Source organism: Oncorhynchus kisutch, linkage group LG3 (genome assembly GCF_002021735.2).
Source record: "Oncorhynchus kisutch isolate 150728-3 linkage group LG3, Okis_V2, whole genome shotgun sequence".
In the NCBI taxonomy this organism is placed as follows: Eukaryota; Metazoa; Chordata; class Actinopteri; order Salmoniformes; family Salmonidae; genus Oncorhynchus; species Oncorhynchus kisutch.
The window spans coordinates 21,193,243-21,265,331 of record NC_034176.2 but is presented as its reverse complement, the minus strand read 5'-3'; the positions used below and the strand labels follow the sequence as shown (position 1 = coordinate 21,265,331).

The 72,089-nt window shown below is 41.2% G+C and overlaps 2 protein-coding genes and 2 pseudogenes across 6 annotated transcripts; all 4 read left to right on the top strand.

Annotated features, from left to right (window-relative positions):
* Window positions 1–16,011: 16,011 nt before the first annotated feature.
* Window positions 16,012–22,660, top strand: LOC109871637 (LIM/homeobox protein Lhx6-like). 2 transcript variants are annotated; one of them, XM_020462566.2, is made up of 8 exons: window positions 16,012–16,559; window positions 17,811–17,993; window positions 18,210–18,331; window positions 19,212–19,432; window positions 19,791–19,891; window positions 20,115–20,210; window positions 20,394–20,574; window positions 20,797–22,660. In XM_020462566.2, the coding sequence occupies exons 1-8, from the start codon at window positions 16,482–16,484 to the stop codon at window positions 20,877–20,879; spliced, it is 1,065 nt and encodes a 354-aa protein (XP_020318155.1). In that variant the 5' UTR covers window positions 16,012–16,481; the 3' UTR covers window positions 20,880–22,660. The 2 variants fall into 2 exon arrangements, with proteins under 2 accessions (XP_020318155.1, XP_031674735.1); XM_031818875.1 differs by lacking the exon at window positions 16,012–16,559 and adding an exon at window positions 16,794–17,428.
* Window positions 22,661–31,166: 8,506 nt separating this feature from the next.
* On the top strand, window positions 31,167–41,901 carry krt1-c5 (keratin, type 1, gene c5). 2 transcript variants are annotated; one of them, XM_031818874.1, is made up of 9 exons: window positions 31,167–31,391; window positions 32,074–32,493; window positions 32,774–32,856; window positions 33,527–33,683; window positions 34,756–34,920; window positions 35,206–35,331; window positions 36,291–36,508; window positions 40,663–40,688; window positions 40,835–41,901. In XM_031818874.1, the coding sequence occupies exons 2-9, from the start codon at window positions 32,086–32,088 to the stop codon at window positions 40,948–40,950; spliced, it is 1,299 nt and encodes a 432-aa protein (XP_031674734.1). In that variant the 5' UTR covers window positions 31,167–31,391; window positions 32,074–32,085; the 3' UTR covers window positions 40,951–41,901. The 2 variants fall into 2 exon arrangements, with proteins under 2 accessions (XP_031674734.1, XP_020318130.1); XM_020462541.2 differs by having other exon boundaries at window positions 31,196–31,391; window positions 32,069–32,493; window positions 40,835–41,504.
* Window positions 41,902–45,855: 3,954 nt separating this feature from the next.
* LOC116367415 (UDP-glucuronosyltransferase 2A2 pseudogene) lies at window positions 45,856–52,766 on the top strand (annotated as a pseudogene).
* Window positions 52,767–55,798: 3,032 nt separating this feature from the next.
* On the top strand, window positions 55,799–59,994 carry LOC109877587 (UDP-glucuronosyltransferase 2A2 pseudogene; annotated as a pseudogene). Of its 2 annotated transcripts, none has more exons than XR_002253242.2 (2): window positions 55,799–55,937; window positions 58,243–59,994. The product of XR_002253242.2 is annotated as a UDP-glucuronosyltransferase 2A2 pseudogene, transcript variant X1 (transcript). The 2 variants fall into 2 exon arrangements; XR_002253246.2 differs by lacking the exon at window positions 55,799–55,937 and adding an exon at window positions 56,487–56,596.
* Window positions 59,995–72,089: the final 12,095 nt, after the last annotated feature.

Here is a 72,089-nt window from a genome sequence, read left to right as displayed (position 1 = left end):
ATGCAGGGAACTTAAATCCTTTTTACCTAATTCCAACCAGCATGTTACATGAGCAACCAGTGGGAAAAAAACTCTAGACCGCCTTTACTCCACACACAGAGATGGGTACAAAGATCTCTCTCACCCTCCATTTGGCAAATCTGACCATAATTATATCCTCCTGATTCCTGATTACAAGCAAAAACTAAAGCAGGAAGTACCAGTGACTCGCTCAATATGGAAGTGGTCAAATTACGGAGATGCTAAGCTACAAGACTGTTTTGCTAGCACAGACTGGAATATGTTCCGGGATTCATCCGATGGCATTGAAGGGTATACCACATCAGTCACTGGCTTCATCAATAAGTGCATCGATGACGTCGTCCCCAAAGGGACTGTCCGTTCATACCGCAACCAGAAGCCATGGATTACAGGCAACATCCTCGCTGAGCTAAAAGGTAGAGCTCTGGACTCTAACCTGGACTTTTATAAGAAATCGCGCTATACCCTCCGACTAACCATCAAAAAGGCAAAGCGTAAATACAGGACTAAGATTGAATCCTATGACACCAGCTCCAACGCTTGTCGAATGTGGCAGGGCTTGCAAACTATTACGTAATACAAAGGGAAGCCCGCCTGCGAGCTGCCCAGTGACATGAGCCTACCAGACAAACTAAATTACTTCTATGCGCACTTCGAGGCAAGGTACACTGAAGCATGCATGAGAGCACCAGCTGTTCCAGACTACTGTATGATCACGCTCTCCGTAGCCGATGTGAGTAAGACCTGTAAACAGGTCAACATTCACAAGGCTGCAGGGCCAGATTCATTACGAGGACGTGTACTCCGAGCATGCGCTAACAAACTGGCAAGTGTCTTCACTGACATTTTCAACCTGTCTCTAACCGAGTCTGTAATACCTACATGTTTCAAGCAGACCACCATAATCCCTGTTCCCAAGAAAGCGAAGGTAACCTGCTTAAATAAATACCGAACCGTGCGTACTTAGTCCCCTCCTGTACTCCCTGTTTACCCCTGACTGCATGGCCAAGCACGACTCCAACACCATCATTAAGTTTGCCGACGACACAACGGTGGTAGGCCTGATCACCGACAATGATGAGACAGCCTATAGGGAGGGGGTCAGAGACCTGGCGTGGTGCCAGGACAATAATCTCTCCCTCAAAGTGATCAAGACAAAGGAGATGATCGTGGACTATATGAAAAGTAGGGCCGAACACACCCCATTCTCATCGGCAGGTCTGTAGTGGAGCAGGTTGAGAGCGTCAAGTTTCTTGGTGTCCACATCACCAACAAACTTACATGGTCCAAACACACCAAGACAGTCGTGAAGAAGGCATGACAATGCCTATTCCCCCTCAGGAGACTGAAAAGATTTGGCGTGGGTCCTCAGATCCTAAAAACGTTCTACAGCTGCACCATTGAGAGCATCCTCACTGGTTGCATCACTGCCTGGTATGGCAACTGCTCTGCCTCCGAGTGCAAGGTTCTACAGAGGGTAGTGCATGTGGCCCAGTACATCACTGGGGCCAAGCTTCCTGACTCAGTATATAGCCTCGTTATTGTTATTTCATTTGCTGCTCTTGATTTTTTTTACTTTACTTTGTTTTGTAAATATTTCCTCTCTCTTATTTTTACACACAATACTCCATAATGACAAAATGCTAGATTAATTATTTGATCATTTTAATGGGTGCAGAACATGTTAGTTCATGCTGCAAGAGCCCTGATAGGTTGGAGGACATCTTCCAGAAGTTGTCATAATTGTCTAAGGAAAGGGGTGAGAACCATGAACCTCCTATGTTTTGTAATGAAGTCAATGTATCCAGAGGTGGATAGAAACTAGCTGTCCTCTGGCTACACCATGGTGCTACCTTACAGAGTGCTGTTGAGGCTACTGTGGTCCTTTATTGCAAAACAGTGTGTTTAATCAATTATTTGGTGACGTGAATATATTTAGAATAGTTTTATCTAAAAAGGATACATTTTTTATGTTTCATTGTTTTTATTTTTATTAAATTCACTGAGGATGTTCCTTCCCTTCCTCCTCTGAGGAGCCTCCACTGACACAATCTGTACACAAACCATTCACATGCTTGCCAACCAGATGTAATGATGAGTTTAATGTACAATGTCCTAGGTTCAACTGAACAAACAGCACCTCTTCCTTCCTTTGAATCTTGGTCCACAGACCTTTCTTTGGAGGGCATATAAATGTTGGCCCTTGGGCTCGCTGTCTCAACCCTTCTGCCACACATCTATCATAATGGCTCTAATTTTACATTTTGCCTCACCTATACCCAGGGAAGCAATAATATAAATCTAGTTTGAAAGCACTTTTGGCTACCTGATCTACTTTCATTCCCGCCCACTCCCGAGTGGGCTCAGACCCAGCAGAATCGCACTACTACACCCAGTCTCTCCATAATAGTAGGTCACTCCTATTAGATTTGCCAGATGATAAACTATTCAATACAGACAGGGAATCTGAGCATACTACAATTCTGACAGGTTGAACATCCTCCACCCACTGGAGGGCAACAACTATCGCCAACAGTTCAACAGAGTAAACTTAAAGTTCATTTGTTAGTCTTTGATATATCTCCACATCAAATTCAGGAATGTAAACTCCTGCTCCTGTGCGACCACTATCTCGGTCTTTGGAGTAAAAAATTATAAAAGCTTCGACCAGTGTAATTGTTAACCAGTACCATAGATATAGATAAATGACTAATCTTTATATCTGTGCCATTATAGCACCTGTGACAGCAGGGCATCGCTATTGAGGCTACAACCCTTAGGAATCCCCACCCATTTGACTACTCTGACTACTTTAACATTTTGGCAGCATGGTGGAAGCCCTCAATGGCCCTGCCCATGCTAAAATGGCCTTTGGGCCACTAAAGGCCTATATCATTCTCCATGACCAGTATATTATTTTTTTCTTCTTCTCTAAGGTTTTATGGCGTACCGCAACTAAGTGCTGTATTGTTGCCACCAACTGGATGGGGGTGAATAAATTCACAAAAGAAAAGCAGTGTAGGCTGCAGTGTAGGCCTACCGGTATTCACTACCATGGGACCTTTACAAATCTTTCTACCTGTTTGACAGCCTCCACATAGAAGACTCTCTAAAGCGCCCTGATTTTGGCAATCTCTTTCACTCTAATTGGGCATTCCAAGGACTTCAATTCATGATCTCCACCACAGTTACAGCACTTTGCTCCTTCATCATTCTCTCCTGCTACACATTCTCCTTCATAGTGTTTTTTTCCATACATATCCCACACATTTGCATCTTCTTATTCTTCTTTATTTATTGGCAGACTACAACCAAGAAAAGGTGTATTGCCACCACCTACTTAATATTTTTGCAAGAAAATATTCATATTAACTATCAAAAAATTTAAATAAATTCAACTCTGCATTCATTTCCGCCATTGTTCCCTCTCTGTCACGTTCTGACCTTAGTTCTTTTGTTATGTCTTTGTTTTAGTATGGTCAGGGCGTGAGTTGGGTGGGTTGTCTATGTTCTTTTTTCTAGGATTTGGGATTTCTGTGTTTGGCCTGGTATGGTTCTCAATTAGGCAATCGTTGTCCCTGATTGAGAACCATACTTAGGTAGCCTGGTTTCACTTTTGAGTAGTGGGGGGTATATTTCCTGTTTAGTGTTTTTGTCTTTCACCTTACGGGACTGTTCGTTTGTTATTTATTGTTTTGTTCAGTGTTCTAGTACGCCATTAAAAGCTATGAACACTTACCACGCTGCGCATTGGTCTTCCTCTCTTTCTCCCAACGACGAACGTTACACTCTCCCACACTCTCCCATCAGCAGACACTTGATACATGTCCAAACATTTGACAGTGGCTGCATTGCAAAGGCCTGTATACAAACACTCTGACATACCAGAAACCTGTTTGCACCAGCCCTTTTGTAGCCATAGCTCCTCCTACGGAGACAAACCAAAGATGGGTAATCCAATGAAACAGCACAAAATAAAAAATTATAAATAACATTCTCCATAGTATAAGGTAGGCTACCATAAATTAATACAAGTATATTATAATTAGAATACCTAAATGTGGCCTCCCGGGTGGCACAGTGGTTAAGGGCGCTGTACTGCAGCGCCAGCTGTGCCACCAGAGACTCTGGGTGCGTGCCCAGGCTCTGTCGTAACCGGCCGCGACCGGGAGGTCCGTGGGGCAACACACAATTGGCCTAGAGTCGCCCGGGTTAGGGAGGGCTTGGCCGGTAGGGATATCCTTGTCTCATCGTGCACCAGCGACTCCTGTGGCAGGCCGGGCGCAGTGCACGCTAACCAAGGTTGCACGGTGTTTCCTCCGACACATTGGTGCGGCTGGCTTCCGGGTTGGATGCGGGCTGTGTTAAGAAGCAGTGCGGCTTGGTTGGGTTGTCCTGAGCCCGTACAGGAGTTGTAGCGATGAGACAAGATAGTAGCTACTAACAATTGGATACCACAAAATTGGGGAGAAAAAGGGTTAAAATTCACACAATAAAAACTAAATGTAAGGGTTTACTTAAACAGTAGCTTAATAGGATTTAATTCCAACCTTTTCACCTGGAAAACTTCCCACTTATACTATACCTTAGCCTACAGTACCTGGTTTGAACCCCAGGAACCCCTACTTTCACCCAGGGGTAAAGACCAGACTGCTGTAACCTGATTGGCTGAATGCGGTGTGAAGTTGTCAGAAAATCCTAAAATTGTAGTGGAAAATTGTGTTTTATTAAGACAGTACGCATATTTTTTTCTGGCGGCACACCATTAAACTAGTTAAGGAGGAAACCAATGCCTTTGCAGCCTTAATGGAGGATGTTTTATGTATGAACCTGGACACGAGTGTAGTACCAGCAGGGCACATTAAGCCAAGACGATAGTGGAGATCCATAGCCCCCACTAGTGGCTGCCCAGATTAACCACAGCATGTTTGGAGTGAACAGAAGGAGACCTCAATGGCAACAAAAAAACAATTCTGATTTCAATGATTTACTATAAAGATAACATAATTAGAACATATAAAATGTGTATTTCTTTGAAATAGTAAATACATGTCATGATAAATCTGCAACGATAAGATATAACAGTGATATGCGAGGACTTGCTGGCAAAATGAATGTGCAGCGCTAATAATACACAAGTAAGTATTGCAAACGTTATTTATTGTGTGTCGGCATGATGCAACTGAGATATACAGGAATGAAAATTACTTGTATGGAGGTGTTCTTGTCGTTATTTCACATCAATGCAGGTGAAGAGAAATCCACTTTAGACTATTGAGATGCATACAATAATCCACTAAAAGTAGTGATGGTCTTTCAAGTCATCCTCAGCACAATCAGTTTTTGGCTTTCTATGGAGCCCAAGCATGAGCCAATCCCAACCCTCTGAGACTGCCAAATTCATTCTGTGTGTTCTGAGAAGGGGGAATATATATATATATAGAGAGAGAGAGAGCGAGAGAGGGGGAGGTGTAGTTGCATCACTCAACAGCCCAGAGACTGGAGGAGAGAGAGAAGACCCAGCACGCCCTGTATCCTTCATGTCCAAAAACCCAAGACTGTGTCAGCAATACATTCACTCTGACAGTGGCTGGCTCTCCGTCAGGGAGCAGAGACACGTTACGCAAACAGACACAGCTTTTCTCTTTTAAGGCTAATCTCAAAATGGTCATTTTAAATCTGTGAACTGGAGTATTGCAAGCTAAACTCATTGATTTGCTATTAGGCTGTGCCAATCAGACCTGGGTTCTAATAAATATGTATTTGAGTATCTGGTATTTAAAAATAAAAAAATCTGTGTATTTTTGTATTTTCAAATTCACAGTCCAAAATAAGTATTTTTATTTGAGTATTTGAATGGTTATTTGAAAAAACAAAAAGTCTACCAAATTGTGTTTGAAAGTATTTTCAAATACCTGGATTAAATTCACAAAGTGCATTTGAGTCAGTGTATTTGAGTATTTTAAAATACTTTCCATGTGTTTTTATATTACTTGTATAAATATTGAACTACTTTTCTTTTCAAATTAAATATATCTGAATACAAATATTATTTGTCACATGTGACAAATAAAAAAGCATTACATGGGCTTGCTCCTACCTATCTCTCTGATTTGGTCCTGCCGTACATACCTACACGTATGTACGGTCACAAGACGCAGGCCTCCTAATTGTCCCTAGAATTTCTAAGCAGACAGCTGGAGGCAGGGCTTTCTCCTATAGAGCTCCATTTTTATGGAATGGTCTGCCTACCCATGTGAGAGATGCAAACTCGGTCTCAACCTTTAAGTCTTTACTGAAGACTCATCTCTTCAGTGGGTCATATGATTGAGTGTAGTCTGGCCCAGGAGTGTGAAGGTGAACGGAAAGGCTCTGGAGCAACGAACCGCCCTTGCTGTCTCTGCCTGTCCGGTTCCCCTCTTTCCACTGGGATTCTCTGCCTCTAACCCTATTACAGGGGCTGAGTCACTGGCTTACTAGGGCTCTTTCATATCGTCCCACTTGAGTGGGTTGAGTCACTGATGTGATCCTCCTGTCTGGGTTGGTTGGGTTGGCGCCCCCCCCCCCTTGGGTTGTGCTGTGGCGGAGATCTTTGTGGGCTATACTCAGCCTTGTCTCAGGATGGTAAGTTGGTGGTTGAAGATACCCCTCTAGTGGTGTGGGGGCTGTGCTTTGGCAAAGTGAGTGGGGTTATATCCTTCCTGTTTGGCCCTGTCCGGGGGTGTCCTCGGTTGAGGCCACAGTGTCTCCTGACCCCTCCTGTCTCAGCATCCAGTATTTATGCTGCAGTAGTTTATGTGTCGGGGGGCTAGGGTCAGTTTGTTATATCTGGAGTACTTCTGCTGTCCTATCCGGTGTCCTGTGCGAATTTCAGTATGCTCTCTCTAATTCTCTCTTTCTCTCTTTCTTTCTCTCTCTCTGAGGACCTGAGCCCTAGGACCATGCCTCAGGACTACCTGACATGATGACTCCTTGCTGTCCCCAGTCCAACTGGCCTTGCTGCTGCTCCAGTTTCAACTGTTCTGCCTGTGATTATTAATATTTGACCATGCTGGTAATTTATGAACATTTCAACATCTTGGCCATGTTCTGTTATAATCTCCACCCGGCACAGCCAGAAGAGGACTGGCCACCCCTCATAGCCTGGTTCCTCTATAGGTTTCTTCCAAGGTTTTGGCCTTTCTAGGGAGTTTTTCCTAGCCACCGTGCTTCTACACCTGCATTGCTTGCTGTTTGGGGTTTTAGGCTAGGTTTCTGTACAGCACTTTGAGATATCAGCTGATGTACGAAGGGCTATATAAATACATTTGATTTGATTTGATGTGCTGAATTGAATACAACAGGTGTAGACCTTACTGTGAAATGCTTACTTACAAGCCCTTAAAACAATGCAGTTCAAGAAATCGAATTAAGAAAATACTTACTAAATAAACTAAAGTTTAAAAAATCGAATCAAAAAGTAACACAAGAAAATGACATAACAATAGCGTGGCTGTATACCGAGTCAATATGAGGGGGTACAGGTTAGTCAAGGTCATTTGTAAAGTGACTATGCATAGATAATAAACAGCAAGTAGCAGCAGTATACAAAACAAATGACGGGGGTCAATGTAAATAGTCCGGGTGGCCATTTGATTAATTGTTCAGCAGTCTTATGGCTTGGGGGTAGAAGCTGTTAAGGAGCCTTTTGGTCCTAGACTTGGCACTCTGGTACCGCTTGCCGTGTGGTAGCAGAGGGAACAGTCTATGACTTGGGTGACTGGAGTCTTTGACAGTTGTTTGGGCCTTTCTCTGACATCTCCTAGTATATAGGTCCTGGATGTCAGGAAGCTTGGCCCCAGTGATGTACTGGGCCGTATGCACTATTTACTTTGAAATGTATGTGAGGTAATTGAGATATCGAGAGCTTGGGACCATAAGGTTCTATCTGCATTTTTTGTCAAAATGTTGTTATTGCCATAGCCTTGTCCTGTTAAATTTTCTCTACTTATATAGTACTCTAAATATCCCAAATTATGTTGTTAAGTTCAAAAGAATGCAATGTAAAAATTGTTGACACCATTCAAACCAATTATGGTTCAGAACTTTAAAGCCAATTATCTTTTGTAGATAGAACCTTATAGTCCCAAGCTCTCGATATTTGAACAATTATTTGAACCCAGATCTGGTGCCAAAACAGTTCCCTTCGCAATGTTTGTGATTGTACAGTACACTCCATAGAATTAGAATATTTATATTCTATTACATTATATTTCTATGGTACACACCATGGTCTACGACACCCCAGAACACTACAGTCTGAACTTGACTATATCTGATGTTTCTCCAAATTGAGCTCACAGCAACAAAACCACATGCATCTCATGATGGATATTTTAAGGAATGAAAAAGCACCAGGAACCAATTATCAAATAATACTTTACCCCTTTTCATGATGCATACCGTATCTGTATGGGGCTATACTCTCTCTATTGGTTACCATGGCTGCACTGCATTATTTGCTCAGGCACGGGTAGTGTTGAGGTTCATATATAGGTTCCCCAGGCAGCAGTAATTGAGATCAGATGTGTGATACATCTCCGATCTGGGCCCTGACTGTGACTGAGTAACCTGGAAGCATTTATTTTATCGAGAAGATGTTTAGTTAAGAGCGTCAGTGTGGCTTAATGAGTCTGGACCCGGGCGACCCGGCCTGGTGATGAATATGATTGGTGAAAGCACTGAAGGCTGGTTCCTGAGCCCTTCCTTCCCCCTGGATCAGGTTTCAGATTAGTAGACTTCCTGTCCAGTGGGTGAGCAAGCGGAGTGGACTGACTCTTTAGCTCCAACTGATGTATTCTGGTGGTGGCGGGGACCATCAAGTATTATCTCAGATGGGGTTTACGACAGAGTCAGGAGGCCCTCTGAGTCTCATTTGTTACATCTGAGGAGAAGCAGCTGATTCGAAATGAGTTCGAGGGGGGGGGGGGTATAAATTTACCTTGATGGCCCTCTCTGGAGCAGTGGATTGGGATTTCTAGTGTAGTAGGTGGTCTCCGACTTCGTAAGCTGCTCTCTCCCCTTTTCGGTTCTTTGTGAATTTGTATGGGGATCAACTTGAGTTTATATATAGCATGTTTACATGTTGTAGGGCCTAATGATGTCTACAACACACGTGACAATTCAACGTGTATTATATAAACAGGAAGTCTAGTCAACATGTAGCATAAGAGTAGATCATCATCAAACAGAATAAAGTGCTGCTAGTGGGATAATTTCCTACCACCCTAGTCCTGCATGTAATGATTGGTAGGCTGAATGGGGGAGCCAGTATTGTGCTCATTTATCAGCTGTCAGAAAGTCGGCACAGTTCACCGTAGGAAAACACAGAGGCCCCTCATTGTAATGTGGTCACTCTAAGCTCTGGGAGGGAGGCTGTGCCGTAAAGGGTTAGGCGTTCAAAGGAAATTAGTGAACGAGTACTTAAGGGATTGTCTCCCAGTGTGCATCAAAACACAATACACACAGGAGCACATGAGTTTCTCTTTTGCTGTAGCACTTTGGTTGTGTGTGGGTTATGTCACTTGATGATGTGTGGATCCTGACACTTAACATCTTTGCCCCTCAGTCCCTGATAAATGTCCAATTGCTTATAACTATTCCTGTGCTGGGTAACTAAATGGTCGAGACTGGTTTCACACATTTCGTCTCCTTCTCAAAAGCGGTGAATGACTAGGGGGACTCGTTGGTCCAGGTAACAGGTTACAGACTCTATCCAGTCCCACTCTTAAACACTCCTCTTCTTCCTGTCCAACCGTGTGAATTCCCTCTGGTTGTTCAGAATGCAGGACTGGCAAGCCTCGGTCAGCTCTCCTTGACAGTGCTAGATTTTACACACTGAGTTGTTAGGATCAACAGGAGGAGCAGGATATTGCAGCCGGCATTAAACCAAGCATACAATGGCATTCTGCGCAAGTAATCTCCACGTTGAGCCGATTTGATCTGACAATTTAAACACTTGAACTCAAAGACGTTCTGTTTTGAAGGGATTGCTCAGGGCCAGGGTGTGTTCCTGACATGCTGCACGTGGACCCAAGGGGGTTTCCTTTTGATTAGGGGCTTATTTAACTGTGAATTGCTCAGGTCACTGTAGGTGAGTGCAAGTAGTCGGATGTAAACAATTTTCCACCTGGAGGTAGTTACCTGATTGTGTAAGTAGCTGACCCCTGATGCCAGCCCCACTCCATACAAATATGGGGCTGGTGTTGGGGCTTGGCCTAGGGCTGTGGCTGGGACTATGGCTGGTCAAGGACTGGGGCTGGTAATGCTTATCTAGGGCAGTATTTCTACAATAGAATAAATGTGTTACCACAGCATTTGACAGTCAGTCAGACAATCAATCACCTGGATGCCTGCACAATGACCATACACCTGCACAGGACCCTTTTAAATAGTTGAAAATCTATTACCATGTTTACAGACCTCTAACAGCTTGTATATTTTCATCCTGCAGAGAAAAAGCATTAACTCTCCTCTCTGCTCAGCTCCAACCTATGTGCTGCCTCCTAGTAGTAAACACAGAGGCATACTGTAATGCACTTGATAAATATCAACCGAAATAAAGCAATCAGCTGCAAGCAATTTGCATGTCTGTGTTGGAGCCAGCGGCGGGTGATTTTCTCTGCTGTCATCCATCATGGGCTCCCAGCTCGGGCCAAGATACACAATGCCCTTCAATTGCAGTCATATGGAGCCCAAATGCAGAAAACCCCACCATTTCTACTAGTCTGTACTTCAAATAAACTTGTGTTTAATGTATTTTTGTCCACTTACAGTACAACAATGCTTCAGAGAGAGAGTTGGTGTAATGTTGGGACCCTAATCTGCCGCATGCAGGACCCTCATTTTCTTTGAAGAGTAGCTCCAGCCCACATCAATGGCCCACCACAATTCAATATGATAAGATATGCAACAGTATCCATTCATCATTTATAAGAGATCATTTTCATGTAGCCTGATTTTCAGTAAAATAAAGAGGTCAGGAGTCCCCGCACTAAGCCAAAATTATAGAAAAATCGGAAGGCTATATGACCTGTGGTGCTTACCCCAAAAAGTCTCAGAAAAGGGTCCGGCTGAAATATATAGAATTCAATCAATGTAAAGTAAGAAAAAACAAACTTTTATTTTTTGCTCTACAATAACTGACCAATGGAAATATGAATATAATCCAACCGCCAACACCCGTTTGTTCAGTCATCATTTTTATCAGTTTGTCATATGGTGAAACAAGTCCACAGTGGCAGAGGTGCTACAGAGACAAGATAAGGTCCCAGCATTGCGTTTGGGCTTCGTTGCCTCCTTCCCCAAACACTTTCTTTCAGCGAACATGCCAAGCAGAGCATCTGTCATTCTGTCACTTGGCTTTAGGCTGTGTGTGTGTGTGTTCCAGTTCAAGTCACATGCACATGCACAGGATGCACATGGTGTACACATCCCAATCAAAAGCTTTACTTGGAGGATCCCTCTCGACAATGTAACAACAATAAGAAATAATACAAAATAAAAATAAAGATAATGTAATTAAATAGAATACACATTTTGCATAAGTATAAATACAAGAAGGAACTCTACAATTTTACAGTACAATATTTACATTTGAAGAGCAAAGTGTTTAAATTGTGCAGTATTTAGCAATAATAAATAAAAGTCTAGTAGCAGCAGTCGTGATGTGTGTGTAGCATGAATGTATATGTGTGGGTGTGAGTGAGTGAGTGAGTGAGTGAGTGAGTGAGTGAGTGAGTGAGTGAGTGTGCTAGAGGTGACGAGAGTCAGTGCAAATGATCAGTCCACTCTTACAAAAAAGTCCTACAGGAATCTTGCAGAAATTTGACCCTTTGTGAAGGAATTGTGCAAGTGTCCTGCAGGATTCACAAGTATGAATTTTGAAAATCCTAGAAGACCGAAACCTTCAGGATTGTGATATTCCTGTAGAATATGGCAATTCCTGCAGGACCAAGTACATTACAGCACGATATTGATATTCCTGCAGAATATGGCAATTCCTGCAGGACCAATTCCATTACGAATCCTGCAGAATCCTGCAGAATCCTGCCATATCGGATAGTCAAACTGCTGAAGGAGGAGATAAAATGTGTGGAGGTGAATGCACATCATTTTGTATATAGCTAGCTAGTATTTTTATAAAAATAAAAAAAAACATTTTTAACCAGTGCTGTAAAGTACTTAAAAGTATCTGTACTTAACTTTACTATTTATATTTTTGACAACTTTTACTTTACTTCACTACATTCCTAATGAAAATAATGTACTTTTTATTCCACACATTTTCCTTGACACCCAAAAGTACTCATTACATTTTAAATGCTTAGCAGAACAGAAAATGGTCCAAATCACACACTTATCAAGAGAACATCCCTGGTCATCACTACTGCCTCTGATCTGGTGGACTCACTAAACACAAATGCTTAGTTTGTAAATTAAGTCTGAGTGTTGGAGTGTGCCCTTGGCTATCTGTAAAAATATATACAGTATATAATATATATATTTTTTAATTCATACTTTTTTTCACTTTTGATAGGCAAGTATATTTTTGCAATTACATTTACTTTTGATACTTAAGTATATTTAAAAGCCAAATACTTTTAGACTACTCAAGTAGTATTTTACTGGGCGACTTTCACTTTTACTTGAGTCATTTACTTTTACTGAAGTATGACAATTGTGTACTTTTTCCACAACTGTATTTAACTCTCCTTTACAATTTACTGGCTGCTAGCTAGCTTTGATTAAAACTGTTTTAAACTTTAGTTTCTATGGAATGTGACAAATGAGGTCTGATATCCTGATTGCTACTGTATGTCTCTAGTACTTTTGTCACAAGTTAGGCTATCATTTTTAAGTGTTTTGAAACTGATGGCCACAGATTCCATTTTTAGAATAGGTTTCCTTTACTACTACAGTATATAATTGGCACTATTTTGTCACTGTTTTTCATGTAACAAACACACAGATGTATTTAGTTATATTCTGAACTCTGCCCCACTCATCTCTCTCCTCCCCAGTTAAAACCGAGCATATAAACAACAGAAGGCAGCACTGAACAGCCATGCAGGCGAAGGTAACACAGTTTCAGCCTCTAATTTCTCCCTTTAAAATGGAGCCTAACACACATGCATAGTCACAGATGTTGTTGGTGTACCAGCCAAATTAAAACAAACTCACCAAGTTTACAATTGGAGACATCTTTTTCCCTCCTTCACACCAATACACATAAGTTGTTCATTTGACGTTACCATTACTCTCACTCTTATTACAAAATATGCTTTTACCATATTTATTCAAAATCTCATATTTCCTTTCTCCTAGGAATCATATTTTATGCAGTGCTGGTGAAATGGACAATCAAACATGTCCACTGTTGCTGCATGGAATAAAAAAATTGCCATGCAATCTGATACCCTGTGTTTTCTGTCCATTCATTTGAAAGAATGTGGATTATCCTACAGTAAAGTCTCTCTGAAGGATGAGAAAGGGATCCTGCAGGTTGTCCTACAGGAAAATGGCCCTGAAAATATTGTGGAATTACCTGCAGGATTTTTACCTACAGGATCTCCCACTTGATTTTGGGGCCATTTTGCTGTAGGACAATTCCTGCAGGTAGGCCTTTGTGTGCATGCACAGCACGTCTGTAATCGACACCAACATGGGGAAAGCCTGCGGTACTCCAGGAACAGGGTTGCCTACCCTTGGACTAGAACATGTTGTTCACATTTACTTGTTTTCCACAATAGGACTCCTCCTTAATAATGATACTTTTCCTGCAAGCAATAGGTACACAAACAATGCCTTTAAATAACTCCTCCTTACCTTGTGCATGCATTCACACAGAGTGGACTACACGTGATCCATCGTCGACGTACTGACCAATGGACTGTCCACTGGGGACTATTCAGTGGCAGTGATGGCTTCAACATGTGTTATGCAGGTTGTTGTTATTGAGGTTGTGGACAGAATGCTTATTGTCTGTGTAGAACATGGACAGATGTATTCTACCTACCGGAAAGGCAGGGCAACAGGAACACGGTCACATCGCTGCACCTCACCTCACCACTTCCACAGAACAACACAGGAAGCAGCAGGATGCCACAGGTGTCACCTCCCCGCCAGTGACCTTTCCTATTGTCTGAGGATACAACCAATCAAAACACACTTCATGATTTTGTTGAATTACAGTAAGTCCTTAGAGCAGAAGCTGAAGAAGCAAAGCCAAAGAAATTGATGCCGAACAGAATGACTATTAAACAGAGAAAAGAGTAATCTATTATGTTTTACTGTATTACAGTAGGATCATAGGTGACAGTAGTTTGAGTGCCTTAGTCCTTGTATTCCGGGGATTGTTCCAAGTAACATGGAGTACAAGGAGTGGAATGTTGCAGAGGCTGGTTCCCCTCCTAAGGTTACAGTATATTGTATGGTTATTCTACTTTATAATATAGAATGAGTGAAGGAGACCACAAAAGCCTGTTACTGACAATCCCATGGTGTTGCTGACAAGCCCATCCCACTGGGCACAAACTGGTAGAATCAATATTGTTTCCACATAATTTCAATGAAATTACATTGCACCAACGTGGAATAGATATTGAATTGACGTCTGTGCCCAGTGGGACGGCTGTGCCATTACAGAGCTGCATGGGAGGCTTGCTGGTGTCTGGGAAGTTTTTAGTTTTTATTGAACCTTTATTTAACTAGGCAAGTCAGTTAAGAACACATTCTTATTTACAATGACGGCCTACACCGGCCAAACTCGGACAACGCTGGGCCAATTGTACGCAACCCTATGGGTCTCCCAATCACGGCCGGTTGTGATACAGCCTGGATTCAAACCAGGGTGTCTGTAGTGACGCCTCTATCACTGAGATGCATTGCCTTAGACCGCTGCACCACTCGGGAGCCCCAGTGACACTCCCCTGAATTACAACTCCATGGGGAAACAGGCGGAAGACATTAATGTAACAAGCAGGACAATGTGGTTCCTCCAGTTCATACTTAATCACATTTGTTTTGGTGTCAGAACAATTAAGTAGGTCTACAATTCATCAATTGAAGTTCCTGAGACAATCCCAAAGTGTAACACGCAGGGAACACTCAATGTCCTCATAAAGACGTTGAATGCTGTTTGCAGTGTGTTCTCTCTACAAGAGAAAGAGGTGTGGCATGGTTTTATAGAGAGACATTCCATTAAAGGATGCCTCCCATCAAAACACACACACACTTCTGAAATGTCCACTAATATTGAGATTTGTTGAATTTAAGAAACCAGTAAATGAACAAATAATTAGACCTAAATGTTTATTTTGATTGGCCAATTATTCATATTTGATCTCCTGTTACTATAAAACAGGGGCAGGCAACCGGGGTCCTGGAGTGCAGCAGGCACTTCATATTTTTGATTTAACTGACCTGGAAGACCAGGTGTGTTGAATTTAGGCAATCATTGAACTGATCGATTAGTTGTTGGTCAGGTGTGGTGCCTAGTTGGAAGAAAATTCTGCAGTACCTATGGCACTCCAGGAGCAGGGTTGCCTACACCTGCTTTAAAAGTTTCAGTATCTCCAGTATGATCCAAAAAGTATGCCTTCAGCTGATTCAAACCTCAAATCATCACAATTACTGCAGACAAAGTGAATGGGGTAGGAAACATAATTTAGTGCTCCTGTATTTGTGAATTTACCAAAAATCTACTTTTTTCTAAGCCAAAAGTTTTCTATTTCACCTAATAGTAGGGCTATTTATTTAATTGTAAGTATCATATTTATGCATGATCTCACATTTACTGTAGCACTTTGAAGCATCCATGTATAGTACTGGTAAACGAGATTATAGATAGGCCTATTTTCATCATCTGCTGCACGCAACAACAATACAAAAAAATCTTAATTATGTTATTTATGCCCCCACCCCACTCCTATTCCTCTCAAGGCAGACCGGAGTAACGTCCCTTTTGGAGAGGTGGAGAGGGCGAGTGCCTGAAGGACCAGTGATTGTCCGTCATCCCCTCAAGAGCTTTCTTGAATGGAAACCGGTCGCTGAATTTCCTGAACGCACCGACCTACACCGTGCAGAGCGCGCGGGATAGCCTCCCCAACACCGCGCATGCCGATACATCGCAGGCCAGCGTCGATTTGGACTAATTTGCTGCTTGCTGCAGCTTCAACAATATATAGCGCAAGGGACTGTATGTCGGAAATAAACACCAACAGGGAGTGGCAGTAAAGCTAACTGTCATGGACAATTCAACCTACTTTTATGAATGTCCGTGCAAGGGGTTAAACGCTTTTTTGTTGTTTCAATTTACATTTTCATGTGTAAAATTGTAATTCGCTACTAAACCCATTCCGGGACCCTACTTGGATACCGCCTGCCTCTCACTTAGACTACAGTGTTAACGGGTCCCCTGCATGTACTGGAACAATGAAGTTCCATCTCCACTCCCGGAGGAGAATAAAGTCTTATTGGACAATGTTTTCGTTAAGCAGGTATGACATGACATCTAATTATCTGAGTATATGCAGTATAGGCTATCGACTCACTGCAAGTGAAGACTTATTATTCTAATTGCTCGGCTGCGCTGCTCGTTGAATAGCCCAGCTGATTGCTTTTTTGTTTTCCACGTTCCAGCCTGTGTTTAATGATAATTATAAACACATTTCACAATTGTGCTAGCCTAATTTTGTTTAAACGAAGGACAAAATAGATTCTGAATTCCACCCAAAACCAGATTTCTGGCACTCTTTGAATACCGTTTTAATCACCAAGAGAGGCTCAAGTGGCCTATCATAAGGGAAGCCGAGACAATCACCCTCCTTTATGTTTCAAGATCAGCGGCAACTTATGTAGGCTACTATGAATAGTGCGATGTTCAATTGAGGCTCTTCAAATCTTAGTCTTGTGTTGAGAAAATCGATTTTCGATTACGGCTATTAAAATTAAAATATGCAATATTCTGGTGGCGCGATGCCTTCTCTGATTGACAGTTGAAATTGACACTGGCTGCCTCTTATCCCGAGCATTTGAAGCCATCACTAATTGCAGGTAGTCCATCTTTTCAGTGCTTTCGATTGCAAGGGAACTATATGCGATTATTTAAGGAGGTAGTTTACGGGTTGTGAGTAAAAGAAAAAGATAAGTCCTAATTATAATTGCTTCAGCAAATGTAGCTTTTGTCGCCAGGATTTAAATGCAGTAGAAAGTGTTATTCATTGTTTTGGACTGGATATAGCTTGCAGTATGGGCTTGTAGGGATGCGTAATGCTCAGAGCAGAGCAGGGCGCAGAGCAGACTTTTGGCGCAGCTCCAGGCTTCATCTACACCGCTGTTTCTCCACAAACAGAATAGCTTGATAATGGTGAGTTATTCCGATTTAAGACATTAATTATGTTATCTAATCAAAATAGGAACATCGACATAGTGTAAACTGATAATCGGAGTCTTGGCCGAACCTGGACTACCTGTTTTTCATTTCCCGACCCCCATTTTCATAGTTTACTTTTGTGACAGGCCTTTTAAGTTTTGTTTTCAGTAGCAGGGTGTTGTTCTAAGCCCATTTCATTCGAAATCTGTGTTGCATTTAGGCTACTGCATACAATGCTTGTTTTCTTGTATCCTGTGAGTTTGTCATGTGCTGTGCCATGTGTCCTGTAATTTATACAAATCGAGAGGCCTTGTAGCCTACCTTGCATCCCTGGCGATATAAGATTATGACAAGAAAAATCTATCCCAAACCTCAGTCTCACTCGGACGGGGAGTCTCACGCAGATGTAAAAGAAGAGGCTCCTCTCCTGCCCAGTCCTCCGGTAACACCGTCTATGTGCTCTCATCCGACCCTGGCCTCCCCGACGCCAGTTCGGTCCACGGGGAAAAACCAGTGTGCCAACTGCGGCACAGAGATCCAAGACAGATACCTACTGAAAGTGAGCATTATAATGCCTTTAGTTACACTGCTCAAATCAATAATCATTTAATATTGAATTTAAACCCTGTTTATTCCTCACGAATTGCATGCATATTTGCATAGTCTTTCACATTACTTCCATTTTATAGAATAAGTACACCGAACAAAACATTATTATATGATTATTGTTATTATTATCATCATTATTATTATGAGTGTTTATTTATCATTGCAGGTGAACAATTTGAATTGGCACGTGGGATGTCTGGAGTGTTCAGTCTGCAGAGTATCATTACGTCAGCACAATAGCTGCTACATCAAAAACAAAGAAATATTTTGCAAATTGGATTATTTCAGGTAGGGTAAGTTTTGCTATTTGTTTTCCTTAAAATGTATGTTCTATGTTTGGCACGAGGACGAATGTTCATAAACAATTGATTACTTATCATGTCATCGTTATTATACATTTTACTAAAAATTCATTGTTATAAGGCGAGTGTTTCATTATGTCTAAGGGGCAAGTAAACAGGATTGTACTGTTTTTTTCGTTGTAACTTCTAAAACAAATAAATACAACTACAAGTTTTACTTTTGGTAAAGCAACAACAAATGCAAATCTTTTAACGAGGCTATTTGAATAAAAACCTAGACCATTTATAACATAGCATGATAATGCATACCTTATGACCGATAAATAGTTTTTGTCACGTTATTTTTCTCTTCTTTATATATATTTTAATTGTTGTCTTTAGTGATAATGTGGCGGACATTATCAACATTTTTACTCTCAACCATGATTCTTACAACTTTGAGATCACTAAATTTAGATTATTCGTTTTGTTGATCTTCATTTATTAGAGTATTATTCCCTCCTCAGACCGGGGCCATTGCTAAAACATTATGTCCTTTATCAAGGTCTCTTTTTCACTCACTCTATATTTGAAGCATGTCAAGTAAACGCGATTGTTATATTCTCATCATTATTCTATAATACATTTTTTATTATGATCTTATTGCTGTTGCTTGTTATGGTTTTAATTAACAGAAGGATAAATAATATTTGACTAAAGTGAAATTCGTTTGGAAAACTGTAAGCAATGCTGTCTGTAATCTTTTACAATAAAAATACTTCTTTCTATCCCTGGCCTGCACAACATTTCAGGTGAAGACACGTTTATTTTCATTAGGAGTAAAAGACTAGTGACAATTCCCCCTGCTCTTCTCTGTCTCACCACAGTAAGTTTGGCACCAAGTGTGGCCAGTGCAGGCGCCAGGTGTATGCCAGTGACTGGGTGCGGCGGGCACGGGGCAGTGTGTACCACCTGGCCTGCTTCGCCTGCTACTCCTGTAAGAGGCAGCTGTCCACAGGGGAGGAGTTTGGTCTGGTGGAGGGCAGGGTGCTATGTCGGGCCCACTACGACACCATGGTGGAGAACCTCCAGAGAGCAGCTGAGAACGGTACGTGGTCAGACGGGTGTCACAGACAATGTCAGGGAGTAGGGAGCCCAAATATGAGCCAAGGAAAGGGTACTGATTCCTAATACATTTTTGTGTGGGATGCATGCTGCCTCAGAATTTAATCAAGTAAATCGCCATGTATGGAATTTTCCAGGTAGGATTCATCCCTGAGTAAACTGTATTGGGGGAGAATTCAGACATAATTGGGGTCCTACGTGTCTTACTCTTAGGATTGTATGCTTTGATGTCCAGCACCTGCACACATTACATGTGTAGCTTATTTCTCGTTCCGTTGTTTTATGAGACAAACAATATAACACTGTGTGGTGTTTTTTTCCACCCCGTTCGTGTGATTTAGGGACGGGTCTCACTTTGGAGGGAGCCTTCCCCTCTGATCAGGATGGCCAACCCAAACCAGCCAAGAGAGCACGTACTTCCTTCAGCGCTGAGCAGCTACAGGTACTGTCGGTGTGTGTTTACATGTGTGAGTGAGTCTGTGAAAGTGTGCACAGTATTTGTATGACAGAGAGAGACTGAACAAAGACAGGATGAATGATAGTTTTAGTTGTGCGTTCTACATCATTCAGATAAATGTGACTGACTGACTGAATGAGCTTGATTCAGTGAATATTCAGCTGAATTTGGAGCTTCATGACTGAGTTTGCTAGGTGTGTGTTCCCAGGTGATGCAGTCTCAGTTTAACCAAGACAACAACCCCGATGCCCAGACTCTACAGAAGCTGTCAGACATGACAGGACTGAGCAGACGGGTCATACAAGTATGTATGACAATATCAAACTAGTGGGTGTAAGGTTGTTAGACATTTAGGATTTAAAGGGTTTAGGATTTAGGATTATGTAATAAAATAAATAATATGATATAATAAATTCATTCATCTATACCAGATTACTTGTTGCATGCATCATTCAACGATCTTTAGTAACGTTCCATTTTCATATAGGTTTGGTTTCAAAACTGCAGAGCAAGACATAAAAAGCACCCTCCCCCCCAGCACAATGGTCACCTCCAGGGAGCCCCCCATCCCCACTCCAGAATCCCCCCCTCACTGCCAGACAACCTCTACTCCCCCTTTAGCAGTCCCGACAGACCACACCTGCTGGCTCTGCATGGATACATAGACAGTGAGTTGTTTTTTTCATATCGATGGACAACACATGCATGTACATTTAGGTGACTTTGGCTCTAACATAATTCTATTTTTTTTAACGCCATTCTTCGATGCAGATGATCAAAGATAGTTACTGACTATAATGTATTTCAATTCACATCGCATCATTTATAGTTCTTGTGTATTTAGTCTAATTGAGTAAAAAAAAAAAATATATATATCTTTCTGTGCACAGGTCATCCCTTCTCGATGCTGTCCGCCCCTAACCACCTCACCCACCCAGGCATGGCCTTACCACAGTTACCCATCAGCCGCTAACTAACACCCCTGAGACCACCACTTCCCCCACAAACTTTATTTCACAGAACTTTCCATCCCGCAAAGTTGAGAACATTTCAACATTTGCCTCTCCCATTTTACTATACAAGAGGACTGCTGCGGCTTCTTCCCCCTCCATGGTCTGCAGAGTTGGAAATATCACATTGTCAATTGGACGGACAGTTTTATAATGGCAGCTAGACTATAGATCATCTGTGGAAAAACATCCCAGTCCAATATAAATATGATAATCATCCGGACCAGATTTGACCACCCATCCATTGACAGGGAATAAATTGGAACTCCGGGACCAGGATTAGGAACAGGAAGACTCATCCAACAGGAAATCTCCTTTCATTCATTGTGGATTATGATTTTTCATCATCTTATTCATCAACTGGTAGTACTAAAGGTATTTCATGTTTCAATTTCCATCGTTTTAAATAATACTTTTTTCTGTCACTCTGTCAGCTTGTTTTCCTGTATATATAACCCTCCTATACATAGACTATTATTTATGTGTAAGGTGACGATGAAGACTCTTCTGACCTTGTGTGCTGAGAGAGTGTTGAGTGTTGTTATTTACTTGTTTCAGTTCAGTAAAATGGAAAGCTTATGTGTCGCTTTATTTATAAAAAAATATACTTCACCAAGAAGCACTTTTAAAAATGTTTTCAAATTAAATAAATAATTTATTGTCAATTGTAAATATTTTACTGATTTAACCAAATGTGCTTTAAAGGTTGTTGGAAAAAACTAAGTTGGGAAATAGAACATTACACATAACATTGATAGAAATAAAACGATTTGGTTTTACATGGACCCAACAGGAAACATGAAGGATTTAAGTTCTATAATCGTGTGGAATAGGGAACATGCTGTGCAGAAGATAAAATACACAAAGTTTAACTAATTATTTCACTAACACACACACACACACGTATGCATGCACACACACAAACACATTTATTTTTTACTAAATACTGCACAATCCAAACAATCCAAATATAAAAATTGTACTGTAAATTGTTGAGCTCCTTCCTGTAGTTATACTTATGCAAAATGTGTATTCTATTTAATTACATTATCTTTATTTTTGTATTATTTCTAATTGTTGTTGCATTTTCAGGAAGGAACCTGCAAGAAAGCATTTGATTGAACTGTGTACACCATGTGCATCCTGTGCATATGAGAAATAAACTTAAACGCACGCACACACACACACACACTCCCCCCTGATAGAAGCACCGTACACTCATTCAACAATAGTAAATCCATTAGGTTACCCAGTAAAGGCCAAGTACCCTTTGTAACCTGTATTTAACAGCAATATTCATAAGTATGTAATGATCATGCTACAGGTTTGAGGGTCCCCAATGTAGTCTCTATGTGTTTAATGGCTGCAAAAATCAATCCGATGGCAATAACCATTTAAAACGTTTAACTCTGTGGATAGTATTGATCTAGCACTATGATTCATTCCAGAAGACCTTTTTACTGTGATAATCTGAAGTTGTTGTATTAATTGACACCACTCAAGCTGCTGTTGTGGCAAGGAAGAGCATAATGAACTCTGAGGAAGATGTAGTCCTGACCGTTTCCTTTGTTAGGGATCCAAGTCCCTATCTATTAATCTATTGTTAATACTAACTAAGCCTGAATGAATTCTCGCCTTTCCATTCTAATGCTCTCTTCAAGTAGGTTGACGGTCCGTTTTCCCTGATCTTTGAATTTGATCAAATGAGAGAAAATCCAGCTCAATGTACCTTGCATAAAAACCATATAACACTTCAACGTGTTTTACTACCTGTCATTCTTTGCCTTGTAAAACTAAAGTCCAACTGATTATACATAACAGTCATTGAATGAACAAACGTATTCATACTCATATTGCATACAGTGTTTTGAGCTCACGTAATCAAAATTCTCGTTATTACAGTACATTTAATTAAACAGGTATTGTCATAAGCAGTGAAAGTGAGAGAGGAACAATACTCCGGCAGACCTCATACACGCACGTATGCCACATACGGTGGAACAAATGGAAACCACAATCGTTCCTAGCTTGTGACATTCATTGGTGCTTTAACCATGCTAAAATATCTGGCATCCCAGTCAGAACCTCTCTCTGTGAGAGGGAATTCACTTGAAATCAAAGAATCTTGCTGTTGGCATTCAATAGAGGGAAATGTGTTGTGAATTTGATGCATGACACCACCAGCAAAGTATGTTTGACAAAGAATAGGATTTACTGTAAGCTATCTGTCTATTGTTTGAGAATCCGAAGGATTCCATTTTTTAAAGTGTGTTGGTAAAGGCCAATTTGAAATGAAGATACCTCCAGCCTCAAGGGCCCTCTATTATCACCATTCCCCGCAGGCACAGATCTGGGATCAGCGTAACCTTAATCGATCCTCAACCATTAGGGAGGGGAGAATGCAAATCTGACCTTAGAGGAGTGTTTAGGGGCAACGTCAACCTATACTCTCATTCATACTCAGAGGGACCACTGTTCACCACAAGGGGGCATACATCCAATAACCACATCATCCCAAGCCATAGACCAATGGTGCTCTCGGGAGTAGTAGCTGAGTTGCTCCTTGACACTGATTTAAGGTCAGTTTTTAATTTTCCCTCCTAATGGTTAAGGTGATGATTGAGAGGGTAAGCTGATCCAAGATATGTGCTTATGGGCAACTTCTACCCAGAACATGTTCTTGCTGCATTAGGAGACAGATAGCCTCCACCAGGCTTTCACCTGAGTGAGGCCTGAAAGCCTTGGCTAGGAGACAGAGAATGTTAGATACATTACTACATGTTCCTTGACCCAGTGACACAGAAACCAGAGCTACAGTAAAAAAGAGGGGTATATACTGTAGATAGAAGCAGCAACAGTGGCTTCCCTTGTGCTGTGATTTGACCATTGAAGATTTAATTAGAGATGGGTATGCATTGACTGAGCCAGGTGTGGATCAGGCAGAGATGTGAAACCCGCCCAACATGAGTGGAGCAACGGAGAGGACATTACCATGCCTGACACATGGAAACAAGGACAAGGAGAAGGAAACGGGAGTCTCAGGATGTGGCCAATTACAGAGAGATGGAAAAGAACAGTCAGGAACAACAGCTTGGAATTTAACATGAAGTTTACATTCATTCTAATTACTCTAATTACAATGTAATAACTCTTTTTTTTCTTAAAACAAGTCATTATGAATGGTCTCTACAGCATATTCAAAGTCCTTTAAAAAAAATTATTCCTTTACAATCAGACCAATTGTGAAATAGAAAACAATTCTGAATTCCTTGAGGTGACTGCTTTTGCAAGACACTTTACCAATAACCAGTGCTATCAGCTATATGATCTGATTTGCCTTTCTTGTGCCCTTCTAGATGTCATCTGTGAAAGGACCTTTTTGTGTGTGTTGTACAGAGAACTACCTGATGATTATCAATCAGGCATATTCTGGGCTACAGTCCAACTAAATGAGATATAAATGCAAATTCAATTTTTTGGGACAAATCAAAATCTCTAACACAGCAACCAATACCCATTGAAAGCATGAATCAGACAGAACAGAGGATTTAAAACCATGTTTCTCCAGACATCTCTGGTAGTAAGAACTGTCTCATTTTGTCATAATGTCATGCGTCTGCTCTGTGATTGGCAGGCTCAAGTGCTTACAGATGAAATGGGGCCCCATGCTAATGAATAGGCCTCTGATTGCAGGATTCCTCTTCCCGGATTACAGTGTAGCTCCACTGATGAGCAATTACATTTACAGTAGCTCTTGTCTCTGCTGCATATTCACATCATCACATCACTGTTCCTGCTACTCACCATCATACTGATCAGCAGCACTTAACTCTCGCTGTAGACAACAAAAGTCTGTGCCGTTTGGTTTTAGTTCCTCTACCTCCTCCTCTTTCCTCTTTCTCTTTCTAAAGTAAAGTTTATTTCTGAAGTTTCATTTTCTGCCTGCTTTTCTTGTATGTGCACCTTTTTATCTGTTCAGAGGAACCCTCATCCATACAATGTATCGCACCTTTTTATCTGTTCAGAGGAACCCTCATCCATACAATGTATCGCACCTTTTTATCTGTTCAGAGGAACCCTCATCCATACAATGTATCGCACCTTTTTATCTGTTCAGAGGAACCCTCATCCATACAATGTATCGCACCTTTTTATCTGTTCAGAGGAACCCTCATCCATACAATGTATCGCACCTTTTTATCTGTTCAGAGGAACCCTCATCCATACAATGTATCGCACCTTTCTATCTGTTCAGAGGAAACCTCATCCATACAATGTATCGCACCTTTTTATCTGTTCAGAGGAACCCTCATCCATACAATGTATCGCACCTTTTTATCTGTTCAGAGGAACCCTCATCCATACAATGTATCGCACCTTTTTATCTGTTCAGAGGAACCCTCATCCATACAATGTATCGCACCTTTTTATCTGTTCAGAGGAACCCTCATCCATACAATGTATCGCACCTTTTTATCTGTTCAGAGGAACCCTCATCCATACAATGTATCGCACCTTTTTATCTGTTCAGAGGAACCCTCATCCATACAATGTATCGCACCTTTTTATCTGTTCAGAGGAAACCTCATCCATACAATGTATCACACCTTTTTATCTGTTCAGAGGAACCCTCATCCATACAATGTATCGCACCTTTTTATCTGTTCAGAGGAACCCTCATCCATACAATGTATCGCACCTTTTTATCTGTTCAGAGGAACCCTCATCCATACAATGTATCGCACCTTTTTATCTGTTCAGAGGAAACCTCATCCATACAATGTATCGCACCTTTTTATCTGTTCAGAGGAAACCTCATCCATACAATGTATCGCAATGATGTACAGAGAATAGCCTGTGACAAAAACAGTCATAATGGTCACAAGGACTTACACAATCTAACATAGATTACATACTGTAAACTAGAAAAAAAGACAAGCTGTAAAAGCGCAGTGTTCTAGGAATGCCTCAGCTTGATGACAACTTTAAAAGGCCTCTTCCTGTCATCTTCTTCAAACTATTCACATCGGATATCAAGAATAACAGTCATGCAACTCCACCACAAAATATGGGTTGAGTGTAGCTTTTTTTAAGCATCAGAGAATATTTTTTGTTGGAACACTACAGTTGTACTTAAACCTCATATTTAAAGTATTTCTGGCATGCAGGGTTATTCATCAGCTGTTTTTGTGACACAAGACAGAAGAAATATCTACATGAAGGACGTTCAACCCCACTCTCTATTCTGGACCAGAACTAGCTGGATGGTTGAAAACCATCTACAAGGGCATAGTAGTTGACACACTCTATACATAGCAGAGCATTGCTGAGAGAAACACCTCACTTTGAGGCCAAGAGCATGCTGTTTATGAACATTATGTTGAGTTAGTTTACAAAAAAAAAAATAGTACATGTGTATTTTTGTTAAATATGGGAAGGAGAAATGTGAAAATCATGGAGACTATACACAAAGTAGTTTCTGAATGCTACAACATGAAAACAGGGGTATAATAACTCAGATTCTTACTATAGCACACAGTACAACTACGCCTACATGAAGAAACATACACATATGCATTGAACATGAGGAGTAGCCTACCACTGAGGAAAACTGAGGAAATAGCTAACACAAATGATCAACTTTGACAACGCTCAAAGCCAACTGCCCACTTTGCAAAAATAAATATGAAACGTCAGCGTGAGTCAAAAATGTGTTTATTTATCAGGGTGACAACAACTGTTAAAACTGTACAGCAGTACTTCCGTTGATTAATGATTGGCTACACTCACTACCCTATAATTCACTGTAACATCTTGGAAGCATCACCCTGACTGTGGCTACTCTATTGTATTGTACTGGCAGGAGGGGGGGGGGGGGGGGGGGGTGTAGAGACTGTGGACCAAGCATCTGGAAGACTAGCGTATAGACTGTTTCCAAGCAGCCTTTTAGCTTACCGTATACACCCCTGCCCTCTCAGACATGAGAAATCAGTGTCTATATTCTTAACCAAGTTTAATTACGTATGTTTAGGCCTACAAATGATTTGATTTATATTTTGCACTAAATTACTCAATTCAAATGCATCTACACTGAGTATACAAAACATTAAGAACACCTTCTCTTTCCATGACATGCTGATCCCTTATTGATGTCACTTGTTAAATCCACGCTTGTAAGCAGGAATCAGGAGGATAGAATTATGGTCGGATTTTCCAAATGGAGGGCGGGGGAGAGCTTTGTATGCACCACACACAGAGATGCATACAGATCTCTCCCCCACCCTCCTTTCGGCAAATCCGACCATAATTCTATCCTCATGATTCCTGCTTACAAGCAAAAACTAAAGCAGGAAGAACCAGTGACTCGCTCAACACAGAAGTGGTCAGATGGGGTAGATGCTACGCTACAGGACTGTTTTGCTATCACAGACTGGCATATGTTCCGGGATTCATCCAATGGCATTGAGGAGTATAGCACCTCAGTCATCGGCTTCATCAAAAAGTGCATTGACGACGTCGTCCCCACAGTGACCGTGCATACATATTCCAACCAGACGCCATGGATTACAGGCAACATCCGCATCAAGCTAAAGGCTAGAGCTGTCATTCAAGGAGTGGGACAGTAATCCGGAGGCCTATAAGAAATCCCCCTATGCCCTCAGACGAACCATCAAACAAGCAAAGAGTCAATAAAGGATTAAGATTGAATCCTACTATACCGGCTCTGACGCTCGTCGGATGTGGCAGGGCTTGAAAACTATTACGGACTACAAAGGGAAACCCAGACGCGAGCTGCCCAGTGATGCGAGCCTAACAGACGAGCTGGTAGGCTCGCGTAAAATGGCTTTTATGCTTGCTTCGAGGCAAGCAACACTGAAGCATGCATGAGAGCACCAGCTGTTCTGGATGACTGTGTGATAACGCTCTCAGTAGCCGATATGAGAAAGACCTTTAAATAGGTCAACATTCACAAAGCCGCGGGGCCAGATGGATTACCAGGACGTGTACTCAAAGCATGCGTGGACCAACTGGAAAGTGTCTTCATTGACATTTTCAACCCCTCCCTGACCGAGTCTGTAATACGTACATGTTTCAAGCATACCACCATAGTCCCTGTGCCCAAGGAAGTTAAGGTAACCTGCCTAAATTATTACAGCCCTGTAGCACTCACATCAGTATCCATGAAGTGTTTTGAAAGGCTGGTCATGGCTCACATCAACAGCATCCTCCCGGATACCCTAGACCCACTCCAATTCGATTACCGCCCCAACAGATCCACAGATTACGCAATCTCAATCGCACTCCACACTGCCCTTTCCCACCTGGACAAAAGGAACAGCTATGTAAGAATGCTGTTCATTGACTACAGCTCAGTGTTCAACACTACAGTGAACACGAAGCTCATCACTAAGCTAAGGACCCTGGGACTAAACACCTCCCTCTGCAACTGGATCCTGGACATCCTGATGGGCCACCTCCAGGTGGTAAGGGTAGGAAACAACATGTCTGCCACGCTGATCCTCAACACTGGGGCCCCTCAGGGGTGTGTACTTAGTCCCTCCTGTACTCCCTGTTTACCCACGACTCCAACACCATCATTAAGTTTGCTGATGACACAACAGTGGTAGGACTGATCACCGACAACGATGAGACAGGCTATGGTGCCAGGACAACAACCCCTCCCTCAATGTGAGCAAGACAAAGGAGCTGATCGTGGACTACAGGAAAAGGCGGGCCGAACAGGCCCCCATTAACATCAACAGGGCTGTAGTGGAGCGGGTCGAGAGTTTAAAGTTCCAACTATCTATCATGGTCCAAACACACCAAGACAGTCGTGAAGAGGGCACGACAAAACCTTTTTCCCCTCAGGAGACTGAAAAGATTTGGCAATGGTCCCCAGATCCTCAAAAAGTTATATAACTGCACCATCGAGAGCATCCTGATGACTGGCATCATCACCTGGTATGGCAACTGCTCGGCATCTGACCGTAAGGCGCTAAAGAGGGTAGTGCGTACGGCCCAATACATCACTGAGGCCAAGCTTCCTGCAATCCAGGACCTATAGAATAGACAATGTCAGAGGAAAGCCCAGAAAATTGTCAGAGACTCCAGTCACCCAAGTCATAGACTGTTTTCTCTGCTACCGCACGGCAAACGGTACCGGAGCACCAAGGACCAAAAATCTCCTTAACAGCTTCTACCCCCAAGCCATTAGACTCCTGAACAATTAATCAAATGGCCACCGGACTATTACATTGACTCCCCCCTCCATTTGTTTTGTGCACTGCTGCAACTCGCTGTTTATTATCTATACATAGTCATTTCACCCCTACCTACATGTACAAATTGTCTCTAACCTGTATCCCCGCACACTGACTCGGGAACCGGTACCCCCTATATATAGCCTTGTTATTGTTATGTTATTGTGTTACTTTTTATTATTTTTTATTTAGTTTATTTGGTAAATATTTTCTTAACTCTTCTTGAACTGCACTATTGGTTAAGGACTTGTAAGTAAGCATTTCACAGTAAGGTGAGCAAGCATTCGGAGCATGTGTATTCGGTGCATGTGACAAATAAAGTTTGGTTTGATTTGATGTGAAGGGGATGAGACAGGTTAAAGAAGGATTTTTAAGCCTTGAGACACTTGGAACATGGATTGTGTATGTGTGCCATACAGAAGGTGAATGGACAAGGCAATAGATTTGGGCCTTTGAAAGGGGTATGGTAATAGTAGGTGCCAGGGGCACCAGTTTGTGTCAAGAACTGCAACACCTCTGGGGTTTTCAAGCGCAACAGTTTCCTGTGTGTATCAAGAATTGCCCACCACCTAAAGGACATCCAGCCAACTTGGCACAACTCTGGGAAGCATTGGAGTCAGCATCCCCGTTGAATGCTTTTGACACCTTGTAGAGTCTATTCCCCGACAAATTGAGGCTATTCTGAGGGCAAAATGGGGCGGGCGGGTGGGGGCAGTGGTGGGTCACTCAATATTAGGAAAGTGTTGCTAGTGTCTGGTATATCAATTTAAGTCTGCTTTGCTATTTCAGAAAATGAATGTAGTTGCCTATAAATGCAATAGCTCCTTCTTACCACTGAATGGGGTGAAAGCACTGCCTAAGGCAGCTCCTATCAACATTTCATGTTGGGGATGTCAACAGGTATGTCTCCACTCTTCACACAGTGATTAGGGATTCACCATTTATGCTCATCCAGACTACAGCTGTAAGAATTATACCATAACCTTACAATCTTAATTATCCCAATAATTTGTTTATATATTGTTAATACCAATTTTGGATTTCCTCATGTGGTCAGGGTCCAGGTCTGTCAATATGAACAAGGTCAGTTTTAGTATCTGATGTGTTGGAGGTGGTGATGTTTCCCATAAGGAACCACTTCAAACTTATTATTTCCCAGTTTGACTCAAAAAGCACATCTCTTTCATTGTTAAATGCAGATGTTGTTCAATCTGAGTGTTTAGATATCAAAAATAAGGACTTCACGAAGGCACAGATAGACATTACCAAAACCTAGACTTGCAATGCAAGGGTATGTCCGTGTTTTTAGGCCAGAGCTCAGCCCCAAACCAAACTTAAACTTCCGCCCACCTCGGTACCATTTCTCAGGGGTTTTTCCTTTCTTTCCTTTCTCCTCACTCTCTCTCTCTATTGTCCCAGCTTCCTCCCTTCCTCCCTGCTCTCCCCAGCCCCTCGGCCCTCAGCCCATCCTCACATGGAACAGTTGTATCCGGTTACTCTGCATTGTGCTGCGGCTCAATAGGAGCCCTGTTCAGTGTGATAGTGAGTGTGTGTGTGTGTGTGTGTGTGTGTGTGATCACCCCTAGCTAAACTCTCCATTGTAGCTAATCAGGTCAGACAGGACAGTGCCTTTAAAGAGGATGCTGTTACTGTACTGAGATTGGAAGCATAACAGGCAGTAGAGACTGTTTGTGTGACTTCTCAGTTTGCCCTAGCATTATTGGTCCGTCATTGATGTGCTAGCATTGATTTTTAGTATAACGTAAGTCTAATTAATATACGTCTATTGCATTATATACAGTATTTCTGCCATGCTTGTTCAGTTGGTGGTGTATCATTACGATGATGGGAGTTTTTGTAAACGTCCATTTTTGTCAATTGGTGAAGGAGCTGAGAAATAAGACATATGGGATTACAATATTTGAGGGGATTATAATGATGATATATTTTATCTATCATGGCAAGACTTCAAATTTTGTACCCCTCTAGGGTGTCACATTGCGCTCTACTAGTGGATCCTTTCGATTGGATACATCCATGATGGCTCCGCCCAATACACATGTATTCTGAGCCAGTCCCTCGCACCCTTCGGTGACACAGCCCAGCTCACCTGAGGATTCTCATATAGCCATAACAGTCGACTGTACCATCAGGGTCGGAACCCATCACACCCCAAACAACTTTCACAGGACCTGCTTCAGCACACATTCATATGTAAGTACTTTTTTCTTTGAAGTTCTTTATTTTCCAAAAGTTTGTAAATAGATTATGATTATGTATGTTGAACTTATTTCTGTTGTGTGACCTGAAATTGACAGTTAACAGGTTTTTAGTGTTCGGTAAAGCACGGTTTTCTTTGTATTTTTTCAGTTCACACTGGGGAGGGGAGAGTTAAAACACAATGTACAGTAGGTCTGAAGCAGTGACATCTAGATGCTAAATTAATTTGTCTTGTGCAAAGAGATGGAGACTTCAGCTTCATGGATATTAGATGATTGGATGATTTCAAACATACTGTATTGTTCGCTAAAGCAATATTGACTGAGAGTCTATTGTGCACAATTGACATGAGCATAGGGTATTGTTCATTTAAACCACCAGTTCAGAATATTATGAGTTTAGGTCTGAGCTCTGTGTGCTGTATGTTTCTATAATGACACTGCATTTACAGTGGGTTTATAGTCCAGCTGCTACAGTATATGATTACAAATAACAGAACAGTTCAAACAGTGTGTTTTAGTCCTTCTCTACTCTGCTTAGTAGTGTGGTTAAGGTTATGGTTAGTTTCTAATTCAGATTTTTAGGAGAGAAATGTAATAACTTTTGCCTTTGCAGCTTGGCCAGTTAGTGACAACTGACAACACTCTACTCTCTCCACCACTCTGCCCCAGCACAGCAGAAACGCACTATGTCCTCCACCTTCTCCATGCGCAGCTACTCAGCCCGACAGCCATCCTTCTCCAGCATGTCTCTGAGAGACAGCAGTAGTAGTGGTGGCAGGAGCCGCTCCAAAGCCCCTGTCTCCTTCCTGTCCTCTGCCAGCACCCTGTCCCTCTCCCGCTCCCTCTCCATGGGCAACGGGCTCAATGTCCTGGGCGCCCTCTCCTCCCTGAACGGCATGGGTGTGGGCGCCAGCGACAAGGAGACCATGCAGGGCCTGAATGACCGGCTGTCCAACTACCTGGACAAGGTGCGCTCCCTGGAGCGATCCAACGCTGAGCTGGAGCTCAAGATCAAACAACTGATGCTGGAGCGGGCCCCCAAAGGTCACGATATCGAGGGTATGATGGCCCAGGCTCACGCCATTGGACAGGAGGTCAGTGCCCACCTGGCCGTAATGATGAATATGATATGTAATCAGCTAGTCAGTAATTGTGTATAGGTCACAATACCTGGGTACCCTTATTGTTTACATTGTGTAGTCCTATTCCACAAACGTCTCCTGTATGTGCCCTGCCATGCTCCTCAACTTTCTTCTTTCACTAGTACATCAGATCCGACTGCTCTCCTGCGATGGGACACTTTCAGATGTGTATCTATGTGCTTTAGTGTCTAACTTTAAAGTAATGTGTTCCTTCCTTCCTGCTACTTCTCAGGTGAGAAAGAAGACCCTGGAGAATGCCCGCATCATGCTGGAGATTGATAATGCCAAGCTGGCCGCCGATGACTTCAGGGTCAAGTGAGTGCCAAACATAGAATTAGGAATTAGAATACTAGAATGGACATGAACCTTCTTATGATGGGATAAAGGTCAGCTATTTTGGTCAGGGAGTTGGTCAACCATGGTTTGCCAGTGCTTTCACCCCATTCCGGAACTTTTAGGGTTCATGACATAGCCCCTCTGGTAATTTAATAAGATCTCTATGGTGCCAACACAGAGGGGCTTTTATTTTACCTGCCTGTCTGTGAGATTCACATGGGAGTGCTAGACTACGTTGCACTTTGGATAAATGACCTCTCTGTCAGGCCGAGAAATAAGAGCCTGCTCCCACGGTACTCACAGACTGAAAGGAGGCCATCAGTTAGCACTGGCCATGATAGATAGATAGATAGATAGGGTCAAGGAAACATCATCCATTTCAGAGGAATCTGTGGTTGGCAAGGTGAAGCACAAATCAAGAGGCGCCAGAGTTGTCTGTGTCAAGGTCCCTATGTATTCACAATGTACTGATGGTATACAGTCAAATGTTGGAATGCAGCAGTGCTCACAGAATGTGTAGATGTGTCTGCTGACCGAGGTATGGTTAAGTGTGTGTGTTTACCTGCGTGCGTGTGTCTGCATACCGGTGTGTGTATCTGTGTGTGTCCATGACTGTGTGCTATGCCTTTGTTACCATCCATTTGTGTAGATGGGAGGCTGAGGCCACACTGTGCCAGTCTGTAGAGAGGGACTGTCTGGCTCTCCGGAGGGCCAAGTCAGACCACGACCAGATCATAGCCACCCTGAGAGGAGACCTGGACAGCCTGAAGGAGGAGCTCTACTTCCTCAAGAAGAATCACGATGAGGTGAGAACTCCGCTGCATGGGTCAAAACTGATGAGTCAATACTGATGGGTCAATACTGATGAGTAATTACACATCAACCTAATCACTTCACACGTTGTCAAACTGTTTTTGGTTCAATGGAGGTTTGTTCCAGTGCACATACTCTTAAATATGAATTACATCCTCAAAAAAACATGAGGCTTCATATGGTATCCTTATGGCATCTTGTTTTACTTCGTAAAATGTTTATTATTTCAGGCAAATGGTGCTTGTTGGTACATGGGTAATTGTGTTCAAATTAAAAATGTATTCTCATTTGGTACGTGAATACGGTTTCATTCCCCCATGCATGTTGAATGTCACTGAAATATGGGTAGAATGACCACACCCTGTACTACTTGTAGTCTTTGAGTCTAGTAATACTATGATCATACAGACTACTGCACACAAACACACACACACACACACACACACACACACACACACACACACACACACACACACACACACACACACACACACACACACACACACACACACACACACACACACACACACACACACACACACACACACACACACACACACACATCATTACGTAAGCTCCACTAGCCACAGGGAGTGTGTGTGTTTGGACAGCCAGGTGTGGTGTCCAGGATGTGGCCAACAACTCAGGCTCCCTAGTAAAAATTATATCTCCCACACACACACACAATATTACCTCTGAATAATTCATAATAATAATAAATAATTTATTGGGTTCTTATATTTGTGCTAATTCACATATGTACAAGTGTATATTAATGTTTCCATCAGATACCTTTTTAAGAGCTCACCTGGCTGCCTCCCCATAGAACCAGCAACAACACACTGACCTCAACTGTCGCCTGACATCTGGGTGTTAGTGTGTAGACATTGATTAGAACCTATCAGTATCAGTCATTACAGTTTTCCATTTCCAGGCCCACTGAATGTGTTTGTCTCGCTCCATCAGGGTTGGGGTCAATTCCATTCCAATTCTAACTCCAGTTTAATTCCTGAGGTGACTGCATTGAAATGGAGTTGACCCCAACTATGGTCTCTGTCCCTGTAGGAGATGGGCTCCATGAAGGCCCGTATGGCCAACGAGCAGGTGAATGTGGAGGTGGATGCAGCCCAGGGCCCAGACCTTGGGGCCATTATGGCTGAGCTGAGGAACCAGTATGAGGGCATTGCGCGAAAGAACAAGGAGGACTCAGAGACCTGGTACCTTAAGAAGGTCAGTGAGACATCTGACATGGTAATGATGAAGAACTCAGCTGAGCTCAGTAGGATGTCTACAGTATATCATCTGTGTTTGTGAACGTAGTACTGTATGTGGGTAGATGTACTTATGACTGCTGTGTGTATGCTACACTGCTGGTGCAATGGAATACTTATTCAGTGTCAGCCTGATTTTTTACTGTATGTACACGTATGATATGTGTGTGTGTGTGTGTGTGTGTGTGCGTGCACTTGTGTCTGCGCGTGTGTGTGTATGTGTACGTGTGTGTGTGTTTTGCAGCTGGAGTCAGTGCAGTCAGAGGTAAAGGAGAGCGGTGAGGCGCTACGCTGTGCTCAGAGTGAGCTCAGCGAGAGACGCCGCTTCCTACAGGCCCTGGAGGGGGAACTGGACAGTCTGCGCAAACAGGTACTGCAGCAGTCCTTCAGCTGTCCAAACGCCACCTTCTGTCAACACGCCCCTTTCAGTCCAGACACACACGCTTCAGCTGTACAGACACAGCCCCTTTCTGTCCAGACACACCCCTTTCAACAGTCCAGACACACACCCTTTCTGTCCAGACACACCCTTATCTGTCCTCTACCATTTCCTCGGCCTCTGTAAAATGAACCCTGTGGGAGGTGCATGGAAAAACACTGCTCAAATACATCGAGTCATCCTCTCTTAGTGTGTTGCTTCACATCTGCATCTGTTTTGCCATTATAAAGAAACAGTGCTGCAGTGCACACAGTGAATATCCTCTGCTCTCCTGAGTGAATGGAGGTAAATGGAGATAAATTCATCAAGGTGTCAGGACCCAGACAGAACCAGACAAATCAAGGTCATATCTGTGGCACTGTCAGTAACATGTGAGGGTAGATATATACATCTCGCAGCAGCTCCAGATCTACATAGAGAAGGCGCTGGTTTGGAAAACAGATCATGTGTGTTTGTTCAACCTGATAAAGAACCTAATGTCTCTATAAGCTGAAGAATGATGAGTGAGGATGACACTCCCTGGTCTTGCTGGTCAATTGGTGAGGGTTGACAGATGGTAAATTGATGAGCCAGGTGTGGAATTCGAGAGCTATATACAGACTGTGTAGTTCTACTCAGGAGCATATAACATGGCTGCTGTGTCTGTATATAATATTAGTGCGCCAGCTTGAAAAGTGATGAGCTAGTGCCAAGCTACAACAATTTGGCAGCCATATTTGTGTATAACATAAGCATTACAGTGATGAGTGGTGTAGTGGTAAGCCACTATCACATTTCTAGCATGCCTGAGTATAAAATTTGCGCCTTAGCTTAGCGACGATCCCAACATCTAGCTAAACACAGTAGGTTAACTTGGCTGCCCTGGCCTGTCCTGTCTGTCCCCAATGCAGGTGGGTGTGTTGGAAGGGAACCTGAGAGAGACAGGCCATAAGTATGCTCTGGAGATGGACAGTCTGCAAGCCATGCTGTCTCAGCTGGAGGAGGAGCTGTCCCAGCTGCGTCTGGACATGCAGCGCAACAAGACAGACTATGAACAGCTGCTCCGCATCAAGCAGAACCTGGAGCTGGAGATCGCCACCTACAGGAGACTGCTGGAGGGAGAGGAAGTGTGAGTCCCTCTATTGATTTATTTTAATATTTGTATTCATTTTTTAAGCTTAGATTTACACAGACATAATTATTATGAAGATTGACATTCCCTCACCTCCCTCAGTGACATTCCCTCAGATTTGAACATAAATACAGTAAGATACTGGGGGAGAATTATTCTTCTTGGTATGAGTTATTTGGAAACAAGCCTGAGCCTTGGTGAACTGTCGTCTAATTCAGACGGTAAATGAGACAAGAGCCTGGTGACAATGCTACCACTGTATGTATGACTTGGCTTACTTCCGTCATATGTACACTGAACAAAAACATAAAGTGTTGGTTCCATGTTTCATGAGCTGAAGTAAAAGATCCCAGAAATGTTCCATATGCACAAAAAGCTTATTTGTCTCAAATTTTGTGCACAAATATGTTTACAATCCTGTTAGTGAGCATTTTTTCTTTGCCATGATAATCCATCCACCTGACAGTTGTGGCATATTAAGAAGCTGATTCAACAGCATTACCATTACACAGGTACACCTTGTGCTGGGGAAAATAAAAGGCCACTTTAAATGTACAGTTTTGTCACACAACACAATGTCACAGATGTATCAAGTTTTGAGGGAGGGTGCATTGCAATTGGAATGCTGAAGGAAGGAATGTCCAAAAGGGCTGTTGCCAGAGAATGTAATGTTCATTTCTCTACCATAAGCCAGAGATTGGTGGTCAAACATCATGTTCTAAAACATTGTTTTAGAGAATCTGTCAAAATGTCCAACAGGCTTCACAACCGCAGACCACGTGTAAGGTGCCATGTGGGGAAGCAGTTTACTGACATCAATGTTATGAACAGAGTGCCACATGGTGGCGGTGGGGTTATGGTATGGGCAGGCATAAACTATGGACAACGAACACAACTGCATTTTAGCGATGGCAATTTGAATGCACAGAGACACCATGACGAGATCCTGAGGCCCATTGTTGTGCCATTCCTCCGCCACCATCACCTCATGTTTCAGCATGATAATGCACAGCCCCATGTCACAAGGATCTATACACAATTCCTGGAAGCTGAAAGTTCTTCCATGACCTACAGTCGCGGCCAAAAGTTTTGAGAATGACACAAATATTAATTTTCACAAGGTCTGCTGCCTCAGTTTGTTTGATGGAAATGTGCATATACTCCAGAATGTTATGAAGAGTGATCAGATGAATTGCAAAGTCCCTATTTGCCATGCAAATGAACTGAATCCCCCCAAAAACATTTCCACTGCATTTCAGCCCTGCCACAAAAGGACCAGCGGACATCAGGTCAGTGATTATCTTGTTAACACAGGTGTGAGTGTTGACGAGGACAAGGCTGGAGATCACTCTGTCATGCTGATTGAGTTTGAATAACAGACTGGAAGCTTCAAAAGGAGGGTGGTGCTTGGAATCATTGTTCTTCCTCTGTCAACCATGGTTTCTGCAAGGAAACACGTGCCGTCATCATTGCTTTGCACAAAAAGGGGTTCACAGGCAAGGATATTGCTGCCAGTAAGATTGCACCTAAAACAACCATTTATCGGATCACCAAGAACTTCAAGGAGAGCAGTTCAATTGTTGTGAAGAAGGCTTCAGGGCGCCCAAGAAAGTCCAGCAAGCACAAGGACCGTCTCGTAATGTTGATTCAGTAGCAGGATCGGGGCACCACCAGTACAGAGCTTGCTCAGGAATGGCAGCAGGCAGGTGTGAGTGCATCTGCACACACAGTGAGGCAAAGAGTTTTGTAGGATGGCCTGGTGTCAAGGAGGGCAGCAAAGAAGCCAATTCTCTCCATGAAAAACATCAGGGACAGACTGATATTCTGCAAAAGGTACAGGGATTGGACTGCTGAGGACTGGGGTAAAGTCATTTTCTCTGATGAATCCCCTTTCTGATTGTTTGGGGCATCCGGAAAAAAGCTTGTCCGGAGAAGACAAGGTGAGCGCTACCATCAGTCCTGTGTCATACCAACAGTAAAGCATCCCGAGACCATTCATGTGTGGGGTTGCTTCTCAGCCAAGGGAGTGGGCTCACTCATAATCTTGCCTAAGAACACAGCCATGAATAAAGAATGGTACCAACACATCCTCCAAGAGCAACTTCTCCCAACCATCCAGGAACAGTTTGGTGACGAACAATGCCTTTTCCAGCATGATGGATCACCTTGCCATAAGGCAAAAGTGATAACTAAGTGGCTCGGGGAACAAAACATCAATATTTTGGGTCCATGGTCTGGAAACTCCCCAGACCTTAATCCCATTGAGAACTTGTGTCAATCCTCAAGAGGCGGGTGGACAAAAAAAAAAAAAAAATATGAAAAACTCCAAGCATTGATTATGCAAGAATGGGCTGCCATCAGTCAGGATGTGGCACAGAAGTTAATTGACAGCATGCCAGGACGGATTGCAGAGGACTTGAAAAAGAAGGGTCAACACTGCAAATATTGACTCTTTGCATTAACTTCATGTAATTGTCAATAAAAGCCATTGACACTTATGAAATGCTTGTAGGTTAGATTACTCGTTGGTTATTACTGCATTGTTGGAACTAGAAGCACAAGCATTTCGCTACCCTCGCATTAACATCTGCTAACCATGTGTATGTGACAAATAACATGAGATTTTATTTAATTGAATTATACTTCAGTATTCCATAGTAACAGCTGACAAAAATATCTAAAGACACTGAACAGCAAACTTTGTGGAAATTAATATTTGTGTCAGTCTCAAAAATTTTGGCCATGACTGTACATATTTAACAGACATGTCACCTGTTGAGCATGTTTGAGATGCTCTGGATTGACAGCTTGTTCCAGTTTCCGCCAATATCCAGCAACTTCGCACTGCCATTGAAGAGGAGTAGGACAACATTCCACAAGCCAATGGCAGTCACGCCCCAACCTTTAAAAAAAACTTCTTAAGGCTAGGGGGCGGTATTTTCACGTCCGGATGAAAAGCGTGCCCAAAGTAAACTGCCTGCTACTCAGGCCCAGAAGCTAGGAAATGCATATTATTAGTAGATTTGGATAGAAACCACTTTGAAGTTTCTAAAACTGTTTGAAGATGTCTGTGAGTATAACAGAACTTATTTGGCAGGCGAAACCCCGGGGACAAACCATACAGGAAAAACTTTTTTTGAGGTCACTCCTTTTTCAATGGGCTTTCTACGGGGATCTGGATTTCTAAGGCACTTGCTTGCAGTTCCTATCGCTTCCACTAGACGTCAACAGTCTTTAGAAATTGGTTGATGTTTATCCTTTGTGTAATGAAGAAGTAGGGCAGTTCAGAACGAGGGTTGAGTGAAGTGTACTGTTTGTTAGAGGCGTGCGACCTGAAAGCACGCTCCACTTTGTTTTCGTCCGGTATTGAATACAGTTTATCCTGTCTTAAATTGGATCAATTATTCACGTAAAAAAATACCTAAAGTTGTATTAGGAAAGTTGTTTGAAATAAGTTTACATGTAACTTACTAGATATTTTGTAGTCATGTGGCGCGAGTTGGAACCAGTGTTTTTCTGGATCAAACGCGCCAAATAAATGGACATTTTGGGTATATAACGACGGAATTTATCGAACAAAAGGACTGTTTGTGATGTTTATGGGACATTTTGGAGTGCCAACAAAAGAAGATCTTTAAAGGTAAGGCATGAATTATATCGTTATTTCTGAGTTTTGTGTCGCGCCCGGTGGGTTGAAATATGAATGTCATGTGTTTGTTTTGTGGGGTGCTATCCTCTGATAATCGCATGGTTTGCTTTTTCCGTAAAGCCTTTTTCAAATCTGACACAGTGGCTGGATTATCAACAAGTGTAGCTTTAATTTGGTGTATTGCATGTGTGATTTCATGAAAGTTTAATATTTATAGTAATTTAATTGGAATTTGGCGCTCTGCCATTTCACCGGATGTTGTCAAATCGATCCCGTAACGGGATTTGATCCCTAAGAAGTTTTAAAGGTATCTGTGGCCAACAGATGCATATCTGTATTCCCAGTCATGTGAAATCTAAAGATTAGAGCCTAATGAATTTATTTCAATTGACTGATTACCTTATATGAACTGTAACTCTGTAAAATATTTGAAACTGTCGCATGTTGCATTTATATTTTTGTTCAGTGTAAGTAAACTGTGTTTTATTGATTTGACTTTCAGGATCAAGGAAAAGCCTCCAACTAAAAGTAAGTACATTGTCAGATAATTTCTTCTCTAACCTCTATCCCAGCCTTTAAAATCCTGGCAGCCATTTTGTGCCACACACCAGCTATTACAGTGTACTAGTGCTGATAAGTGGAAACTGAAACTGTGGATCTGTTCTGTGTTACAGAGGAGCCCGAGGTGAGGACCAGGAAGATCGTCAAGGTGGTCACTCAGACCATGATCAACGGCAGGGTAGTGGAAGAATCCAGTGAGGTGGAGCAAATCAAAGACAGCAAGAAATAAGATAATCAGCTCCATTCGTTTATATCTTCATTCTCTTCCTCTTCATCACATACACAGAGCCTTGGCCCTCCACATTCTAGTTGAAATCACAAATTTGTAAAAGAATGCTTTTTAATCTACAAACAAGGACAGTCTGAGTCGACTAAGGAGATGTTCGACCACCAATCTCTGGACATGCAGTAACTGGAGACTAAAATGTGGGAAATGTGTGGGGTCAATGTATAATCAATATTGGGAATATATAATTTTGGGGTTTATTTGGGAAATAGTAAAGAGTAGTAGGCTAATTGTGGACTAGAAGTGTGTCTGTTTTTACATGAGCGGGAGAGCATGAGAGATCCCTTCGACATTCTACTTTACATTAAGTTCTTTACGGCATATAGTAACTTTGCAACTATGCTGTACATTCACCAAAATGTAATTATGCCTATATTATAGCTGCAGATAAATGTAATGATTGTATTGTAATGAAAGGAAACTCTCTGTTAGCAGTAGTTACAAAGTGGAATACAACTAAAAGTAAGTACATTGTCAGATAATTTCCATATGGAATTGTATTAAATATAATATATATATATATATATATATATATATACACACACTACCGTTCAAATGTTTGGGGTCACTTGGCAATGTCCTTGTTTTTGAAAGAAAAGCAACATTTTTGTCCATTAAAATAACATAAAATTGATCAGGAATACAGTGTAGACATTGTTATTGTTGTAAATGACTATTGTAGTTGGAAACGGCAGATTTTTTATGGAATATCTAAATAGGCGTACAGAGGCCAATTATCAGCAACCATCACTCCTGTGTTCCAATGGCACGTTGTGTTAGCTAATCCAAGTGTATCATTTTAAAAGGCTAATTGAAAACCATTTTGCAAGTATGTTAGGACAGCTGAAAACTGTTGTCCTGATTAAAGAAGCAATAAAACTGTCATTCTTTAGACTGGTTGAGTATCTGGAGCATCAGCATTTGTGGGTTCAATTACAGGCTCAAAATGGCCAGGAACAAAGAACTTTCTTCTGAAACTCGTCAGTCTATACTTGTTCTGAGAAGGCTATTCCATGTGAGAACTTGCCAAGAACCTGAAGATCTTGTACAACGCTGTGTGCTACTCCCTTCGCAGAACAAACTGGCTATAACCAGAATAGAAAGAGGAGTGGGAGGCCCTGGTGCACAACGGAGCAAGATGACAAGTACATTAGAGTGTCTATTTTGAGAAACACACAAGTCCTCAACTGGCAGCTTCAATAAATAGTATCCGCAAAACACCAGTCTCAACGTCAACAGTGAAGAGGCGACTCCGGGACGCTGGCCTTGTAGGCAGAGTTCCTCTCTCCAGTGTCAGTGTTCTTTTCCCCATCTTAATTTTTTATTTTTGTTGGCCAGTCTGAGATATGGCTTTTTCTTTGCAACTCCCATCACTCTCCTTGGTCAAATAGCCCTTACAAAGCCTGGAGGTGTGTTTTGGGTCATTGTCCTGTTGGAAAACGAATGATAGTCCACTAAGCACAAACCAGATGGGATGGCATATCGCTGCAGAATGCTGTGGTAGCCATGGTGGTTAAGTGTGCCTTGAATTGTAAATAAATCACAGACAGTGTCACCAGCAAAGCACCCCCACACCTCCTCCTCCATGCTTCACAGTGGGAACCACATATGCGGAGATCATCCGTTCACCTACTCTGCGTCTCACAAAGACACGGTTGGGACCAAAAATCTCAAATTTGAACTCATCAGACCAGACAGATTTCCACCGGTCTAATGTGCATTGCTCATGTTTCTTGGCCCACCAAGTCTCTTATTATTATTGATGTCCTCTGAACAGTCTCCTCTGAACTGTTGATGTTGAGATGTGTTTGTTACATCAAGTCTGTGAAGCATTTATTTGGGCTGCAATCTGAGGTGCAGTTAACTCTCATGAACTTATCCTCTGCAGCAGAGGAAACTCTGTTTAATACTTTTTTGGTTACTACATGATTCCATATGTGTTATTTCATAGTTTTGATGTCTTCACTATTATTCTACAATGTAGAAAAAAGTTAAACTAAAGAAAAGCCCTTGAATGACTGGGTGTGTACAAACGTTTGACGGGTACTTTATATGCTGTCATAGTGGTGACACAAGGCTACATGGAAAATCTATGGAAGAATAATCAGGGACTGAAAATAATAGGGAGGCAGAAACTGAAGAGAGGCCCAAATACAGTAGTCTCAGATGTGTGAGTGTGTGTGTGTGTGTGTGTGTGTGTGTGTGCGTGCGAGAGAGAGAGAGAGAGAGAGAGAGAGAGAGATGTCTAAATAACGTCTCAAACGTTTCTGCAAACACATTAGTTTGCAATGACAACAGTGAAGCCCTTGACAGCGTAGGCAGGCAGTACAATTGATGTCATGAAAAGCATTGTATTGTCCTGTTTTTCTGGATTATTGTGGTACGCATAGAGTTAAGATCAGGTGTCATGTCAGTTATAATACCATCTATGGCTACTGTCACCTGCCCCAAATTGACCAACCCGCAAAATAAGAATAATCTTTCCATTGTCTATCTAAGTTCTTTATTACTCTTGTTAACCTGGATGATCAGTTGTAGATAAGGGACACACTTTTATCTGCTACCACTTTATAATGAGCCTGTGTAACTCAATATCTATGAAGTGCACAATGCTCCTTTTTCAAAGCACCCTTTTTTCTACCCTTTTCACTGCCCTGACCTCTAATCACTGAGGCCCTCACTAGTGTGTGAAGTTCCCCAGTGACATCTGAGTGTGTGTGTGCACCCAGCCAGCTACAGGTATCGGACCCTGTAATGCCATAGAAACCATGGTAAGTATAATAGCATATCTGAGTGAAGTATTAATGTTGTTTTTATATGAAAAAACCTGTAATAGTGATCAGCTACTGTATGTATTTGCTAAGCAGCTGAGGTACTGAGGTCACTGAAGCACTGTATATAACATGATGCCTCCTCCTCTCACATGTATCAATCTACCCTAAGTATGCAAATCTCTATGGATAATCTGCAACATCATATTTACAGTATGGAGGCTTATTTCATGACAGTCATTTGACGACTGTGTAGAGTATAGTCTATTGACAATATTAAATATTCATGTTCTCTATATTGTTAAATGATACAGTGGCCGCTGACATACATTTTCACAATACAAAGACTATGACATAGTGTCAGTGGTCATATGAACCAGGAGGGTTTAGTGCAGCAGAATAAAGAGAAACTATCAGGGGGAATAGCGGCACCAAAAATACACCTATGCGAGTCACATCCATGTTCAACATGAAAGTACATTTTTCCAACAGGAACTGTTATTGTGAGTTGGAGAGAGATATTATTTTTAACGTTATATGCCACACAAAAGATTATGAATGGCTTTGTCTCACAGTCATACTTTTGAAGAACAACTGAATGGAAGATGAGACAACATCACGGAGGGGCTGTGGTTACTCAAGGCATTCATTTATGAGGTCACACACACCAGCATGCAGGTGTAGGTCACTGCCCAAAGAGTCAAACGAAACATACTTTATGAATTTCTGAGCACCTCCAAGACGTATGAAACCTACTTGGTCTACTTACTTTAGACAGAAACAAAAGTAGGGAGGTTGGTCGGGGAGGCTGGGTAAGCGCAATCAGTGATCGTCTAGCAATCCAATGGTTGCGTGTCAGGGACAACTGGAGCATTTTAGCTAACCTTGCCCCTTATTCTAAAATGAACCCATTTCACCTAATCTGCTACGTAAATTATCCTAACCTTTGTCATTAGTTCCCCTAAATGCCAACGTAAATTCTCCCTGTAATTCCCACCCACGCACAAACAGACACAGACAAAGATTTACAAATATATAAGCAAACAGGTGCAGTTCAAACAATAAATATCTTTCTTCCAAAAAAGGAATAAGAAGAACAGTGACTGGCACCAAAACTCAGTTAATTCCGTGCTTTCATATCATGTCAACGATGTACAGTATATTACCACATCACTGTCTGACAAATCTGCAACACAATCCTGGAAACTCCCTGTGAAATATGAAAGTAGTTTGCACAACAACCCTATTGGGGGTGTAAATTGATACCATCTGTTGCAGTTGCATCTGTCGGTGTTGTGTGGGAATAGTGCAGGTAGTGTGTCCTCATGGAACCACCATTATGCAGAATAACTCTGGTGAAGGCTTTTAAGTAGCCTGTATTCTTTTGATTGAGAGGACTGCCCCCCTGTGGCCAAGTCTGACAAGTAATATTTACGGCTCAGTTCAAGAAAACGTGCATGTTGTTTCCCTGCAGTACTGTAGCTATTTTTCCCATGGTCAAATAAAATCTAAGAATTAACACTAAAAACCTCATAGCATTTAAACTACTACTACTACTACCATGTAGACTCCCCTTCACAGGTAGATGCTTCCACACTTTTCAGAATAAGAAGTGGGAGCACAGACAGGCAGTCATTTATATAAAGACACTGTGAAACATTGCTAAGGTGTGTTGAAAATAAACCGTATTATCCATGAATTATGGCCCATAATACTTATAGTATCACCTCTGACTGTATTCAAATGACATGGATATCAAACCAAATTTGCAGTAGGCTGCATAGAGTACTTAGGAGATTGACACACATGACCAGCCTTGGACCCACTCCCTGGACCAACTCCAATTTTAGTTTTTCAAACAGATTTGTTAATTATTTTATTTCAGTTTACTAAACAGTTTTTCATGATTAGTTTCCATTTAACTTTCCATTTCAGTTCACTATAACAATGTTGAACTAATGACCATTTCCTAATACATAACAGGAATCCAACACATTAAAAAGCCTTACGCAATTACAGGGGTGTTATTACGCTGCATGTCAGAACTTGTGAACTTTGAACAAGAGAACACAGATTAGTTGTGGCAGCATAAATTAGGTTACTCCAGCTCAAAGCCACAGCCATAGGACTACTTTCACTGTTTGCAAACTGCTGTTCAGGGGGGGTTGGCCAAACATCACCTTGGATTTAAGGCTACTTGCAGACTGTTTTTTGGGGGGGGTAAGTGTGTATGTGAATAAAATCTAGTTTAAAGTAACAGTTAAAGTAGTGGAATATCGGAATAGTTAAACCTGTTGTTGAAACAGTTTCTGATCTCAGTATCTGGTGTTGAAAACATGGCATCATCAGACCTACAACGTTCTCAGATTAACCCATTGGAACTCATATCGATCTATTTTTTTACCGAGAATTATAGAATACCTATAAACTTATATAGAAGAACTATAAACTTTACTAGATTCAATAGCCTTACACAACATAACTGTCTAACATCTCAAGAAGCATCCTCCACAAACATGTGTTGTTATAAAACTCGGCATCACCATTCAAATTAGATTAACTTCTTTCATTGAATATTTTCATTGAGGTCTAACAAAGCTTTTTGTAAGGTATGTAAATAAAATATTTGTTTTTATAGAGACGTTGTCAGAGTAGCTCCCATCCTATACATATTTTGTGGTGCATCTGGGCTTTGCCAGTGGAAACAATTGTGTCACGTAACAAGCAAGCTTTACCAACTTTAGAAGTAATGTGCCTGAAGGCTTGACAATGACTGGGAGAATTGTGACAGCATTGGAAGAGTTCATAGCATTACACAGTGCCTCTACGTTTTCAATTGAACATTGACTACTTATTTACAGTAAGTGTAAAGATTTTTATTGTGTACATTTTTTTGGTCAAAAATGGTCTTTCATTAACTAACACTCGCACTGACTCTTTCCCCCTTACTAGCTCTGACTTTGCTGAAAGCTACTTTATTGAGGACATTTTTACTTACTAGGACTGTGATATGTGAAGAAAGAACTCTCTGGGAAAAAGAAAGGTGGAGGTGTATGTTTCATGATTCACTGCTCATGGTGTGATTGTGGTAACGTGCAGTAGAGGAACTCAAGTCCATTTGTTCTCCCAATCTGGAATACATCACTATCAAATGCTGACTGCATTACCTTCTGAGATCATTTCTTCGGTCATCGTCACGGCGTGTATATTCCCCCCAAGCCGACACTGTGACGGCTCACAAGGAACTACACTGGACTTTGTGCAAACTGGAATACGCATATCTTGAGGCTGCATTTACTGTAACGACAAGACAGCCTACAGGGAAGAGGTTAAGACCATGGTGGAGTGGTGCCAGACAAATAACACCTCCTTCAATGTCAACAAAACGAAGGAGCTGATCGTGGACTTCAGGAGACAGCAGAGGGAGCACACTCCCATCCACATCAACAGGACCCGTAGTGGAGAGGGTGAAAAGCTTCATGTTCCTCGGCATGCACATCACTGACAATCTGAAATGGTCCATTCTTACAGACAGTGTGGTGAAGAAATTCAGCTTGGCCCCTAATTCTATTACAAACTTCTACAGATGCACCATTGAGAGCATCCTGCTGGACTGTATCACCGCCTGTTACAGTAATTTCACCATCCTATACCGCAGAGCTCTCAAGAGGGTGGTGCGGTCAGCCGAACGCATTATTGGGGGCACACTGCTGTGTCACAGGAAGGCCAAGAAGATCATCAAGGACCTCAGCCATGACCTGTTCATCCCGAGACAGTACAGGTGCATTAAAGCCGGGACCAAGAAAATTAAAAACAATTTCTATCTCCAAGCCATCAGACTGTTAAATAGTCACCATTAGCCGGCATCTGCCCAGTACTCTGCCCTGGACCTTAGTCACTGTTAATAGCCAGCTACCACCTGGTACTGCTACCCCACACCTTAGAGACTGCTGCGCTATGTACATAGACATTAAACAATGGTCACTTTAATAATGTCTGCATACTATTTTACCCACTTCATATGTATATACTGTACAGCGCCTTCAGAAAGTATTCATACCCCTAACATTTTGTTGTTACAGTCTGAATTCAAAATTTATGAAATATATTTTCTTTCTCACCCATCTACACACAATAGCCCATAATGACAAAATTAAAACATGTTTTTAGACATTTTTACACATTTATTTAAAATAAAATAAAGAAATATACAATTTACATAAGTATTCACACCCCTGAGTGTGAATCACCTTTGGCAACGATTACAGCTGTGAGTCTTTCTGGGTAAGCCTCTAAGAGCTTTGCACACCTGGATTGTACAATGTTTGCACATTATTCTTTTTTCAATTCTTCAAGCTCTGTCACGTTGGTTGTTGATCATTGCTAGACAGCCATTTTCAAGTCCCTTCCATGCGAGGCATTGGAAAACCTCCCTGGTCTTCATGGTTGAATCTGTGTTTGAAATTCACTGCTCGACTAAGGGACCTTACAGATAATTTTATGTGTGGGGTACAGAGATGAGATAGTCATAAAAAAATATGTTAAACCCTTATTGCACACAGAGTGAGTCTATACATCTTCTGATTTAACTTGTCATTATGCTCATCTTTACCCCTGAACTTATTTAGACAAAGGGGTTGAACACTTATTGACTTAAGACATTTAAGCTTAAAATGTTTTCTGAATTTGTAAAAATGTCTAAAAACATAATTGCACTTTGACATTATGGGGTATTGTGTGCAGGACAGTGACACAAAATCTCAATTTAATTCATTTTAAATTCAGGTTGTAACGCAACAAAATCTAAAAAAAGTAAAGGGGTGTGAATACTTTCTGAAGGCACTGTACATGATTAACATATGAATAACACATTAAATTATTGATCAACATAGAAAATGTGTATTCTTCTACTAGCACTAGCACTAGAACTGACAACAACTACTTTATTGACTGAAAAAGTACTTTCTACAACTGTGATATGTGGTTGTCTCATCCAGCTATCTTAAAACCTATTTGGGATAGGGGGCAGCATTTTCACTTTTGGATGAATAGCGTGCCCAGAGTGAACTGCCTCCTACTCTGTCCCAGATGCGAATATACAGTATGCATATTATTATTATTATCCGTATTGGATAGAAAGCACTCTGACGTGCTTTCTAACACTGTTTGAATGATGTCTGTGAGTATAACAGAACTCATATGGCAGGCAAAAACCTGAGAACCAGGAAGTGGGAAATCTGAGGTTTGTAGTTTTTAACTCAGCCCCCATTGAAGATACAGGGTGATATTAGTTATATTGCACTTCCCAAGGCTTACACTAGATGTCAACAGTATTTAGAACCTGTTTTGAGGATTCTACTCTGAAGGAGGGGCTCACAAGGGCTATTTGAGTGAGTGGTCCGGCAGAGTGCCACAGCCTCGGTCTGGCATGCTCGTGTGAAAGGTAGCTATGTTCCACTTCATTTGTACAGATAAAGGAATTGTCCTGTTGAAACATTAATGAATAAAAACTTCCTAAAGATTGATTCCATACTTAGTTTGGCATGTTTCTACGGGCTGTAAGGGAACTTTTTGAACTTTTTGTCCTACGTTCGGCGCGACCTGAATGCGCTTTTTGGATTTGTTTATCAAACGCCCTAAAATAAGAAGATATTTGGACATAACTGATAGACATTATCAAACAAATCAAACATTTATGGTGGAACTGGGATTCCTGGGAGTGCATTCTGATGAAGATAATCAAAGGTAAGTGAATATTTAAAATGCTATTTCTGAGAAATGTTGACTACCCAATATGGCGGGTATCTTTTTGGCTGCTTTGTTGTCTAAAGGCTGTACTCGGATTATTGCATGGTTTGCTTTCTGATACAGCGGTTGCATTAAGGAGATGTTTATCTAAAGTTCCGTGTATAATAGTCGTATATCAATGTTAATTATGAGTATTTCTGTAAATTGATGTGGCTCTCTGCACAATCACCGCATGTTTTAGAACTACTGAACGTAACGCGCCAATGTAAACTCAGATTTTTTTTATATAAATATGAACTTTATCAAACAAAACATACATGTATTGTGTAACATTAAGTCATATGAGTGTTATCTGATGAAGATCATCAAAGGTTAGTGATTCATTTTATCTCTATTTCTGCTTTTTGTGACTCCTTTATTTGGCTGGAAAAATTGCTGTTTTTCTGTGAGTTGGTGGTGACCTAACATAATCATTTGTGGTGCTTTCGCTGTAAATCCTGTTTGAAATCAGACACTGTGGCTGGATTAACGAAAATTGTATCTTTAAAAATGGTGTAAAATACTTGTATGTGTGACAGGTTAAAGGAAATATTCATAGCCTGTTATACATTAAAAAGTATTAGTAAGTTCATTGTATGTGAGGATCTTAAAACATCTAAGGTTAAAAAGATCATGCATTCAGTATTAGTTGATAGAGATTGAAAACATTCATAATTGTGTTAAAGTTAAAATCCGTCAAGCGTACAAAGGGTACAAAATGTGAGAGTAATGTGTAAACATTATATTGATTACTTTATTTTGTGGTGCCTAAAAGTGTTAATCTGTGATCTACGAAATGCTCTTAATCTATGAGCCTGAGATCGATTGCTCTGGTCTCCACCCATATTCCTAAGGTAAATCGCGGTCTTTTCTCATTGAACTAGTATCACTCTCGTGATTATTTCTCCCCTGTTTTCAGGTACGTTATTGATGATAAAAAACGAGTAATTTAAATGTAATAACTCGCTAACATGTTAAGATTGTTTAAGGTGTGTCTTAGTAACATCTTGAGGAAGTTAGAGTTAAGTTTGCAGAGAGTAATATGAGCCCTGCTCGGTTGTAGTGAAGAATAGCATCTTACTGAGAGTAGCTGACATTTTATGTCGATTGTGAATGAACATGTGCGTTATTAATAAGATATTTTGCTGTGTTATTTGTATAATGTTTTTTCTGTTGTTTTGTAATGTGTTACTTTTGTAAAATTATTGAACTAAAAGTTGAATTGAGAAAACAACACCGTATCACTCTCGTGATAATTTCTCCCCTGTTTTCAGGGGCGTAACATATGCTTGAGGAATTTTAATTATGAGATTGTTGTTGTTATGAATTTGGCGCCCTGCACTTTCACTGGCTGTTGGGAGGGGGGGTTCCGCGAGCAGAACGCACTAATTGAATGCACTAATGCACTACTTGTAAGTCACTCTGAATAAGAGTGCTATGTGACTAAAATGTTAATGTAATTAAAACCTATTTATTAGGAAATAAGAGATGGAGTTGCTCTGTAACTAACTATTCTTCCTTTGTATCTTTTATCAAAGGATTCACCTAAGGGATGCATCAACCAGCCCTGGTCACGGTTGCTGTTCTGCTCTTCTCTCTCACCACTGTCTATGGGGGGAACGTGCTGGTCTTCCCATTGGATGGAAGCCACTGGGTGAATATGAAAGTCCTCATCGAAGAGCTGCACTCCAGAGGCCATAGCATCACAGTGATTCGTCCAACCACCAACTGGTACATCAAGGAGAAATCCCCTCACTACTCATGCATTACCATCCCAGTATCTGGTGGTGGAATTGTTGAGGAGGTCTTTAGTTTGTTTGTGACCAGACAATTGCAGATCCAAAGGGAGGGTGGAAGTTTCTGGTCTCGTATGAGTCTGGAGCTTGAGGTGGCGAAGCAGATCTATGAGTTACACAAGGATTTGGTTGTAATGATGACTACGATATTCGAAGATGCCGAACTAATGCAATTGCTTCGCGATGCAAACTATGACCTGGTTTTGACGGATCCTGCCATTGGTGGGGGCGTGTTTCTGGCTCATCGCATTGGTCTTCCTCTTGTCTTTAATGTCCGATGGACAGTCCTGGGCGAGGGTCACTTTACCATCGCCCCCTCGCCTCTCTCATATGTCCCATTGCCAGGAGCACTGTTGACAGACAAAATGACTTTTCAAGAGAGAGTCATAAATGTTCTGTTTTATCTTTTTACAAGGTTTCAATTTGCATACGTCATAGACCCTAACTACATTCCGTTCGTCCATCGTTACTTCGGCCCTGACGTTCACTACATGTCATTGTTCCAGGCAGCAGACATATGGCTCATGAGGAATGACTTTACCTTTGAGTTTCCGCGGCCTACCATGCCAAACGTGGTCTACATGGGCGGTTTCCAGTGCAAGCCCTCGAAGCCGCTTCCCCAGGACATGGAGGACTTTGTCCAGAAGTCTGGGGACCATGGGGTCATCATGATGTCCCTGGGGACCTTGGTGGGACAACTACCTGAGGACATCGCTGAGGACATTGCAGCTGCTTTCGCCAAACTGCCTCAGAGGATCGTCTGGAGGCACACTGGGAAGAGGCCCACCTCCGTGGGCAACAACACCTTACTAGTGGATTGGCTCCCCCAGAACGACCTCCTTGGACATCCCAAGACCCGAGCCTTTGTTGCCCACGGCGGAACCAATGGAGTCCAGGAGGCCATCTACCATGGTGTCCCTATTGTTGGCCTCCCGTTGGTCTTCGACCAGCATGATAACCTCAATAGGATGAGGGCTAAGGGAGTGGCTAAGATAGTGGACATCGCCACCGTAGACAGAGACATCTTCCTGGAGGCAGTGAAGGCTGTTCTCTATGAGCCGACCTACAGGGAGAACATGCAGAGGCTATCCAGGCTGCACAGGGACCAGCCCATGAAACCACTGGACCGCGCCATGTTCTGGATTGAGTTTGTCATGAGGAACAAAGGAGCGGTACATCTGAGGACAGAGTCCTATAAGATGTCCTGGTTCACCTACCACTCTGTTGACGTCATAGCCACACTACTGGCCATTGTGTTGCTCATAATGCTGGTTAGCACTTTAGCTGTAAGGTTTTTGTGGCATAAGGTGTTTTGTAGGAGGAAAGTGAAACATGAATGATATCGATGTATTAATGAATATTAATATATTATCAAATTATCATTAATAAAATATTTTAAATATTATTTGATGGTATCCTTCCTAACATCAATATTAATGTCACACTCCTTAATGTGGGTATTTGAAACAATACAGTTGGTTACTTTTGGTAATATATCTTTGCATTCCATTTTTTAAATGTCACCCTCACATTAAGTATTGTACTCCAAATGTGATATTACTGTATGTTGTAAATGTTGTACTACAGCACAAAAAGTCACTTGGGTTGAGAGAGAGAGAGAGAGAAAGAGAGGAGGTCTCTCTGATAGGTGACAAGAGCTGATAAAACTCCTGGATCTGATTACAAATAGTTATTACATTTGTATAACAAGGCCGAAGAACCGTGTGTATGACGTCCATGTGTGCATGTGGGTTTGTGTGTCCAGAGCATAGCCTCACCTCGCCAGGGGATGTGTCCATGTTACCAGCTGTGGTTTAGCAGTATGCTGCATCTCAATTTCAGCTCTTCCTTAAACTCACCTTGAAGTTTAGGAAAGGCAGAGGTAAGTAACGCATAGGTAGACAACGAGTTAAGGGAGTGAGACAAAGAACTGTAGGTAGGCTCGTAGGTAGGCTAAAGCTTGTAAAGACTTCTACGACAATTTTGTTATCTGATTTATAGCAACTGAAATCAAAAGAACTTCAATAGAATGCAGGGTTGCTGCATGCAAATCACTTGAGTAAAAATATAAAATAATTAAAATTCATAAATTATTAATACATTATTTAGCTCTATGAACCCGAGGTCGCTACTTCACTTTTTTTTTAACCTAAAATGCTCAGTAGACCACATACTGGTCCACATGGTTGGCTATGTGGCCTGCTGAGCAGGCTCAGTTCAAGAAAACCAGCATGTTGTTTCCCTGCAGTACTGTAACTATTTTTCACATGGTCAAATAAAATCTAAGAATTAACACTAAAAGCCTCAGCATTTATACTACTACTACCATGTAGACTCTCCTTCACAGGTAGATGCTTCCACACTTTACAGAATGTCACGACTCCCGCCGAAATCGGTCCCACTCCTTGTTCGGGCGGCGTTCAGCAGTCGACGTCACCGGTGTTCTAGCCATCGCTGCTCCGCCTTTTCATTTTCCATTTGTTTTGTCTTGTTTTCCTGCACACCTGGTTTACATCGTCATTAATCTAAGTGTATATTATCCTCTGTTCCCCCCATGTCCTTGTGTGGTATTGTTTGTTGTAAAGTGTATGTGCACTAGACTGGTTTGCGCCGGTTTATTTCGACCCGCATTTTGTCGTTCTGGGTACAGTGTGTTTTGCTTTAGTAAAGTACTCCGGTTGTTAACCATTTCTGCTCTCCTGCGCCTGACTTCACTGTAGCCAGGAAAAATGTACTTACTAGGACTGTGATATGTGAAGAAAGAACTCTCCGGGAAAAAGAAAGGTGGAGGTGTATGTTTCATGATTCACTACTCATGGTGTGATTGTGGTAACGTGCAGTAGAGGAACTCAAGTCCATTTGTTCTCCCAATCTGGAATACATCACCATCAAATGCTGACTGCATTACCTTCTGAGATAATTTCTTCGGTCATCGTCACGGCGTGTATATTCCCCCCAAGCAGACACTGTGACGCTCACAAGGAACTACACTGGACTTTGTGCAAACTGGAATACGCATATCTTGAGGCTGCATTTACTGTAACGACAAGACAGCCTACAGGGAAGAGGTTAAGACCATGGTGGAGTGGTGCCAGACAAATTACACCTCCTTCAATGTCAACAAAACAGAAGGAGCTGATCGTGGACTTCAGGAGACAGCAGAGGGAGCACACTCCCATCCACATCAACAGGACCCGTAGTGGAGAGGGTGAAAAGCTTCATGTTCCTCGGCATGCACATCACTGACAACCTGAAATGGTCCATTCATACAGACAGTGTGGTGAAGAAGGCGCAACAGTAAATTATCCTAACCTTTGTCATTAGTTCCCCTAAATGCCAACGCAAATTCTCTCTGTAATTCCCACCCACGCACACACAAAGACACAGACAAAGATTTACAAATATATAAGCAAACAGGTGCAGTTCAAACAATAAATATCTTTCATCCAAAAAAGGAATAAGAAGAACAGTGACTGGCACCAAAACTCAGTTAATTCCGTGCTTTCATATCATGTCAACGATGTACAGTATATTACCACATCACTGTCTGACAAATCTGCAACACAATCCTGGAAACTCCCTGTGAAATATGAAAGTAGTTTGCACAACAACCCTATTGGGGGTGTAAATTGATACCATCTGTTGCAGTTGCATCTGTCGGTGTTGTGTGGGAATAGTGCAGGTAGTGTGTCCTCATGGAACCACCATTATGCAGAATAACTCTGGTGAAGGCTTTTAAGTAGCCTGTATTCTTTTGATTGAGAGGACTGCCCCCCTGTGGCCAAGTCTGACAAGTAATATTTACGGCTCAGTTCAAGAAAACGTGCATGTTGTTTCCCTGCAGTAATTGTAGCTATTTTTCCCATGGTCAAATAAAATCTAAGAATTAACACTAAAAACCTCATAGCATTTAAACTACTACTACTACTACCACCATGTAGACTCCCCTTCACAGGTAGATGCTTCCACACTTTTCAGAATAAGAAGTATGTGCACAGACAGGCAGTCATTTATATAAAGACACTGTGAAACATTGCTAAGGTGTGTTGAAAATAAACCGTATTATCCATGAATTATGGCCCATAATACTTGTAGTATCACCTCTGACTGTATTCAAATGACATGGATATCAAACCAAATTTGCAGTAGACTGCATAGAGTACTTAGGAGATTGACACACATGACCAGCCTTGGACCCACTCCCTGGACCAACTCCAATTTTAGTTTTTCAAACAGATTTGTTAATTATTTTATTTCAGTTTACTAAACAGTTTTTTCATGATTAGTTTCCATTTTAGTTCACTATAACAATGTTGAACTAATGACCATTTTCTAATACATAACAGGAATCCAACACATTAAAAAGCCTTACGCAATTACAGGGGTGTTATTACGCTGCATGTCAGAACTTGTGAACTTTGAACAAGAGAACACAGATTAGTTGTGGCAGCATAAATTAGGTTACTCCAGCTCAAAGCCACAGCCATAGGACTACTTTCACTGTTTGCAAACTCAGGGGGGGTTGGCCAAACATCACTTTGGATTTAAGGCTACTTGCACACTGGGATTTTTTGGGGTAAGTGTTTATGTGAATAAAATCTAGTTTAAAGTAACAGTTAAAGTAGTGGAATATCGGAATAGTTAAACCTGTTGTTGAAACAGTTTCTGATCTCAGTATCTGGTGTTGAAAACATGGCATCATCAGACCTACAACGTTCTCAGATTAACCCATTGGAACTCATATCGATCTATGTTTACAGAGAATTATAGAATACCTATAAACTTATATAGAAGAACTATAAACTTTACTAGATTCAATAGCCTTACACAACGTAAATGTCTAACGTCTCAAGAAGCATCCTCCACAAACATGTGTTGTTATAAAACTCGGCATCACCATTCAAATTAGATTAACTTCTTTCATTGAATATTTTCATTGAGGTCTAACAAAGCTTTTTGTAAGGTGTGTAAATAAAATAATCGTTTTTATAGAGACGTTGTCAGAGTAGCTCCCATCCTATACATATTTTGTGGTGCATCTGGGCTTTGCCAGTGGAAACAATTGTGTCACGTAACAAGCAAGCTTTACCAGACATAGAGAGAACTTGCACAACTTTAGAAGTAATGTGCCTGAAGGCGTGACAATGACTGGGAGAATTGTGACAGCATTGGAAGAGTTCATAGCATTACACAGTGCCTCTACGTTTTCAATTGAACATTGACTACTTATTTACAGTAAGTGTAAAGATTTTTATTGTGTACATTTTTTTTGGTCAAAAATGGTCTTTCGTTAACTAACACTCGCACTGACTCTTTCCCCCTTACTAGCTCTGACTTTGCTGATAGCTACTTTATTGAGGAAAAATGTACTTACTAGGACTGTGATATGTGAAGAAAGAACTCTCTGGGGAAAAGAAAGGTGGAGGTGTATGTTTCATGATTCACTACTCATGGTGTGATTGTGGTAACGTGCAGTAGAGGAACTCAAGTCCATTTGTTCTCCCAATCTGGAATACATCACCATCAAATGCTGACTGCATTACCTTCTGAGATCATTTCTTCGGTCATCGTCACGGCCGTGTATATTTACCCCCAAGCCGACACTGTGACAGCTCACAAGGAACTACACTGGACTTTGTGCAAACTGGAAACCGCATATCTTGAGGCTGCATTTAGAGGTTCATGTCTATGTACATAGACATTAAACAATGGTCACTTTAATAATGTCTGCATACTATTTTACCCACTTCATATGTATATACTGTACAGCGCCTTCAGAAAGTATTCATACCCCTAACATTTGAATACAAAATTGATTAACTATATTTTCTTTCTCACCCATCTACACACATTACCCCATAATGACAAAGATAAAACGTGTTTTTAGACATTTTTACACATTTATTTAAAATAAAATAAAGAAATATACTATTTACATAAGTATTCACACCCCTGAGTGAATACATGTTAGAATCACCTTTGGCAACGATTACAGCTGTGAGTCTTTCTGGGTAAGTCTCTAAGAGCTTTGCACACCTGGATTTTACAATATTTGCATATTATTCTTTTTTCAATTCTTCAAGCTCTGTCACGTTGGTTGTTGATCATTGCTAGACAGCCATTTTCAAGTCCCTTCTATGCGAGGCATTGGAAAACCTCCCTGGTCTTCGTGGTTGAATCTGTGTTTGAAATTCACTGCTCGACTAAGGGACCTTACAGATAATTGTATGTGTGGGGTACAGAGATGAGATAGTCATAAAAAAATTATGTTAAACACTTATTGCACACAGAGTGAGTCTATACATCTTCTGATTTAACTTGTCATTATGCTAATCTTTACCCCTGAACTTATTTAGACAAAGGGGTTGAACACTTATTGACTTAAGACATTTCAGCTTAAAATGTTTTCTGGATTTGTAAAAATGTCTAAAAACATAATTGCACTTTGACATTACGGGGTATTGTGTGCAGGACAGTGACACAAAATCTCAATTTAATTAATTTTAAATTCAGGCTGTAACACAACAAAATCTGAAAAAAGTCAGGGGTGTGAATACTTTCTGAAGGCACTGTACATGATTAACATATGAATAACACAGTAAATTATTGATCAACAGAGAAAATGTGTATTTCTCTACTAGCACTAGCACTAGAACTGACAACAACTACTTTATTGACTGAAAATGTACTTTCTACAACTGTGATATGTGGTTGTCTCATCCAGCTATCTTAAGATGAATGCACTAATTGTAAGTCACTCTGGATAAGAGTGTCTGCTTAGTGACTAAAATGTTAATGTAATTAAAAACCTATTTATTAGGATATAAGAGATGGAGTTGCTCTGTAACTAACTATTCTTCCTTTTTTATCTTTTATCAAAGGATTCACCTAAGAGATGCATCAACCAACCCTGGTCACGGTTGCTGTTCTGCTCTTCTCTCTCACCACTGTCTATGGGGGGAACGTGCTGGTCTTCCCATTGGATGGAAGCCACTGGGTGAATATGAAAGTCCTCATCGAAGAGCTGCACTCCAGAGGCCATAGCATCACAGTGATTCGTCCAACCACCAACTGGTACATCAAGGAGAAATCCCCTCACTACTCGTGCATTACCATCCCAGTATCTGGTGGTGGATTTGTTGAGGAGGTCTTTAGTTTGTTTGTGACCAGACAATTGCAGATCCAAAGGGAGGGCGGAGGTTTCTGGTCTCGTATGAGTCTGGAGCTTGAGGTGGTGAAGCAGTTCTATGAGTTACACAAGGAATTGGTTGTAATGATGACTATGATATTCGAAGATGCCGAACTAATGCATTCGCTTAGCGATGCAAACTATGACCTGGTTTTGACAGATCCTGCCATTGGTGGGGGCGTGTTTCTGGCTCATCGCATTGGTCTTCCTCTTGTCTTCAATGTCCGATGGACAGTCCAGGGCGAGGGTCACTTTGCCATAGCCCCCTCGCCTCTCTCATATGTCCCATTGCCAGGAGCACTGTTGACAGACAAAATGACTTTTCAAGAGAGAGTCATAAATGTTCTGTTTTATCTTTTTACAAGGTTTCAAATTGCATACGTCATAGACCCTCACTACATTCCGTTCGTCCATCGTTACTTCGGCCCTGACGTTCACTACATGTCATTGTTCCAGGCAGCAGACATATGGCTCATGAGGAATGACTTTACCTTTGAGTTTCCGCGGCCTACCATGCCAAACGTGGTCTACATGGGCGGTTTCCAGTGCAAGCCCTCGAAGCCGCTTCCTCAGGACATGGAGGACTTTGTCCAGAAGTCTGGGGACCATGGGGTCATCATGATGTCCCTGGGGACCTTGGTGGGACAACTACCTGAGGACATCGCTGAGGACATCGCAGCTGCTTTCGCCAAACTGCCTCAGAGGATCGTCTGGAGGCACACTGGGAAGAGGCCCACCTCCGTGGGCAACAACACCTTACTAGTGGATTGGCTCCCCCAGAACGACCTCCTTGGACACCCCAAGACCCGAGCCTTTGTTGCCCACGGCGGAACCAATGGAGTCCAGGAGGCCATCTACCATGGTGTCCCTATTGTCGGCCTCCCGTTGGTCTTCGACCAGCAAGACAACCTCAATAGGATGAGGGCTAAGGGAGTGGCTAAGATAGTGGACATCGCCACCGTAGACAGAGACATCTTCCTGGAGGCAGTGAAGGCTGTTCTCTATGAGCCGACCTACAGGGAGAACATGCAGAGGCTATCCAGGCTGCACAGGGACCAGCCCATGAAACCACTGGACCGCGCCATGTTCTGGATTGAGTTTGTCATGAGGAACAAAGGAGCGGCACATCTGAGGACAGAGTCCTATAAGATGTCCTGGTTCACCTACCACTCTGTTGACGTCGTAGCAACGCTACTGGCCATTGTGTTGCTCATAATGCTGGTTAGCACTTTAGCTGTAAGGTTTTTGTGGCGTAAGGTGTCTTGTAGGAGGAAAGTGAAACATGAATGATAGCGATGTATTAATGAATATTAATATGTTATCAAATCATCATTGATAAAATATTCTAAATATTTTTTGATGGTTTTCTTCCTAACATCAATAAGAAGGTCACACTCCTTAATGTGGATATTTGAAACAATACAGTTGGTTACTTTTGGCAATATATCTTTGCATTCCATTTTTTAAATGTCACCCTCACATTAAGAGAGAGAGAGAGAGAGAGAGAGAGAGAGAGAGAGAGAGAGAGAGAGAGAGAGAGAGAGAGAGAGAGAGAGAGAGAGAGAGAGAGAGAGAGAGAGAGAGAGAGAGAGAGAGAGAGAGAGAGAGAGAGAGAGAGAGAGAGAGAGAGAGAGAGAGAGAGAGAGAGAGAGAGAGAGAGAGAGAGAGAGAGAGAGAGAGAGAGAGAGAGAGAGAGAGAGAGAGAGAGGAGGTCTCTCTGATAGGTGACAAGAGCTGATAAAACTCCTGGATCTGATTACAAATAGTTATTACAGTTGTATAACAAGGCCAAAGGGCCGTGTGTGCGACATGCATGTGTGCATGTGTGTATGCCTGTGTTTGTGTGTCCAGAGCCCACGAGAATAACCTCACCTCCCAGGGGATGTGTCCATGGTACCAGATGGGGTTTAGCAGGATGCTGCATCTCAGCTTCAGCTCTTCCTTTAGCTCTGCGTAGCTTCTCTCGAAGTTTAGGAAAGGCAGAGGTAAGTAAAGGTATAGGTAAACAAAGAGTTAAGGGACTGAGGCAAAGAGCTGTAGTTAAGCTCGTAGGTAGGCTAAAGCTTGTAAAGCCTTCTACGACAATTTTGTTATCTGATTTATCGCAACCCAAATCAATAGAACTTCAATAGAATGCAGGGTTGCTGCACACAAATCACTTGAGTAAAAATATAAAATAATTTAAATTCATACATTATTATTAAATTATTTAGCTCTATGAACCTGAGGTCGCTACCTCACTTTTTTTTAACCTAATATGCTCAGTAGACCACATACTGGTCCACATGGTAGGCTGTGTGGCCTGCTGAGCATTGGGTCCATGCAGTGTTGCCAATTTACACTAGCGACTTTTACTGGTGTTATTGGAGACTTTTGGAGACTCTGACGTGTCGTTCTTACTCTTCTCAACGAGCAGCGGGTGCTGCGGTGGGCCCCACCCCCGTTCCAACGCACTCACAGGCGGCCCAGTCCTGGCGCAGCAGTCCCTGCGTGTCCAGACTGCAAATGAATCGCGCATGCGGGAAGCTGCTGCTGGCTGATCCCGCCCTGGGTTACATTAAAAAAAATGATTTTACTTGAATTAGGGCCAGACTAGTTACCATCATTTTCTCTCATTGCCATTGCCAGTTTTTTCTATTGTCTCTTTTTGGTCCATTTAGATTGTATACAAAAATATGTAAAAAATACTACGGTTAAAAATGTTCATGTTTTACTGTGACTTGTTGTAGGCTCCTAAGTGGACCATAAGATTAAAAACCAAACCAAATGAACAAAAATAAAATAAAAAACATAAAGTAAATAAAAAACTAAGTAACTCCGCCAAAGTGTCTCTTTTGGGTCACTTTTGCCAGTCCCAAGCCCAGATAAAGGAGGAGGATTGGAATTGTGACATTAAAAAAATCAAGAATCGACAGAAGAAAGTTCATTTGTAGTTCTAAACATATTTAGGGTGTTTTTTACTCACTTTTCACCTCTCCCATAATGTTATTCCTCTCTCCTACAGCTTCCATTACAATTACATGCACATGGTAAATTATGCAAATTGGGTGATGACGTCATTGAGTGACTTCTAGTGACTTTTAGGACTGCCAAGCATCGGGGAGGTGCCAAGATGGCTGCTTGAACAGACGCTTTTTTACCGAGCTCCGTACCAAACTTCAGAAAGATTGTGAAAAATAAAAAAATAAAAAAAGTTTAGTCATTATTATTTTTATTTGTTCAAGATTAAAGACCTTTCCTGTGACTGGAATGATAATTGGATCATTTATTTCATGTCCATGCAAAGTCGTGACAAAAAAAGAAAGGAAAAAGTTAGCCGTTCTATTGCTAATCAACAAGAGAGAAACGTGCTTATAGACAAACTGCCATAACTACACTTGGCCTATGGATAATATCATGCTTTCGAATGCTGAAGATGACGAATTCCCCGCTTTACCGGTTACTCGGTGCAAATCTCCACCCTCCAAAAAACCCAACATGAACTCTGACATCGTGGCTACCCTCTCCTTACTCATCAACTCCAGATGTGACGCCATTGAGAAAATGGTAGGCGCGAACACCATGGTTATCGAAGGCTTGAAAAAGACTGGAGTTTGCATGTGGTGAAATTAATGATGTGAAAACGAGAGTGGCAAAAGTTGAAAAAAATTTGGAAAGGGTGGAAAAGAATAACAATGTCTACCATAGACGTCTCAATGATCTGGAACAATACACAAGAAAATGGAACCTGAGACTCTACGGCTTGCCAGAGGTGGAGAATGAAGATGTGCGAGGAGAGGCTATCCGTATCTGCCAAGAAGTTTTGCCTGCAGAGAAGAACAAAGTTGGTGATACCATCGACGTTGTACATCGCCTCAGCAAGAAGCAACAGCAAAGCGATTCAAGACCCAGGGGTATCATCATCCTATTCACTACCAGATTCTACAGGGATGCTGTCTGGAAAGCTGCTAGGAAGAACGCCTTCCTTCAGAGCCATGTGTTGATGAATGATACATGAGAAACAAGACCAAGTTGAGACTCTGGACAAGGCGGATAAGGTATGGTAAAGGCCGTTTATTCAAGAGTAATGATATCTGGCAAAACGTGCTGCACGGCCCCGTTTCGTCAAGCTCTTAGGGAACTATCGGAAGAAGAGGCGGATACATGATGGGCAGTCCATTTTATACATTGAAATGACGTAGGTAGATTCTGGTAGTCCTGGCTTCTGGTAGGTTGCTTGTAGGTGATAGGCAGTCCCCTCCAGCCTGGTGTCTGTATCCCATTGGTTCTTGACAGAGTTCTTTGTCTTTGGAGCCCATCCAGAAGGGGGGTCGAGTGTGTGTTTTAGGAATTTCAGTGTATATGTTCAGTGTATATGTTATCTCAGTCAGCCCCCCCGTACGGGGTTATACCAGTGCGATTAGTATCTACAGAAGGACAGGGGCAGGGGAAGGTTATAACACAGTGTGCAAGCTATAGTATGGTTATGCCACAGGCAGACAACCGTCAGTGAATGCGTCATTACATGTGTTAATATGTTACTACAAATGGTATGCGTTTCGCCGAGCATTTCAGCCCGGAAGACATAGAAAGAAGGAACAAGTTGTGGCCAACGATCAAGATAGCACGAAGTGAGGGGAAGGCTGCTTACTTCGTCGGAGGACGAGGTTTCATCAACGGTTCAGAAATCCATATTCCTCCCTAAAATCTCACCAGAAGGAACGGGTTGATGGTTTCAGCCATGGTATTCTCATTTTCCTTATGTGGTTTACCTAACAAGCATCAGGTGACTATTTTACAGGAATACTCAGGTATTTCAATTCATTAGTTTGTTCTTGTATGACCAGAAGTCCTATTTTGTTTACAAACTTACGAAGAAGATTGAAAGCTGAATTTATGTTTTATGTATACAGTAACTAAGATACTGTTTTAAATGGCATACAGGTCTGCTCTGACTTTACACGGTTATTGTTCTATTTAGTTATTAATACTTATTTCCAAAAAAGGTCTTAGGAACGTTTATATGTAAAACATTTTGTTATTCAATTATTTTATGATCAGGTTTCATATGTAGTTAAAATATTAGGTACCCTTTTATTAAAATTATTATTTGTTGTTTTATTTCTCAGAATAGTTCCTGATTACACTAAAGAGGGTTTTTAGTCTCTCTTACTACAAGAACCCTTGGTTTGGTCTTGAACATAATTTCCAGTTGAGTTGAATTTCAAAGGTTATGGAATAAGCTATTTTCACTTTAAATTGACTTAAATGGTGCAGATCTCGGTTCCTTATCGTTTACGTTCACTGCTCCTACGTCTTTGACTCATCCTACTACAGTTTATACTTTTATATAATATTTGTTGTTTTGTCTTTGTCTATAGTTTCTCTTAATGCTAGGGGGTTACGAAACAGTGTGAAGCGCAAGGCCTTATTTTTATTTGCTAAACAATTTCGAACAGATTTTTGCTTTTTTCAAGAGTCTCACTCAATTTCTGCTGATGCCAACTTCTGGAGGTCACAGTGGGGCAACGATATTTGGCTTTCCCATGGATCTGAACGCTCCGCTGGTGTCACTACAATGAAAAATACCTAATATTCTACACTCGGAATGTGACCCCTTTGGTCACTTTATTTGTCTTGTGATCAGTTACAATGACATTACACTCATTACTGTAAACTTCTACGGGTACAACACCAAACATGATAATGATGAGTTGCTTGAATCTATAGAGAAACATATACTTCATTGGTTATCTAAATTTCCCAATTCGTTATTATTGATAGGAGGGGACTTTAACATTACAATAGATAATTCAACTGATAGATGGCCCCCAGGTAGGCCAACCAATCAGAATTTGGGTTTAATACTTTTTATGGAAAAGTTTGATCTTACTGATATATGGAGAGAGGTGTCCGGCCGAAAGATCATTCACTTGGAGTAACAAAACAGGCTCCAGACAATCCAGAATAGATTTTTGGCTTATATCCAAATGTATTGATAGTGAGTGTGTTACTACAAATATTTGTACTACTCCCCTCACAGACCATAAGGCTATTTACATTGATATCAAAATATTTACCCCTGATATTAACCTTGGTAGAGCATCCTACTGGAAGCTAAATAGCTCATTATTAAATAATGATATTGTCACGTTCTGACCTTTATTTCCTTTGTTTTGTATTTATTTAGTATGGTCAGGGCGTGAGTTGGGTGGGCAGTCTATGTTTGTTTTTCTATCATTTGGGTATTTCTATGTTTCGGCCTAGTATGGTTCTCAATCAGAGGCAGGTGTCATTAGTTGTCTCTGATTGAGAATCATACTTAGGTAGCCTGGGTTTCACTGTGTGTTTGTGGGTGATTGTTCCTGTCTCTGTGTTTGCACCAGATAGGACTGTTTAGGGTTTCACACGGTTCTTGTTTTTGTAATCAGTTGTTCATTGTGTACGTTTACGTATTAAAAGAACCATGGACACTTACCACGCCGCATATTGGTCCTCTGATCCTTTTCGCCTCTCCTCTTCGGAAGAAGAGGAGGAAATCCTTGACAGATATAGTTACATTTGAGGTTAAAGATCTGCTCTCACACTTTTGGGAAAGGGCTTGTGAAGAAAAATCGTATTGCAAGAACTGGGAGCTCTTTAAATTTGAGGTGTCCAAATATCTTAGAAAATATGGTAGTAATCTTGCTAAGACCAGAAGAGCTGAGGAGGAAAAGGTGATCATTAAGATAACTTCCCTTTCTCAGAGGTCCCCAGCTCACCTCTTGGGGGAGGAGAAGATGGAACTAATTGAGTTACAAAATAAACTGGATAATATATATAAATTAAAAGCAGAAGGAGCCTTTATTAGATCTAGGAAGGGAGAACAGAATTCATCCTATTTCTTTAGACTTGAGAAATGTCACTCTAAAAATAACACTATCCATAAGTTAAACATTGATGGTGTTATTACAGATGACCAAAAATTAATCGCTAAATACTGCAGCAATTTTTACAGAAAATTGTATAGCTCTACGTACTGTCAGGAATCCACAGATATGTTTTTTAACTCACTGAATAATGTTCACTGTATCAGTGATATAGAATCTCAACAGTGTGATGAACCCATCAAAGTTGAAAAGATTATAGAGTCTATCAAACATCTAAAGAACAATAAATCACCAGGTGTTGATGGAATTACATCAGAATTTTACTAATTATTTTCTGAACAAGTAGCTCCCTTCCTATTTGAAGTATTTTTAGAGAGTATTAAAAACAATGTTCTCCCTCCTACAATGAGTCAGGGGTTAATAACACTGATACCTAAACCTAAAAAATAAGTGCTGCTCATCGATAACTGGCGTCCAATTTGTCTTCTTAATAATGACTATAAGATATTAGCCTCACTACTTGCAAAAATAATTAAAGAAGTCATGGATGCAATCATTGATGAAACACAGTCTGGCTTCATGAGGAACAGACATATTTCTAACAATGTCAGACTAGTATTAGACGTACTTGACTACTCAGACCTAATAACTGAGGATAGCTTCATATTATTTTTTTGATTTTTATAAAGCATTTGACACAGTAGAGCATCAGTTCCTCTTCCACTCCCTTGAGAGACTTGGCTTTGGGTATTTTTTCTGTAAGGCTATTAAGACTCTCTATGCAAATGGTAACAGCTCTATCAAATTGAAATATGGCACCTCACCTAGATTTGAGTTAAAGAGAGGAATTAGGCAAGGTTGTCCTATCTCTCCGTACCTGTTTTTATTAATCACCTAACTTCTTGCAAATTCTTTAAATAATAGTCCTGTACAAGGTATTTCCATAGCTGGTAAATAAATTATTATAAGCCAGCTGGCTGACGATAGTACACTTTTTCTGAAAGACGCTAACCAAATTCCCATATCGATCAATGTGATACAATCCTTTTCCAAAGCATCTGGTCTATATCTTAACATTAATAAATGTGAACTCATAGCTGTCAAAGATTGTGTGACACCTTCATATTATGGTATTCCAGTAAAAGAAGAACTTACATATTTAGGCATAACCATTACAAAGGATCAGAAGTCTAGAGGCTTACTCAATTTTAACCCTCTTATTAAAAAAAACCAGAAGAAACTAAATCAATGACTACAGAGGGACTTATCTTTAAAAGGTAGAGTCCTAATAACCAAGGCTGAAGGTATCTCTAGACTAACATATGGTGCTCTATCTTTATATCTTGACCGTAAAATAAGCAAGGAGATAGACCAGATGCTTTTCAACTTTCTTTGGAGAAACCATACCCATTACATTAGGAAAACTGTTATAATGAACACTTATGAGAATGGTGGACTGAATTTTCTGGACTTTACTACTTTAAATAATACTTTTAAGATCAATTGGATAAAACAATTCCTAAGAAGACCCACTTCTATCTGGAATGTTATTCCTCATCATGTCTTCTCTACTTTTGGTGGCCTTAACTTCATGTTGTTTTGCAATTATAATATTGACAAAGTTCCAGTGAAACTTTCTGCTTTTCATCGGCAGGTCTTCTTGTCATGGTCCTTAATTTATAAACACAATTTTTCTCCACATAGATATTATATATGGAATAATCGGGATATATTGTATAAAAATACCTCTCTGTTTTTAGCAACTGGTCAACTGGTAAACTGAGCCAACTGGTAAATGCAGAGGGTCTTTTACTCAGTTATAAAGAATTCTTATCACTTTACAAGGTCCCTGTAACACCTAAAGATGTTGCAATTGTTTTAGATGCCATTCCCTCAGGTGTTGCTATGTTATTCAGGAACATGTCAAGACCTGACCCTCAAATTGCTCCTTTTGTAATGACCACCCAGAAACAGTTGTGCATCTTTTTTGGCATTGTATGCATGTAAGAAAACTGTGGCAAGACATCAATCAGTAGGTTTATAATTGAACACATTTATGAAGATTTTACACTATTGTGGAGAGATGTACTGTTTGGATTCTTTACATACAATAGAAATAAGCGGAATCATTTTTATTTAATTCATTTCATTATTCTTTTGGCCAAATTTCATATACACAAATATAAATTTACAAACAGAAAACCACATTTTCGTACCCTACAAAAAGAAATTGAACTGTATTTTAAGACGGTTAAATGCTCTACTAACAAAAAAGCTGTTCGAATTGTAAGTATATGCATGTCTCTTAAGGTCCTTGTGTAATTGTAATGTGATATTGTACCCCCTAGCTCGATTGTCTATTGTTTGTAATCTATGTATGCTTGTGTTCCCTCATGTGCTTTATGTATTGATTTGTTATTAATAAAAAATAATTAAAAAAAAAAATAAATAAAAAATTTAAAGGACCGCCAAAAGCTACTTTCCTTACTGAGGAGTTGGCAACACTGGGTCCTTGTTACCACTCACTCACCACTGACCAGCAGCTGAAATTAAGCTCTACCACTTTAAATAGTCATCCCTCTCCAGACTCCTCTAGTTTAGAGAGCGGCGCAAAATCTGGTTGATTTAGTATGAAGATATGTAGATACTGCTTCTCCCAATACACATCCATTTTCACGCTAATAGGCGATGTCATGGGCAATTAGCTAGCTAAACTCTTGCGCAGAAATACATAATAGGGTCTAACAATCGTGTCCAGCCGAACTGCGCATGTGCATGCCGTCAAATCAAAGGCACTATGACAGATCTACAAGTTGCAAGATGAATCAGGAAAGTAGCAGATACGACAGTCGGTACAGCCAGGAGGACACAATAGAAGATGTCATACATGTAGCTGTCAATATGCAATGGGACCAGGGATAAGAACAAGGTGTGCCTCCATGACACTACAATTGTTGCACCAGAATATCTAATTACAAGGAATTCTATGTATTATTCCACACATAAGGGGGAAAAAAAGTAAAAGCAAATTTCCCCAATTATGTGGATATTAAGATTTAGTTCAGTAACATGAACAATTCTCGCGGGGCATGTGTACACTAGCAAGCGGTAAATTGCCGCGTGCCACTTAGGTCACCCATTGTGATTACCTTGAGGGCGTGCTGGCAGCATATGGCAGCACGTTCGATTGTGTGTCAAGAATTCAGCATTGCAAGTTTGTATGAAGGTCTGGTTATTAAATGGGTAAATAGTTCAATAGTAATATGCTCTAAAACGCTCTGGTGACAAAACAAACTTTGCTGTCCTGTTTCCAATTGTTCACATGGCTGGGAGAACCTATGTAAGTAAATACATTTCGAAAATGTAAAAAAACCCACATGTATTATTAGCTAGCTAGCTACAGTACAGGCTAACTCAAATTAGCTGCTAAATGAGCTAGCTAGCGATCTAACCAACTTTACATACTGAATAGATAGCTAGCTAAGTGAATTAAATATCCCCAGCTACTTAATTGGCTAGCTGTTTTGATGTATTTATCACTGTAAAAACTCCAAATGCATTTGTAGGTAGGTAGCTAGCTAACAACCATTTAGGTGGAGGGTGAAAGGATAGCAGCCCCAACTGTCAAAGTGAGAGAGTAAGCTATTCTGGATAGGGCAGGTACTTGTGTAGTTCCAGTCCCTAGAAGTGAAGATGGAGATATTAAAAAACATAATATTCAGAGCGGTGTAATTTGAGTATAATGAAGTTTGTTTCTTGAGAGATTTTCTGTCCTCAGATAAAGAGAGCTATGAAAGCCTGTCTACAGATGAATAAGGTCCCACTGAAGAGCAGTGGTTCTCAGTCCTGGTCCAGGGGACTCAAAGGGGAGCGCATTTTTGTTTTTGCCTTAGCACTGCACTGCTGATTCAAATGATCAAATATCATCAAGTTTCAGGTGGTATTTATGTATTCATTTGTGATGCTATCCTTGATATGATCCTGTAATTGTCACATGCACATGTGTGTGCACATGCATCTATCTGTCCAATGTTATCATGATTTGTTATAAGGGATATTATACTTTAGTAATCCACAATTACCTGGTGATGTAAAAGTCTAATAATGACATTATCTTCCATATTCCTACAGATACCTTGTAACTGGAGATTATTTCAAAACAATTACCTAGTTTTTTATTTTTTAAAATTTTATTTCACCTTTATTTAACCAGGTAGGCTAGTTGAGAACAAGTTCTCATTTGCAACTGCGACCTGGTCAAGATAAAGCAAAGCAGTTCGACACATACAATAACACAGAGTTAGACATTGTCACGTTTTGACCTTAGTTGCTTTGTTTTTGTTTTAGTATGGTCAGGGCGTGAGTTGGGGTGGGCAGTCTATGTTCTTTTTTCTATGATTTGGGATTTCTGTGTTTGACCTTGTATGGTTCTCAATCAGAGGCAGCTGTCTATCATTGTCCCTGATTGAGAACCATACTTAGGTAGCCTGTTTTCACCCTTGAGTTGTGGGTGATTCTTTTTCCGTTTCAGTGTTTGCACCATTCGGGACTGTTTCGGTTTTCATTTTGATTCTCTTGTTCTTTTGTATTTTGTATACATTTTCCATTAAATCACATTATGGATACATACCACGCTGTATTTTGGTCCTCCGATCCTTCCTACTACTCCTCCTCAGAGGAGGAAGAAGAAACCAGTTACACACATGGAATAAACAAACATACAATCAATAATCTATATTAGAGGTCGACCGATTATGATTTTTGAACGCCGATACCGATTGCAAAAAAAGGACAAAAAAAAGTCGCTGCCGATTAATCGGCCGATTAAATAAATAAAAAATGTGTTTGTAATAATGACAATTACAATAATACTGAATGAACACTTATTTTAACTTAACATAATACATAAATAAAGTCGTTGGAGAAGAAAGTAAAAGTGCAATATGTGCCATGTAAGTAAGCGAACGTTTACGTTCCTTGCTCAGAACATGAGAACATATGAAAGCTGGTGGTTCCTTTTAATAACATGAGTCTTCAATAATCCCAGGTAAGACGTTTTAGGTTGTAGTTATTATAGGAATTATAGGACCATTTCTCTATACAATTTGTATTTCATGTACCTTTGACTATTGGATGATCTTATAGGCACTTTAGTATTGCCAGTGTAACAGTATAGCTTCTGTCCCTCTCCTCACCCCTACCTGGGCTCGAACCAGGAACACAACGACAACAGCCACCCTCGAAGGAGCATTACCAATGCAGAGCAAGGGGACCAACCACTCCAAGTCTCAGAGCGAGTGACATTTGAAACGCTATTAGCGCGCACCCTGCTAACTAGCAAGCCATTTCACATGGTTACACCAGCCTAATCTCGGGAGTTGATAGGCTTGAAGTCATAAACAGCAGAGCTGTTGGCAAAACGCACGAAAGTGCTGTTTGAATGAATGCTTATGAGCCTGCTGCTGCCTACCATCACTCAGTCAGACTGCTCTATCAAATCATAGACTTAATTATAACATAATAACACAGAAATGCGAGCCTTAGGTCATTAATATGGTCGAAACCGGAAACTATCATCTCGAAAACAGAACGTTTATTCTTTCAGTGAAATACGGAACCGTTCCGTATTTTATCTTAACAGGTGGCATCCCTAAGTCTAAATATTCCTGTTACATTGCACAACCTTCAATGTTATGTCATAATTACGTAACATTCTGGCAAATTAGTTCGCAATGAGCCAGGCGGCCCAAACTGTTGCATATACCCTGACTCTGCGTGCAATGAACGCAAGAGAAGTGACACAATTTCACCTGGTTAATATTGCCTGCTAACCTGGATTTCTTTTAGCTAAATATGCAGGTTTAAAAATATATACTTCCGTGTATTTATTTTAAGAATGTCATTGGTGTTTATGGTTAGGTACACATTGGAGCAACGACAGTCCTTTTTCGCAAATGCGCACGGCATCGATTATATGCAACGCAGGACACGCTAGATAAACTAGTAATATTATCAACCATGTGTAGTTATAACTAGTGATTATGATTGATTAAGTTTAATGCTAGCTAGCAACTTACCTTGTATGAGGTTTCTGTGTTATGCACTATAGCCCGTTACCATATATGTGATTGAATATTATCTGCTGTTGGCTTGTGTGGATGTATGTATGTGTTATGCAACATAGCTGACTTGAAACATTGTTTAACAGTTTCAAGGCCATGGGCCTTTCTCATGATGGAAAAATACAGAAGACAGGATCTGTTCAATGAGTTGGGAGGGGGGCACATTCAGAGCGGGGTGTTGCGAGAACAAGCAGTCTTTCGTTAGATAACAGGAGCCAGGTGCGAGATAACGGTATGAACGCATGGATGTTCTTCGCAGCAACAGTTACATCTATCAACAGAAGCGCCAAGAGGCGGGGACCCGCCTGAGCACCTGCAATAGGCTGAGCAAGTTTAAACCACGCCCAGTCTCTGCTGTGATAGGCCAACAGACGGGTTGGAACTGTCTATCACAGTATAAAGAATACTGTTTACATACATCTTGTCAGTTCTCTGTTTTTTCCCTGCGAGGTGGGACAGAGAGCCCGTATATACGAAAATTGCATTTACCACTTATTGATCAGCTAATAAAAAATACATAGTATACAATCGGTGACTCATTGTCATATTTATCCTGATACCAGATTTGA

What these genes read in the sequence shown, in the direction of transcription:
- krt1-c5 (XM_031818874.1), top strand. Translation starts at nt 32,086, where the DNA reads ATGTCCTCCACCTTCTCCATGCGCAGCTACTCAGCCCGACAGCCATCC. An exon ending in GCCGATGACTTCAGGGTCAA is followed by an intron (nt 32,857 to 33,526) that starts GTGAGTGCCAAA and finishes CCATTTGTGTAG; the next exon opens with ATGGGAGGCTGAGGCCACAC. An exon ending in TGGACAGTCTGCGCAAACAG is followed by an intron (nt 35,332 to 36,290) that starts GTACTGCAGCAG and finishes TCCCCAATGCAG; the next exon opens with GTGGGTGTGTTGGAAGGGAA.
- LOC109871637 (XM_020462566.2), top strand. Translation starts at nt 16,482, where the DNA reads ATGTACTGGAACAATGAAGTTCCATCTCCACTCCCGGAGGAGAATAAA. An exon ending in ACAATGTTTTCGTTAAGCAG is followed by an intron (nt 16,560 to 17,810) that starts GTATGACATGAC and finishes CCCAAACCTCAG; the next exon opens with TCTCACTCGGACGGGGAGTC. An exon ending in TCAGCGCTGAGCAGCTACAG is followed by an intron (nt 19,892 to 20,114) that starts GTACTGTCGGTG and finishes GTGTGTTCCCAG; the next exon opens with GTGATGCAGTCTCAGTTTAA.